The 70,147-nt window shown below is 42.2% G+C and overlaps 3 protein-coding genes and 1 long non-coding RNA gene across 5 annotated transcripts; 3 read left to right on the forward strand and 1 right to left on the reverse strand.

The window, feature by feature from the left end:
- Positions 1–5,231: 5,231 nt before the first annotated feature.
- GPR89B (G protein-coupled receptor 89B) lies at positions 5,232–23,615 on the forward strand. Its single transcript, XM_058824662.1, has 14 exons — positions 5,232–5,275; positions 7,783–7,842; positions 8,600–8,703; positions 10,212–10,318; positions 11,102–11,203; positions 13,976–14,096; positions 14,338–14,418; positions 17,526–17,635; positions 18,599–18,687; positions 19,020–19,112; positions 19,443–19,538; positions 20,092–20,181; positions 20,821–20,886; positions 21,032–23,615. The coding sequence occupies exons 1-14, from the start codon at positions 5,234–5,236 to the stop codon at positions 21,236–21,238; spliced, it is 1,368 nt and encodes a 455-aa protein (XP_058680645.1). The 5' UTR covers positions 5,232–5,233; the 3' UTR covers positions 21,239–23,615.
- PDZK1 (PDZ domain containing 1) lies at positions 21,794–31,515 on the reverse strand. Of its 2 annotated transcripts, XM_058824660.1 has the most exons (9): positions 31,468–31,515; positions 29,482–29,693; positions 28,570–28,810; positions 27,368–27,504; positions 25,983–26,178; positions 25,557–25,753; positions 24,890–25,084; positions 23,981–24,147; positions 21,794–22,898 (listed from the first exon to the last, which is right to left on the reverse strand). In XM_058824660.1, exons 2-9 carry the CDS (start codon positions 29,689–29,691, stop codon positions 22,661–22,663), a joined length of 1,581 nt encoding a protein of 526 aa, XP_058680643.1. In that variant the 5' UTR covers positions 29,692–29,693; positions 31,468–31,515; the 3' UTR covers positions 21,794–22,660. The 2 variants fall into 2 exon arrangements, with proteins under 2 accessions (XP_058680643.1, XP_058680644.1); XM_058824661.1 differs by lacking the exon at positions 31,468–31,515 and having other exon boundaries at positions 23,854–24,147; positions 29,482–29,714.
- Positions 31,516–32,255: 740 nt separating this feature from the next.
- Positions 32,256–36,739, forward strand: LOC131554937 (uncharacterized). Its single transcript, XR_009274480.1, has 3 exons — positions 32,256–32,482; positions 36,016–36,413; positions 36,518–36,739. It is a non-coding gene; the product is annotated as an uncharacterized LOC131554937 (long non-coding RNA).
- A 14,425-nt stretch (positions 36,740–51,164) lies between these two features.
- On the forward strand, positions 51,165–56,581 carry LOC131554838 (cell surface glycoprotein CD200 receptor 1-B-like). Its single transcript, XM_058800430.1, has 6 exons — positions 51,165–51,225; positions 51,930–52,229; positions 53,072–53,320; positions 54,358–54,456; positions 55,226–55,272; positions 56,447–56,581. The coding sequence occupies exons 1-6, from the start codon at positions 51,165–51,167 to the stop codon at positions 56,579–56,581; spliced, it is 891 nt and encodes a 296-aa protein (XP_058656413.1).
- Positions 56,582–70,147: the final 13,566 nt, after the last annotated feature.

Consider the following 70,147-nt stretch of genomic DNA (forward strand, 5'->3'; position numbering starts at 1 on the left):
AGTGGACCTAGGATAATAATCTTAGATTTATTTCCAGCTCTGCTTCTGACTTGCTGTGATAATCACTTGACCTCTCAGTGCCTTTTTCTCCACCTTTAAAATGGGTGTAAGAATTTCCACCTACCTCACAGGGATGTTGTGAGGCTTCCTTAACTCTGTTTGTAAAGTAAGTAGGAATGATCTGATGAAAAGCACTGCTGAAATGCATGGTATCCTTGTTATTTCTTGGCAGAACTGCTAACTTGGGTAATATATGACTCCTCAACCAGAAGGGCAGTAGTTTGGAAATGTGAACACTGCACTGCACTGACAACATTAACATGGATGTGGGTTTGCCATGGGTAAGAAAGACTTTATTGATTCCCTCACCCATGTGTCCCACCTTAGCCAAGGCCATGTGTGAAGCTGTGGTGATGTGGACCCCTCTTCTCCATCCCCAGCATCCACTCTGGGGCAGCATTTGTGCTGAAATAAGGCAGCTCCTGGAGCACTTGGTTCAGGTTGGTGGAGCTCTGACACTTTTGAGGTGCTTGCAAGGCATGTGGGAGAGGGTTGGATCATACAGAATATTGCTGGGCTTCTGTTTTAAACCACTCAGAGCAACAGAGACTGACACCCACAGCCTCTCAGTGCTGAAACACAGTGAGGTGCAGGTTCCTCCTCCTGCAGGAGAGAAGAGATTTGGGCGATCTCTGCTCTCTAGGTCTGTGTGGGCATCAAATCTACTTAATGGTGGGGGAAGCCCTATCCCTCCTGCTGCTCAGTAACTCACTGACTGTGCAGTTTTACATTTAAAGAGCAGCTGTGTCACACAGTGCTGAAAAAAAAAAGTGGCAGTTTGCTGTTTTGTATAGAAAATGGCTTTTCAGGCTGACAACCAAAAGTAATCCTAGCCTAGGCTTAGTTTTGTTTAGTAAAGACAGGAACATCCATGAGTACTACACTAAAGCCTTCCTGTAAGCCCAAGGCAGCTGTGATAAAACAGTATGTGGTGCCAGATTTCCTGAGGGCCAGGGCTGGATAAATGTATCAAATCAGGAGACTTTTCCAAGTATTGGAATTATTTTTTGCCCCAACAGAATGACATTGCCATTGCTTGGGCTCTGTGTGTGCTGTACCTTTTAACATGGCTCAGGAAAGGCTTTTTGCCAACGCCAAATGCGCTCACACAGCTGAGCAGTAACCATGGCAAGTGAATATGTGTCAGCTTTGCCAAGACATAGCCTGGCACACAATCCTTTCCTTGCCACTAGCTCGGCACCAGCCTATTTCAGTAGAAGAGGCAGGACTTATCTGTCAGCAATTCAAGCTTTCCTCTCAGCAGCCTGCTGCACAAAGAGACACAGGAGGTTTGTTCAGCCTGGGGAGGAAGGGGCTGAGGGCATTGGGAGCCCTAAGTGCATTCTTCAGGTTCCTAAGGGAGAGGAATTCCAGGGAAGATGGAGGCAGACTCTTGATAGATTTGCACAGCAAAAGATCAGAGGCAACAATGAGCAGCCAAGGAAAATTTTGCCTAAAAGAAACTCTGACAAGGAAAAAAATTGTTGAGATGGAGAGTGGTTCAGGTGTCTAGTGGTCATGGTGGGATCTTCATCCTTGGGGAATGAAGCTTGGCTGGGAAAAGCACTGAGCATTCAAGAGTGGTTCAGCACTAAAGCAGGTGTCCAGTGGGATGGACATGGTGGGATCCTCGTCCTTGGGGAATGAAGCTTGGCTGGGGAAAGCACTGAGCATCCAAATCTGACTGTACTGAGCTGGAGGTTGGGCCAGGTGATGCCTCCCAGCCTGAACTGTCTATCCCATGGGATATCCCATGCTGGAAGCCACTGCATGGTGGAGTGACACTGTAGGGGTGCTGCAGTAGAGCTGGTTTGGGCTGCCCCAAAGGCCACACCACGTCCCCAGGCACCAGCAGAGGTTGATGCACGCACAGAATCAGCTGGTGAAGTGCTCAAGGCCTGGCTGGATGGGGCTCTGAGCAGCCTGGTCTGATGGAAAGTGTCTCTGCCCATGGGAGGGGTTTGGAACTGGATGATCTTCAAGGCCCCTTCCAACCCAAACTATTCTTAGGATTCTGTGATTCTATGAAATGATGTTTGGTAGCTACAAAAGCTGCTTGAGGCCAGAATCGTGTTGTGTAACTGGTTTGGAAAAAGCATTAAAAATAAAATAAAAAAAAAAGAAAAAGAAAAAAGAGAGTATGCTTTTCAACAGATAAAATCATGGAAACATAGCGGCTTAGGTCTGTCCATATTTTAATTTCAGCATCAAGTGTGCCTTTAAATCCATCTGAAAGTGCAGAGGACTGCATTTTAGCATTCTGTCAACAAAAACCTGTGTGTTTTAAAGCTTGCTGATCTGGGATGAAGCAGCACTGAATGGAAATGGTGATTACAGAGCTACTGACAGAACATTTTGAAAAAAACAAAGAGTGTTGGCCTCTGCCTTGCTAGATCCAGCTTAGTACAGTGAAAGCAAACCAGGCATTTATTGGCTTCCAAGGTGGAAAAGCTATATACAAAAATGCTCAGGTAAGTTTTTCAATACATACATGTTAGTTCACAAAAGAGTCACAGATAACCCTGTAACCCTGTAAAGGAATCCATGAATTGCCAGTGAGCATCATCACCTGAACTCATCACAAATAAACTCAAAGGAAATGCAGAAATCAGAACGATGTGGGAATGCTTCCAGCTTCAGAGTTCTTGTTTATGAAAACCTCAGGAGAGAAGAAAAAAGAAAATGGGTGGCTGGCTGCCAGCTGAGGCTATTTGTCATAAATATGCCCTGTAGCACCTTCTGGAAACCTGTGTGATTTCTAAATATACTCTTGGCCAAACCCCATGATTTAATTCAGTATTCTGCACCTTCCTGCATTACTTAAAAGGCTTGATTTTGGTTCTCTCTACAAACTGAACACAAAATAGCCTAATTCACTATAATATGTGGAAGAATAACTACAACTGAGAAGATTCCTTTGTACCTGTGGAGGGCCATGGACCCTTCTCCTCACACATGCACATCAGTGACTGTGTGAGGAGGAGCAGCACAAAATTAATTTCCCATTTTCTTTTCACACTTTTTGTCTTCCCTGAAGGAGAAGCCCTGGGGCTGAGAGGTGGGTGTAGGGCTGGGTTTTCCCTGTAGCAATTATCTTGTTCCCTGCGTGTTTCTCCCAAGGCCCAGGGATCAGTAATTCACAGCTAAGCAGTTTCAAGCCTGTTTCCAAACACATGCAAAGAAGAAAGTTTAAGACCTATGACCAAACTCTGACTTGTTTTTTACCCCTGTGTGGAAGTTGAGTTGCCAAGGCATAAAAAAGATCAGAATTTGGCTCTCTAGAACTTATTTTTAAAGGATTTCCTGTTAAACTTGCTCTCTAAAAGGCAACCAACAGCTAACCTTGCCCCACAACCTACCAACACAGAACAAAACAACCACAAATCCCTCCAAACTCAGGAATATCATCACTTTAGGAAACAAGAGTTTTTAAGTAGCAGTTACAGAAAGAAAGAACAGGCAAGGCCTGATCTCAGCTCTGCATTAACTGTCAGTGATACCAGAAGGTGTAAAGCAAGAGGTCTCAGATCAGATACAATAACCTGCTCCCTCAGTTCATTTCTCCATGAAAACTGAATGTGTTGTTCTCTTTGCAATACTGCAGACAAGGAGACAAATTTCAAACCAAGAAGTCTGAGAGCAAGACAGAAAGCCAAACAATCAGAGACTGTGGGACTAATCTGGTGTCTCGGCACAACCAAACATAGATTTGTTTTCTTAGTGAAATGAGTTGTAGTGAATAAAGTTTCCTGATTTTCAGTCAGCAGGGGCTCTGTGCTTTGTTAAACTCATAACTTGATTCTCCTCTTCCTGTTTATTATTCTGAATACAGAGAGTTATGAGTGGCAATGGTTAGAATCACAGAATCAGAATAATTAAAGTCAGAAAAGGCCGCCAAGATCATCAAGTCCAATTGCCAATCCAGCACCAGCCTCAAACCATGTCCTCAAGCACCATATCCATGTTTTTCAAACATTTCCAGGGATGGTGACTCCACCACTTCCCTGTGCAGTCTGTTCCAATGATTTACAATCTTTTCTGTGATTTTTTCCCCCCACCAATGTCTAATCTAAATGTCCCCAACGGTGCCACTTGAGGCCATTTCCTCAAGGTGTGTATTTAAGAGGAAAAAAAGAAAAAGATTCAGACGCCATGAAGGTCAAGTGGGAACACGACTGTGACATGAAGGATTGGATTTCACACTGATAGCCATCAGGAAATTCCCTGTCTGCACTTTTGCTTCCCTTCTGGCCCCATTCCTTGATATATTGTAATTGCAAGTGCTGAAGGCATCCACAGCCCAGTTCTCAGTGCAGAGGGAGGATGGAGAGGGCTCCAGATCAATCTCCCCTTGGGGGGAAGATGGGCCAGGAGCAGTTGTGGTGTCTCTGCTGCCCTGCAGAGGAGTCACAGTGGTGGTAAAATGGCAGAATCACAGAATTGTTTGGGTCTTTAAGAGACCTTAAAGATCATCCAGTGTCAGGGACAGGGACATCACCCACTAGACCAGGTTGTTCAGAGCTTCACCCAACCTGGCCTTAAACACTTCCAGGGATGGGGCACCCATGTCTAGGGAAACCTGTTCCAGTGCCTCATCATCCTCACCGTAAAGAATATCTTTGTAATGTTTAACAGTCTGAATCCATTCCCCCTTGTCCTGTCACTCCACGCTCCTGTACAAAACCCCTTTTCATCCTTCTTGCAGGCTCCCTTCAAGGCTGCAGTTAGGTCACCCCTAAGCCATCTCTTTGCAGGCTGAACAATCCCAATTCCCTCAGCCTTCTGTCACAGGAGTGACAATTAGCTCGGTGGCTCCCTCTGGACGCGCTCCAACAGGTCCCTGTCCCCCTCAGAGCTCGGTGTTCACCCTGCCCTTATTTCTGTGCCTCGCACGCCTCCTTCTGCCCCCAGCCCAGCAGCGGGTGCCCTTCCCGCGGCTTTGAGGGCAGCTGAGTTTCGCAGGGGCAGCAGAAGGACTCAGATGCCCGCTCCCTGCCCTCACGGCGACACCGCCATCTTCCCCCCGCTCCCCGGGCCCGCCAGGGGCGGAGCCTCCCCGCCGTGGCCCCGCCCCGTTGCCCCGCCCCCGCCGCGAGGAGGGCGGGGCGCCTGCGCACGGCCGCCACCGGAGCCGGAAGCGGGGCGGGCGGAGCGGGCAGCGTTGGGCGCCGCCATGAGCTTCCTCATCGACTCCAGCATCATGTTCACCTCGCAGGTAGCCACCCCTTGCCCGCCGCTGCTACGGCGCGGCGCCTCCGGCCGGCAGAAGGGCGAGGGAGCGGGGAGGTGCCGCCGTCACCGGGCTTCCCTCTCCCTGCGCCCGGTCCGTGCCTGGAGAGGCGCGGGGGCGGCGCCTGGGGGCGCGCGTGCGCAGCGCCCCGCGCGGGGGGCGCGCGGACCCTCAGGGGCGGCCGGGCCCGACCCAGTCCAGTTAAATTTAAACTTTAGCCCTGCTAAAAGTTAAATTTAAATATTTAAACTTTAGCGGGAGACCCGAGCTCCGCTTAAGTTTAAATTTAAATTTCTCCAGTTAGGGCAGACAGGGAAGTTCACCTTGCTGGTCTGTGCCGAGTGCTCGGTTTGTTTCTGGTGCTTTTCACCAGGGCTGATCCCGGGCAGTTGGAGCAGATGAAAATGCGTTTAAGGGATCGCAGAGGGATCTGGTGGAAGCTGCTGAGCTGGTGTGAAAGTTTGGTTCTGTGGTGATGAGGGATGAGCTGAGGAAAAGGAACCTTCCCCCTCTCAGCAGCAGGTGGTTGTCTTAGACAGACTTCAGTGCACAACCCTCATTCCTGACAATTTTCAGGACAGCTTTTGGCTGTTTCTTAGAATAATAATGCCCTCTCATTTGATAATACTTTGATTTTTTGCTTACAACGTGCTTTTTCACTCTTGGTGTCTTGAAGGGTTTGGGTTAGCATTAGAGGATAGCTTTGGTATTGTTAACAGTTCATCCAGAACAAAAACATCCACTTTTTTTTTGCTTTGAGTTCTGAGCTCTAACTTATCTGACAGCTTTTCTTTCATTTCTGATGGCAGCTTTAAAATCTCTCATTACCTTCAACAGTACCAAAAGTTAGATGTTCAAGTTGCTACATGTAATTGTTAAGTGCTCCAAATTTTGCTGAGTTTGCATGTCACATTCACCTGCAGTGTCTTAGAGTGTGAACTTTTACCAAAATGTCTTTCTTTGCTTTTGTACAGTCCCTAACAAAGGAGAGTCTAATCTTGTTTAGTTCTTGGTTATTATTGTACCTACTTATCTCTTTATGTTTTACTTATTTTTAAAAGTTTGTCTCTATCTTTTTCCTTCTTCCCACTGTTAAATGTGGAATTACTTGATGCAGATATCATTTGCTTATCATACTTATTTAGCTTATGACCCCTAGATAGGAGGCTTATGGAATATCTTTCCTTTTTGCTAGCAGCTGCTCTAAAGTCTGAAGTCCTCCTCAAACAAGTTTTGCCAGCTGTTACAAATCACTCATTCGACCTCATTCCTATTTCAGCTGTTCTTTCAAGGCAGCTCTGTGTGATCTTCTTGCCCAGCATTCCAGGTATTCCTTGTCTGTAGATCATGTTGGTGTGTTACCTTTGCCACTGTGGCTACTCCTGATGTGCAGGGAGGTAATGCACAACAATTCCTTTGTTTTTGCCTTGGAATGTTTCTCATCATCATGGCAGGGTGGGCAGAAAGCTCTCGCCTTCCCCTTGTGCTCTGAGGAGATACACTGACTTTATTCCATGATATCTGACATATACTGAATTTTGTCTTTGCCTTGGACAAAGCTACTTCTGTAAAAAATACTGAGTATTTCCTGAGTTCTTTTTTTGCCTGGGTTCTTTTAAATCATTACACTCCTTTCAGTCTGATGAGGAATAGATGGGACTACCCAGGGAGGCCTGACAACACAGTCCCCTTTTACTCTCTGAAGACAGGTAATTGCAATTTTGGCCACCTTGTTCAGTTTGTATTTACTTCATTTAAGTCACCTGCAAAATAGCTGACATTAAGTTGGTCCCTTGTGGAGTGTAAAGAAACTTTAATTTTGTAATGTGCTTTAATGACCACTGAAATGCAAAGTGTAATTGGCTTTTTCTGCTTCTCCTGCCTTGTCCATGTGGCTTCCTGCAGCTCCAGGTTGTGGTTTGAGGCATTCAGCACTGCCTTTTGCCCACCTCAGAGATCCTTGTAGCATCTTTCTCCCCTGTCAGAAACTGACAGTGTGTTAGTGTCTAACCAGATGTACTGTAAAGACCTCTACAAAAATTCACATGCACTTGTGGTCTACAAGAAACAGCAGATGTTTTTATCAAATTTACTCATCCCTAGAAGATGTGTATTCAAGTGTTTGCTTTGCCTCCATTTCTGTATTTCCTGTAAAAAAACCCATAGGCTTTAATTCTGTAGGTAGCAGGAATCAAGGGTGCAAAGGATTCTGGCAGGCCAGGAACTGAGCAGTTCTGAGAATTTAGGAACACCAAAATCTGTTGTCTTGATTAGATCTTCCTTAAGGCCATACCATTTTGTATCTGCTACACTTAGATACTTAAAACATTATTTTTTCCATGGTCCCATGGCAAGTTTTAATCTTTTGTGGATCTTGGGTGCTTTGGGTGAGCTGTTTTCCTTCCATTTGTTTAATTTGCAGTCAGCAGTGCAGTGGGATTGAATTTGGCAAGTTGCAGGATGCCAATGTTGATGCTTTGTCTCTTCTGCAGGTGCTGTTCTTTGGATTTGGGTGGCTCTTCTTCATGAGAAAGCTCTTCAAGGATTATGAGGTGAGAAGGAGCCTTTTGTTACAAGTCTGTATCTTACAAAAAGAGTATCTTAAATACTCCTTTTTATAGAAATTTTTAAAAACTGCATTTAGCCTTATTCCTCTCTTTAATCCCTTTAATTTCATCTGCAGTTACTTTCTTTTTAATTTCCTCTTGTGCTTCTGTTGGAAAGACTGGATATCTGAGAAAATCAGTTCTTCTGTGGCCACTGAAACTTTCCATACTGGCTACTGTTAAATAAAAAGAAATTTGCAGGAGATGCAGGGGTAAAAGGAAACAGAGGGAACTGTTTTGCCTTTTAAAGGTGGGTAAACCCACCTTATGTAAGGTGAAATTTTTGAGACAAAATCAAATCCAGTGATTAACTTTAAACTCAGTGAGATGTGTTAATTGCAGCTGAATTGGTTGTGAGGACTGGATGGGATAAAAATGCCATTCTCTTATCCATAGTGGAGTATCAGATTGTAGTCTAGGTCAGACATGGTTTAAATGCAAGCCAAATTCAGACCCTGACAGTTTTTCTGTTGTGGATTTTATTTTAAAATCTTAAGGTTAGTATCAAAGAACTCTCTTAGTGTATGAGTTTGCCCTCTGTTTTCCAAGAGGCTTTTGGCAGATAAAGGGCTTGGGGCCTTTAAGCAAGAGACCCAGCTGTGGGCCATCATACTTTGTGATTTGTTTTGTTATCTCAGGATATCAGGATGCCATTCCAGGAGTGCAAGTGCCTCATGTCTCTGGGTTGTTCTCTGCTTTGCAGGTGCGACAGTATGTGGTCCAGGTGATCTTCTCTGTGACTTTTGCCTTCTCTTGTACCATGTTTGAGCTCATCATCTTTGAGATTTTGGGAGTGCTGAACAGCAGGTGAGTCTGGGAGCCCACTGGGGACTGGCCTGCCTTGTGCTCTGCAGCATCTTCAGTGTAACTTCTAAATTAATGGATTAGTCTTGGATTGGGGAAATCATGGAGAAAACTGTCAGCAGCTCAAAATGTGCAGCAATATTTATTTATTTGACAGAACATGTCAAATAAATAGTAGTCATAAACTTCCAGTTTTCCATGCAATTGCTATTAACAATTGGTCTGGGTCCTTAGGGCAGGGCTTTTGCCTTTGATGTTCTCCATTTGTGAAGTTAAAAGAACTGATTTCTTTTATGGAAGTATTGTAACTCTTCAGATCATGCTAGAAGCACTTTTCAAATGCTAAAGACTACAGAATGTTTAAGCACTGTTTTTTCTTTGGTGGTCAGGGGTGTGAATAAGATGTGAAGCTGATTGTGGAGTGAAAGCTAGTCTAACAATACAGGATTTGTGAATCAAAGGTGAATCCTCCCTTGGCAATAGGATGAGGAGCTTTACATAAAGGGGATGTTAACAACTGTCATCTTTGGAAGTCAGTAGGAAAGAGAAGATAGAACAATAACATGTAGACACTAAGTTGGGTTTCTTCTTATTCTGTCTCATCATACAAATATAAGAGAGCAGTCAAAGGGGTTGAAAGGCAAGAAGTACAGGACTGATGAAAGGTAATGTTACTTCTGTATATTATTAATACATGGGGCTGGTAGCCAGAGAGATCACTGAGGAAAATGCTTTTGTGAGCTTCAATAAAGGGCTAGACTTCAGTGTAGATGAAAATGTTTGCTTCTCAATTAGTTAGGAAAAAGTGACAAGGGTCCTTGTCATTTCTTCTTCCCTGAGGATAAGAATTAATGTTGGGAATGGGGACATGTATTTTTCTGTTCAAGTAAAGTGAAAGTTCAGTTCAGCCTAGATGAATCTCACCTGCATTTGAGTACTCTAATTTGGTCAGAGGAGTATTCATCATGTTGGTCTATATATATATATTTATAAAACCTTACTTTGCAAAGTCTTGCAGATGAGACAATTCACTCTGAAATGAAACATGCTGACTTATCAACATTAAATATTTTAGTCTTTTCAATATGAATTAGGTTTTTTTTTTTGACTCAGCTGTTCATTAGAAAATTAATTACTGCTTATACTTAGTTTTGATTTACTGTTGAACTAGATGAGCAGTCAGTCACATGAATCATGCTGCAACTGGTATTAGTCACCATAGAAAATACAGTATTTGATAAAAGACCCAGTGTGGTTTTCTGGATAGTTATTTAGTTTTAAATACACATCCTTGACCTCTTTTATTTAAAAATAAAACCATACAAAACCCCAAACCAAACAACTCCCTCTCTTCTATCCTAATAAAAATAAAAACCCAGATTATTCTATATTCTAAGCCAAAATTATTCATTGCTTGATGTAGTTGAAAATATTTCACTGACATGCAATTTTCTTTGAGAAATTTGTTGTATTATGACTTTGTGCTAATTGGTGTTTTGGCTTTATTTCAGCTCCCGATATTTTCATTGGAAGCTGAACCTGTGTGTCATTTTGCTCATCCTAATCTTCATGGTGCCCTTCTACATTGGTTACTTTGTTGTGAGCAATATCAGATTATGTGAGTACTTGGTTTGTGGCAGGGGAGCTGCTGATTTGAGACCAGAAATACAAATGAGAAATAGTTTTGTTTGCTGTCCTTGAACTTCCCTCCTTGCCCTGATTTTATTCTGGCTAAATACCTTCTCTTTGGACCTTCATGCTTTATCATGAACCACTCATTGAACAGCCAGGAAATGCTTCACATGACCCCAGAAAATGCTGCTTTTCTTCATGGGTTTCAACAGAAAACTGAGCACTTAGGAGTGATATTACTGGGATTTTTGTTCCTTTGCAGTTTTAAGCTTGCAGCCAAACTCTGCAACCCTTGGCAGGGCTGTGTTTTTCTGCTAGGGGGCAAAAGAAATGAGGCAGAGAAGCTCAATAAATCACTTCTGAAGCAGAAAAGCTCAGTAAATTACTTTTGCTGGTTTTTTTTCTGCTGTCTGGATGAGGCCTCTTCCATGGGCTAATGGACACTTAACCCTTGAGTTGATACGCATCACTGTTTTGTGTGAAGCTTAGGCACATAGGTTGGGAATATTAAATATGTAGTTTTGCCATGAAGATGGAATATTTAAGATTAATTTTTCAGATCACACAAGGAAGGAGCAGTGAAATGGTCCCATGTGGACAGCAGAGCCTTGTGTGAGGTGCACACTGCAAGCTGTAGCTCTGCCAGGTGACACCTGCTTTGGCCACCAGTTCTCAAAGTAGCATTTAGATCAATGTAGAAATGTTGCAAGCTATAAAAAGCCCCAAAGGAAGAGCCTATTTTAAACACTCCCATTCTCCTCTCCATTAGTGCACAGACAGAAACTGCTTTTTGCCTGTGTTGTGTGGTTGACATTCATGTATTTCTTCTGGAAGCTGGGAGATCCATTTCCTATCCTCAGCCCAAAACATGGTGAGTTTCATTTTATTGCTGATTTCTTCCCTCTTGCAAATAGGCTTTGTTATTTCACTTTTATTTTGGAGTTGTTATTATCTCAGCTCTGCAGTTGGGACTAGAAAGAAAGTTGTAGAAGGTAGTTCCTGGAACTGAGGGTCTGCTCTGCTTTGAAATCTGCAATGTGAAGGTTGTGATAGAAATGGGTGGATACATCTGGATTATTTTCATTAGTTTTCCTTCAGTACCACAGGAAAACTTGCAGGAATTAAGTCCTAACTGAACCTAGACTATGTAAGGATGTGGTGTACTGTTGCAGACACGGAAACTTTATCTCCACAAAAAATTGATCACAATTTTTATTCACCTACTTCTTTCTATTGTAAAGACTAAAGCTAGCTTATTTAAAGAGTAGATCATCAACCAATCCTTAATCTGACATTTTTTGAGTCAGGTTTTTCTTTCTTGTGGCTGAAATCAGATGAGTTTAGCATGAGTGGCTGTCCAGTTGTGTCCAGAACACAGCAGTGTGCCTAAACTCCAGACTGTGGCCAGCAAGGGGCCTGGCAGTTGTGCTGCCTTCGGTACAGGTTCCTGCTGTGCCTGGGCCCAGAGGCTGTGCAGTTGCATGGCACTGGAGTGTGGCTTGGTAAGTCCTGCTGGATCCAGAGCTGTTGTGTACAGAATTAGCTTGGGTGTCTCTGTTGTGGCCATGAGTATTTTCAGTGTGAGATGCTGTGTGCTCTTGGGCTAGTTTGGGTCCAGCAGAGCTGGCATGTGCCTGGCTGTGCTGAAGGCTTGTAACACTGTTAGAACCAGACTGCTTGTCACTGGTGTTACCTGTGTAACTACACTGCCCTTCTATTTCCCCTGCACTGGAAAATTGTTTGGATATTGTTCCCAACAGGTGAAAGTCAGTCCATTTCATGGAAATTGGTGAATGTGTCTGTCTGCATACAAAATTCTCAGCTTAGTCTTTCTGTTCTGTGGGAAGCTGCTTGACTCTGTACTCACATGAGAAGTTGGAGGATACCAACTGGTGTAGGGTCTCTTTACCCTTTGATCTGTGATCCTAAAAGTTTCCTAAGAGAAAGTGTGTCTGTGTTTTGTAATTGTCATTTGCCTCTGAAATCCAGCAGTTGATGTACAGCACAGATGCCTCTGCCCAGTGTCCAATTGCCAAGAAAAGCTTGTATCCATTGTGAGCTGCAGAAGGTGCTTGAGTTGGCAGAATGTAACAATCCAGTGGAAACTTAGCCATGGGGTTTGGGTAATCCTCTTTAGGTCACCACAAGGTTCTGGGAGGCTGTGTAACACCTGCAGATTGCCAGAATGGGTAGTGGGGTGCTTTCTGTTTTTAATTGTACTTTACAGGGTGTGATGCCTCCACTTAAGAGTTCTACAGTGCCTTATTGTACCAGGTGTGGACATGAGGTTAGAGCAAAGGATACCTCGTGTTTGTTCCCTGCTGTGTTGTTGGGGTGCTGCTGTGGGTTTCATCAGGGAGTGGTGACCCAGTTCAGGCAGGTGGGGATGGGGATGGCAGTGTCCTGCAGCCTAGAGGTGCACCATTGAGCAAGGGCTCCATTTCACTGTAACTTATCTAACAAACCTGAGTTTGGGAGCTTGTAGTAGAAGGAAGGTTATGCCTAATGACACACCAATATTCTAATAAAGCTCCTGCCTCTGTCTGAGTTGATGGAACATTCATTCACTTTATGTGTGAGCTTCATGGGGAAGCATTGCTCCAACCAGTGGGATGTCATGTCATTCTGAAGGCACCTCTGTTCTAAGTGCTGCAGTCTGACAGTGTGTGGGGCAAAAGGCCAGTGTATTGTAGCACATTCTGTAGCTCCTGTAAATCTCTGTGCAGCTGCACATGACTGGTGTCTCAGTTTCCCTTTGTGAAGTCTTTTTGCCTTGTTTTCATCATTCATTTCACTTCTCTGAAGCATGAAATGTGGTTTGGCGCTCAGCCATCTCAGCTTTGCAGTCGTGTAAGCTCTAAATGTGCTGTGTGTGGCAGCTGCTCTATAACCAGCTCCCTAAAAAGTGAGTGGTGTTTACTACACATGGCACTGTGTCCTGGGAAGGCAGGTTGAGGTCTGTGGTTAAGAATAAATGCAGTGCTTGGTGATGGTTACAGCACAGGCTTGAGGTTCATGTTGAATTACATGTTTTAGAGTCCACTTGGTGCTCAGGTAGAAGATCTTGGTGGTGGTCACCTCAACAACGTGTTTGTGTCAGCCAGATGAACACTGAACAGCCAGGAGCAGCTTAAGCTTCCCAAGCCCACTGTCCTACCAGCACAGCTTGTGTCTGATCTGGAGGGGTGCTTCTAATGGGTTTGGGGGTTCAGATGCTTTTAGGCCATTTTGCCAGGACCAGCTGGTTTGGTGATAATTGCAGAAGTGCCTTTCTGGAAGCCACTCCTTTATAAGTGCCTGGTGGAAGATTTGGGTTCCCACCTCAGCAAATGGCAAACATATTTTATTAGTTTGGAACCAAAATATTGATATTTAGTCCTCTCCACATATCCATATAGCTGTCTTAAGTTTCTTCATAGCTGGAGTTCCCCATCCCTGTTTCTAAGCTTGGTAATGTGATTTCTGAGGGAGACTTCCTACCCCTTTCTCCTAGTCCCTGTCTGTCCTTCCTGTTACCTGGGGTCATTGCAGTGGGAAGGCAGTCAGATTAATTAAGCAGCTCTATGTTATGTTAGGAAGGCACCAAGTGTGGAGCAGAGTGAAGAGAGCAAGGTTGCTGATGCCATGTTTTTCCCTCCCTCAGGAATCCTGTCTATAGAACAGCTCATCAGCCGTGTTGGTGTGATTGGGGTGACACTCATGGCTTTGCTGTCAGGATTTGGGGCTGTCAACTGTCCATACACTTACATGTCCTACTTTCTCAGGTAACTTCAGCCCTGTGAAATACTTGTCTAGCTTTTTGAGGTTATTTTTTGCTTTTCCTGTGACATTGTTTCAAGTTTTTTTGATAATTTTTTTCTGAATCTAGCTGTTGTCATGTCTGCATGCTAGAACCATTTCCACTGCTGCTGCACATTCCCCTTACACAGGCTTTTCTTTGCCTCATAGGTATGTACACATCTCTGAAATGGGGTGGCTGGCCTAACTGGGGTCTTTATTTTGCAGGAATGTGACAGATGCAGATATTCTGGCTTTGGAGCGACGACTCCTTCAGACCATGGACATGATTGTTAGCAAGAAAAAACGGTGAGAGGACAACGGTAGCATGAAATTATTTATCTCAAGGATTTGCAATCATTGTGGTATAAGATGGTTCTTGAAATCTTCATTGTGTTGAGCTGTGTGCTGTTTTGTTCTGGCCTGATAGATGACTGTTTTTAACACCAAGTAGTGCCCTTTGTGGCTGCAGTGGCACAGGTTAGGCTTCCAAGACCATTTGTAACTCTCTGCTGGCAGCATAACTGAGCGGTAGGATGGGCACCTTTCTCTCCTGCTGAGTCAGGGACCCTTAGGCCTCTGCAGCTCCTCTTACTCGTGGTTTCAGGGCAGAAAGTGGTTTGTACATGTGGTGGATCCTGGTCAAAGCTGCAGCAGGGTAGTGAGCTGGTGTGGACACAGCTATGTTCTTGCAAACAGCAAAGTTCATGCTGGTTAAGTTTTGCAGAATTTTAAAACATTGCTAATGTGGATATCCTGTAGTACATCAGAACTCTGCTGGCACTGGTTTAGCTTATTCCATGTCCCCCAAGCTAAAAAAGAACCTACTTTCAGAAACAATATAATTTCATTTACACTAGAAAGATTTTTGTCTGCATATTTCACATCAGTATTACATGTTTCATGTCTTGCTAGTAGTGCAGAATAAATCCAGTTACTGGAGTTACTTCAAAAGTTTGACTATCTGACACAACAGTCTCCCAATTTTACTTTTGGTGCCTTAATGTTTCAATGGAACCTTTTAACATGTGCAGGGCAGCTTTTAGGTAGCCTAACCTTGCCAAATTTATCACCATGTATAGATCTGCTGATGAGTATTAGCTCATGGAAGTGTAGTTAAAGCATAACCCCCTCTGTATTGGTGGTCATGTGTGAGATGGTAAGTAGTGAGAGAATTTAATTACTGAGGTTTAATTGATTTAATTGACTGGAAGCACTCTCAAAGAATGCCACAGTTAAAACATACTGTGTAGTGCTGTTTCTGACTCTGCTCTTTTGTTTTGTGCAGTGTTTTTGGATCTTTGGTCCAGGGAGAGTGGTGTTGGGGTAAAAGTCAGGATGCTAGAGGCTTGTAACTAACTAGCACATTCATGCCTCTATGGCCAGGAAATCTGAATATGGCAACTTCCCAACCATTATGAAGAGCCATGTATTAATCACTCAGGAATTATAATAAAACTCATGTATATGTTTAAAAAAAAACTCAACAAAAACCACAAAACAATGTGCAAAATTAAGTGGTCTCAGAACTGTGCAAGAAATAGCAGAAGCTTGAGTTCTGTAGATTCTTGTTCTCTTTTTTGCTTTGGCAGAGAGCTGTGGGCTTGCATGATTGGACTATTTGCTCATGTAAAAGCCAAATTTAAAAGGTTAGATACGTATCAGTCCAAATGCAACCAAGTAATTGGCAGAACAAGTGGGAATAGCAACATTTTCCAGCTCGGGGTAATGCTGCAGTTCCATAAATTGTCAGTGGTGTGCTGGCCACCTTCTCAGTACTACTGATAGTTCAGAGCTTATCAGTGAGCACCAAGAGTTGTAAGGCAATAGAACATAAAGATTTTAGTTTCTTTGCTGATGCTGACATTTCTTGTCATCCAACCCTTATTCATGCTAGCTTTCTAGTCAGGAGGAGATAGCTGTGAAAGTTGTTTGTCCTGATGGTTTTTGCACAGGAATCACTTTTCTGTCCTTCCTGAGCACCATCAAGTAAAGCCTTATGGAAACTCACCTCTAAGGCTGTCAGATTCTTTATACTTGTTCTTGCAGGTGTGACATAACTAATCCTCAGGTTTGAAATGCCAGCATTCTGATGGCATTGCTTCATTTGTGTCAGAGCCAGATCAGCTGATGTGACACACAAATACCACACACTGTCGTTACCAATCTACACACACAGAGTGTGTGGGGTTTGCCTGTGCATCCTTTCTGTGAGGTCTCCAGAACTCCTGTGTGGATACAGAGATCCCTGCCACCTCATAAAAGAAAGGATTTGTCTTTATGTTTCACCTGGGTATTGCTGCATTTTTGCTGCAATGCTGTGGATCATTTGGGACGGACCATGTGAATCTGTGTACTGTGAAGAAAGCAAGGATTAAAAATGCGTTTCTTACATTTGGCAGCTATCAGGATTCTAATATCTCTGTTATTTGTAGTCTGTGGCCATATGTGCTTTTATCTGTATGTAGGATGCCCTAAGGGTGTTTCTTTTGCTGATGTCAAAGGAATGATGGAATGATTTTTAATTTTTTTTTTATTACACTGCTTATCAACATCCTTGAAGAGGGCTCAGTGCCAAATGTAGCAATGCTGGAAGGAAGAAGGAGAAGAAAGGAACTAAACACCACAGAATCATGGATCATCCTGAGAGAATAGTTTTAGCTTAGGAATGGATAGCTTGCTCACAAATTTCAGTGGGGAGAAATGTGAGGGAAGGAGAGCAGAAGGCAGCAGTGCTGGTGGGGATTATGCTGTGGTGCACATGGAAGTGTGAGGGATGATACACAGCAGCTGCTGCTGGAGTGTTGGATTTAACTTCAGGAGTCACGCTCAGATGGCCTGCAGCATCCAGTGCTTCAGTCCAAGAATGGATTGGTGTGTTTGTGCTTCACAGCAGCTTGTCATGCAGCCCAGCAGTGAGTGACAGCATGCAGAGATGGCTCTGCACACCATCCACAGCTCATGGCTCCATGGAAAAGGTGATGTGTCCTGATAAAGGTGTCCAAGGGGAGGCAGGAGCATGGGAAGTCTTCTGATTCCTGAGCTTGAGATAACACAGTCATGTGTTTGAGGAAAGGAAAGCAGCTAATCATATGACTGAGAGATCCATTTGAATTCTGAATGTTTAACTGGGTTTAAATCCTTTAGGGTTGAAACAGGATCCTGAATGGAAGCCTTGGGAAGTGGCTCATTGAATCTCACTTGATTAGATCTGGGCTCTACTCCAGAGCTAATCAGGGTAATTTTATGTAGCAGGATTGGTGTTTAAGGGAAGAAAAAAGGGTCATCTATTTTTTGGTGAATTTAGTTTAACAGCATCTTCTAAGAAACTGGTGGATTTTTTTTTCTTTTTTTCTTGTTTTGATTTTTCATGAAAATATTATATTCCTAAGGACTTGTATTTTCTACTCTTTCAGGATAGCAGTGGCTCACAGGACAATGTTCCAGAGAGGAGAAGTGCATAACAGACCCACTGGCTTCTGGGGAATGATAAAAAGTGTTACAACATCTGTTCCTGGCAGTGAAAGTATCCTTCATCTGCATGCTGGCACCTGCCTTGGGTGGTGCATCCAGCTTTCTTTGTTTTGAGAGGTAGGATGTTAGCTGGGACAGTCACAAAGCATTTGTGTTTCAACACATTTCAAGCCTGATGTCTCCTGGGAAGTTTGTTCTTTAGCACTGTGACCTTTTGCCCAGGCCTGGGGCACAGTTTTACTGTGACACAGGCAGAAGTTTTATGTTTCTGCCCTGCTCTATAAATGTTCTGTTGCATCACCATGGGTGAGGTGTACAGCAGATTGTCTAAGTAAGATGTGCACACTTACCAGAGATTCATAGAATGGTTTGGGTTAGAAGGGACCCTAAGATCATCCAGTTCCCTGTAGAAGGAATCTCTTGGGAATGACAAGGGGCTGTACTTGTCTAACAGAGTTGCTTACCAATGGTTTCTGTCAAACCACTTGAAGTGCATTTTTGCATATTTGAGGCTGAGGACTCTTTCTTGCTCTCCTTTCACACTAGCTGCTAAAATCAGAATTTGGCTATTTGACAGACTATTCATAGTAATCACTAATCTCTTGCAGCAGTTACTCAGCAGTTTTGTTTATGAAGATGATGTGAAATGACATATTGTGGGATGCACTTCAGTGCCAAGGGACACTGGTCAAAGTGGAGCAGCAGAACCAGAGTTTTTGAGAGCTCTGGTTCTAATCTGTGATGAGTTTCCCAGGCAAAGAAAGAGAGTTTATTGCACAACTGCCTAAATACTGTGACCTGCCTACCTCCTTAAACTGCACTAGTGTGCATCAGGTTCATCCTTGAGATTTCTTTCTTGCTGTTTTAATGAGGACCATGAAGTCTGAATTACAAAGCTGATCTGGGTGTAAGAAGAGACCAAACCATTAGATGTGGCCCTTGAGCTGAAGGTGGGGATGTTTTCTCAATTAAGAATTGGTGATGTGTTCTAGCCTTGACTATGTTGGTTTGCCAGATCTGTCCCTTATCCAGCAAGAAGTGGATGCCCTGGAAGAATTGAGTCGGCAGCTTTTCCTGGAAACTGCTGACTTGCATGCAACAAAGGTACACAGCAAATAACTGTGGTGTTATTTGGTGTTATAACTGTGGCCCAAATGGTGAAATGTTGTAATGCACTGGAGTGAGGATCTTTTCCTTTAATTTTGGGGCTAGATGACAGTTCAGATCCATCCTTGAGTCTGCCCCATGGCCCTACAACTATTTACAAGCTTATGAATTAACATTTAGGAGTTCAGAAAATTTGAATTGAAATATGTAGAGAGATAGGGCTGTGTTTGCTACTGTTGGTGTTGCACTACAATTTTATGTTGTGGGTGATTGTGAAAATGACATATTTTTTAATGTTCTGCTCCTTCTCCCTTATTTTGTATTTCCAGGAGAGAATAGAGTATTCCAAAACTTTCCAGGGAAAATACTTTAACTTTTTGGGTTATTTTTTCTCCATCTATTGTGTCTGGAAAATCTTCATGGTATGTAAATGTTTTATTTCATTTTTTTCATGGCTGCATGCAAATATACCCTGCATAGTTTATGCTATGCATGCAGGTCTTTAAGTAATGCTCTAGTTTCTTTAAAATCCAGAAATTCTGAAAGAAACTGGCCCTTGATTGAAATAAAGCTCTGGATCTGGCTTTTTCTGTACAGCATTGCACCAGTAATTCTTACATGGATGTGTTTTGTGCTGCTTTTGGCAATCTGACCACCCCCTGCCTTTTCTTGGTGCTACAATGAGCCTCACCTGTGAGAGTGAGAAATGCTTTTGCCTTTTTGCTTTGAATGTAAATCCATTTATCTTGCAGGCAACCATCAATATTGTATTTGACCGTGTGGGGAAGACTGATCCAGTCACAAGAGGAATTGAGATCACTGTAAATTACCTGGGAATCCAGTTTGATGTGAGTCTTTATTAATTCTTGCAGCCTTTTCAGCAATTCATATCTTATCTAAATGAAATCATCCTGCTGCTAGGGAGAAAGTGATAGACCCTGAGAATGTGGCTTTCCTTTTGACTTATTGAGGAGGAAAGGAAAATGCATCATGGATGTTGCTTTCACACTGATTTTATGCTGAGATGGGGTTGTGGTCTTGTCAGGGAGGCAGTGGTTTTTTTTTTTGTTTTGGAGAAATAGAAGCACTTCAGACAATCTGCTTAGATTAATACATTCAGCTCCAGAGTAATTTTGATTTTTTTATGCAAATAGTTGTTCTGTCATTTACACAATCTATGAAAATGCGGTTCTTTCTGATTGGTATAAACTAAATCTCCTTCTCTTGTGTTTGGAGTAAACAGTTGCTAATACATTTGTGAAAATGTCTGTTATATAAACCTTGTCTACAATAGATATCTGTACAATTAGAGACAAAGATTCTGAAAAATTGGCAGCTATACTAGGTGGTGTAAATGAAGTTAGTGTTAAAGTTTTGACTGTGTTCTTTTCATTGATACAGGTAAAATTCTGGTCTCAGCACATTTCCTTTATTCTTGTTGGAATAATCATTGTTACCTCTATTAGAGGGTTGTTAATCACACTTACAAAGGTAAGAACCAGAACTCTTAAGTGGTTTTACACAGAGAAATTCATTATCAGATATTTACCTTTTGATGGAACAAGTACTGTATAAATACATATTTCAGTATGTATTTGTGTTTAAATATCTGAATATAAATTCTTGCAGAGGGAGGAAGGTAGGAAGAATACCTTTTGCAGGATACTTCCCCAGTCTCTGTCAGCAAGGGATCTAGATGTTAAATAAGATGTTAAATGTAAGCAAGGGCTCAAAATGCTGCTGTAGCCAAGGCTTATTAGTAAGGTTGATGAGATGGTGATTAAAAGCATTTGCATTACTTAATTGAGGCTGCTGGTAGGACTGAAAGGCTCTGAAAGGTAGACTGAAAGGACTTGACCTGGCCTTTGGTACCCATGCTTAGACTTCTCTGTATTGTTCTGTGATTTTTAACACAAGGTGCTGCTGGCTGGGGAAGATTGATGCAGACTAGGGTTTATGAAAATTTGAGGTTTATGAGAGTAGTTTACAGGTAGCCCTCTAGAATGTATGGTTTTGATGAGGTATTTTGAGATGAAAAGGTATTGAACAATGTGTACCTTTCACTCTGTCCTAAGGCACATCAGACTTACCTGACTGCTTATTTCCAATGTTTTTGGGTTTTTTCTCTAGTTCTTCTATGCCATTTCCAGCAGCAAGTCCTCCAACGTTATTGTTCTGCTGTTGGCGCAGATAATGGTGAGTATGGAGAACGGTGGGCACACCCACGTGCGCTTGTGCATGCACACCTCGTGTGTGCTTAAACACATGGCAGCATCTCTGTGTGCTGCCCTGTCAGCCCCAGAGGCCAAGGCAGTGACTGCTTGCCTGCTTTGGCTTGCAGGGAATGTACTTTGTGTCCTCAGTGCTGCTGATCCGCATGAGCATGCCGCCGGAATACCGCACCATCATCACCGAGGTCCTGGGAGAGCTCCAGTTCAACTTCTACCACCGCTGGTTCGATGTGATATTCCTAGTCAGTGCCCTCTCCAGCATCCTCTTCCTCTATTTAGCACACAAACAAGCCCCAGAAAAGCATATGGCCCTCTGAGGCACAACTGCAGCCATGCACTGCTCTCTGTCCCGTCAGCTGCGCTGCTGCAGCTCCTGTGGGTTGCACAACTTGGAGAGACAGGACTGCTCTGTGTGTTCTGGCTCCTTGAACCTCCACACATGTCATCATCAGGCTCTGTGGCTCGTTTTGTTCAGTGCCACAGCTGGAAGGGATGGGGGTGTGTGTGTTAAACTTGAAACAGGTAATTGCCAGGCAATAAAAGCAATGCTGGATACACCACTGTCCAGGGGCATCAGAGCTTGTGTGGTGGGCTGGCTGAGGGAACTCCTCCTGCTGTTGGAACATGATCTTCACAGAAGGCACCAAGAAATGTGATTTTTGTTTTGAAAATCAACTTATAATTGGGATTTGGAGGACAGCAGTTCTGGAATTGAATGTTTGAGTCTGTGGAATTAAATAAGCTTTTGTAATATGTGAGTATCACAGTTGTTTTTTGTCAGTCCCAAAGATTTGGCTGGATTTGAGCCAGAAGGTGGTTGGGATTTGCAGTTCCAGCAGGAGTGGAGTGAACTCCATTTCTGTATGCAGAAATGATACTGTGTGTATCACTATTACCTACTGTCCTTAGGAACTGGAGATTTGCTTTGTCTTACTGAGTGTCAGCTTTCTTTTCTCTCTCTGCAGAAGTGGAACTGAGGTTTTGGGTTCCTCTTTGGTAGAGTTCAGTGTTGAGTTGAAGACCACTGCCATGCCTTGTTTACATTGTATGTTAGGAGTTTTATTCTTGTGACTTAAACTTTTAGGTTCTCATTGCCACTTTCTCAGGCTTTGTTTTATAATTGTTCTGGAACATAAATTGTAGGTGATAAGAGTAAGATTTGGAGGGGGGGAAATAACCACTCTAAACAATTTATTTTTGTATTGTCTTTGGTGTACAGCAAGGAAGCAAAGTGCACAGCAGCAGCATTACAGAACCATTTGTGTCACATTCAGGACAACATGGTGGTGACTTGGGGTTAGACAAATGTGCATGACTGAATTACATCCACAACTGTATGCAGAGGAGACTAAATAGTGATTAAACATCTTGAGTTGTGAATTACAAAGTTAGCTTAATGTTTGTAGGAAGTTTCTGCAATGTTAGCAGGAAAAAGGATCATAATGCCATTTCAGAGCAGCTGTACTGCTGTAAGCAGAGATGCCACAGAGATTGAGGTGATGGCCTTGGAGAGTTCCTTTTCCTGGGAAATGGGCAGAAATCAATTGCTCTTTATTAAGAGCTTATCCATAACAGCCTAAGATGCTTACAAATCTATAAAACCTTTACAGCTCCTGCTGCAGGACATTAATGATAAAGTTGCAGTTCTTTAGGCCTTTTCAGAAGTGAGTGAGTGCCCATTCCACAAGGCAGAAATTGTGCCAGTGGAGCACAACTGCAGGGTGTTAAATGGATGCAGGTTACACTGAAGTGTTGATTGCAGCCAGGCTTTGCAGTCTTTCATGGTTCTGGTACTCCTTGGAACAGCCAAGTTCTGAGAGGTGGAATAGCAAAGAAGAACTGAAGAAAAGATTTGGCAGGTTTCTTTTTTGTTGTTCTTGGCATAGTTTTGTCTCTTCACAACTTTGTGTCATCACTGTTGTCGCTGTCAGCTCTTGTGGAGGCTGCTGATTGGGAGGAGGAGGAGGATGAGTCTGCCTGCAGAGGAGTAACAAAGATGTTGTGATTATTTTCAGTTTGTAAACATGTTTGATAGTCTGCACTGTTGCAGACTCCTGTTTTCATCTGCACTAATCACACACTTATTTAGATGACAGAATGAACCAACAAATAGCATTTTTATTGTTGAAGGGTTTTTTTGTTTAAGTGCATTTTCAGATAATTTTGTTCAATAGAGGGTTTTTATTGTTGAATTCCCATATCTGCACAATTTGAACACAAAAGTAGTGCTGACTTCTGCAAAATGCAGCTTGGGTACTAAGACATTCTTGAAAAAACTTGCAGGCAAGGCTCATGAAAAATAAATAGGAAGCACTATTGGTCTTACCTGGTCTATCTCTCTTGCATGATCAGATAATAAACATTTTAATATTTAAGGCTGACCAGAGAGGGTTTAAACTGTTTCAAGAAGTCACACCTCACTTCTCTGACTTTAGTCATGCTTTGGATTCTTTCTAGTGTAAAATAACTTCAAATCAGGACATTGCCTAGAAAATGCCATAACCTGTCACTTGCTGCTGCTTCTCCAAAGGGATCCATTTTGAAATATTTCATGTGGTTTTCACAAACGTTGTTTATGTTTTCTGTTTAAGCCCTGTTTCTGTTTTATTTAAGCACTTTCCCCTCCACTTCCACAATTGTATTTCCTGTTCCCCATCATTGGGTTTTCTGTATTTGGATTATCTTGTTCCATAAAATCTCTTGCATGTGTGCTGTTTGTGTGATTTAATTTGCATTAAAGATACTCACCTTTATTACTTGTGGGAAAAGAAGACTTGTTGTGATAATTAACAGCGTTCCTTTTAATAACTTGCAAAAATTCAGGCTCAAGTTAACAATTCTAGGTCTGGAAAACTTACTACCTGAAAAAAAAAAGTGTTTTTTCTATCCCCTGTGTGATCCCTCAGCATCTGCCTAATGCAGGATTACTCACCCTTTGCCTTGGCTCAGGTGAGTTCCTCTCTGGCTCTGCTGGATGGTTTTCTGTGTGAGCAGGAGGCTCAGGAGTGTCTGACTCTGCCATGGAGGCTGTGATGGGAATGTTTTGGCCTTGGAAGTACCTGTAAGCATCTCTGCTGCACACCAGCAGTGTCAGTCTGTCCCCAGTGCTCTGGATCCTTGCCACCACCTTGTCATAGGATTCCTTGGTCACATTCACTCCGTTCACTTCCACCAGGAAATCGTTGTTTTCCACACCTGCTCTGCCAGCTGCTCCCTGGCTTTGTACCTGCAGAGGGGAGTGCAAAGCAGGGTCTGGCAGGAAGCTTGGAAAGGTGCATGAACAGCTGAGTTACTGCTTTCCACAGAGCATGCTGAAATGGGCATGGGGATGGAGAGATTTGGGATGGGCGATGGGCCCAGACATAATAAACATGGAGCCCATCAGTTTGAGATTTATAAGATGTTTCTTGATCAACTTACATTATAGGAATGTGGCATGGTAGAACCATGAAAAACTGTTTTCTAACTATTTGGAGGTCTCTGTTCAATGACTTCAAACATTCACAAGTCCCTTAGTAATGAGTGGAACCCCTCCTCTCAAGAAAGCTTAAATTACAGGTGTAATTTGGGACAAAAGGAGTTTGATTTTTACCAGCTGTGGATTTCAGGGAAGGTGGGTAGAATTAGGGCAAAGGCATCTCTTCTGTAATGAAGCTGTTCTACAGTGAAAACCAATTCTGTCTAAAATACTAATTTTAGTGTGCCAGACTCATGAATGAAAGCAGAAATTATTCAAAAGCAGAATTCTCCTTCCCTGTAGATGTGTAACAATAAGAAGGAATGTTTCCTGGTGCTCATTTTTTATCTTAGGCCAACAATGTTAGTCTGACTTAAACAATTCTAACTCTGATCAGAGGACATTGGGAAAGAGACTTCTGTGGCTTTTCTTGCATTTGTTTGCAGGATGGAGGGGAGGAAGCTGCCCAACACACTGCTTGAGCTTCTCCTTGCTCCTTCTTCATTAGTACCTCAGTGATGAACAATCCAGGTTTGTTCTTGATCATATTTAAACTGAAGCCAAATCCATTAGGTCCTTTCACCATCTTGCAGATCCTTGGCTTGTGGTTCACTTTCTGCTCAGTGTGCAACTCCACTCTTTCCTCCATTTTAGCCAGGGTTGAAGCCTGTGCTTTGTAGTAGTATGAGAAAGGGGAAATCTGAGCCTGAAAAAAGTGACAAAATTACATTAAAATAAGAATTTCTGTTGTGAAATCTGTTTCAGACTCTCATGCTCAACATATTTTGCTTGAAATTTTGTGAATGACTCAGACTTTAGCTGCAGTGAAGAATTCTTCCCTATTCTGATTGGATAACTACAGTGTTGATCTATGTGAGAAGGGAAATCTGTTATTTATAAATAGTTACACAGTCATGTAGCTCTGAATTGGATGTCTTAACAGCAAACCTTTTCTTGTGATGTGTTTGAATGTAGAATTTTTGCAATAGCATCTATAAAAATCAGGAAGAGGCCAAAGATTTGGGTGTTAACTGACTTGCTGTACCAGTGTAAGTGGAGTTGCTGGCATACAGGTTTTTCTTAGACATTTCCTGCAAGTTGAAAAAATGTCAGAGCAGGTTTTGGCTGTTTCATTGTGATAAATTACCAATTCCTAGCAGTGGTTTGTGTTTCCTTACCAGTTTGTACATGCTGTCAGTTTCCTTATCCACCACCAGCAGGGAGGTTCTTTCCTCAGACTGCTTTATTTTTCCCACCACGCTTTCGTGATCCAGCCCGTCCACTCGCTCGCCGTTGACAGCCACTAGGATGTCATTGTCCTTCAGACCTGCCATGGCTGCTGGGCTTTCAGAACTAACATCTTTGATTACGTGGTCTGAGATAAGAAGGGGAGAAAGATTGCTGTGAAGGCAGAGCTGGGTGAGTTTTAAAGACATAAAAAAGCGTGGCAAATGTAAATGAATTGCACTTTGGGTTGAGGATGTTTTCCCTGAGGATTTCTCTTAGATGGCCAGCAAAAGCCAAAGAGAATGAGGGCTACAAACATCATATAGGAAGAAATGGTACAGCAAATGCCATGGCTTGTGTGTTATCTTGGATCTTACCACCAGTGTTTTGTTCCAGCCGTAGATAAAATCCATAACCGCTTTTTCCCTTCTGGATCTCAATAAGTCGTGGTTTGAGGGGAAGCAACCTTAGGCTGGCGCTCTCTTTGCTCAGTGCCATCCTCTGGCTTGTGAAATAGCGGTCTGTTTCTTCATTTGAAAGTAGAAACATAACATGATTTTCAGACTTCTTTACCTGTGACAGCACATGCACAGTCTCAGATGTCACCCCTTCAACAGCAAGTGGAAATTGGGGATATTTGGTAACTGGTGCACTGGTACACAGCAGAGTCTGGGTGCTGTTAGTCCAGGCTATACACTGATTTTTCTTTTCCCCCCTTACAGTCAGAAATCTGGACCATGACAAAATCAAGGGCATGTAATGAATGGGGAAATTTTCCATATTTCATGCTGTGTTCCTGACCTGTAGGGAATTATCTGTGGAGGGCCATGGGGGTGGCATACAGTGCTGTAGAATCCAGGGAGCCTGAGTAGATATTGTTTGGCTATTCTAGGTATGGAACTCTCTAATATCGACTTACTGTGCCATCTATACCACTATTTTAGATTACAGTGACACAAGTCAAGTTGCTGTCACTCTTAATCCTCTCCTGTCTCCCTGTATTACTGATATTACTGATTCTGAGGTGAGTTTTTTTCCTGTCCAACCTCTCCAAGCCTGTCTTTCTCTTAGTCCTTTCCACTCTAATGGGTGCTCTTTTTACTCCTCCTAACCAGTGTCCCTGTGCTGCTGGTTCTTTAGCTCAGAGAAGCCCAGGTGTTGCACGATTCCACAGTTAGCAGTGTGCCCTGAATGCTGCTGGAATGCTGGAGTCTCGTGGCTCTCTGAAATCTCTTCAGCTCCAGCTGCGTTTCAGCAGTGCCAGCAGCGGAAAGCTGGAAGCCTCATTAGCATTGTTCTGTGCAGCCAATTAGTGAAATTACTTGCACAGTAAATTTCATGAGTTTTGGACTTCTTCACAGGAGAAAGGGGACTACTGTGTAAAATCATGGGATCTTCCCTGTATCATCAGAGGCTTCCTTCTTCCTGCCCTGTAAACCACATTTGGTGACTTGCTCTCCTGCCATTAGCAGCATTTCCAGGACTTCTAGGGAATGGATTTATTGAATAGGGTTCCTGGCAGCGGTGTACTTGTGTTATTGAGAATCCTTTGGCCTGTCTTGATGGCAGTGCTCATTGAGAGGCAGCTCAAGAGGCTGCTGGATACCAGAGCCAGCACAGAGGGCTACGCTGACATGCTGGTGCCATATGAACAGCAGCTCCCAAGATTTACTGTCAAGTGCTTAAATCAGCCAGCCTGGCCTCCTCAGTAACCCTGATAGGTTGCTGTGAAAGTAGGCCAGAACAGAGGATAAATCAATACCTTTTCCACCACTTCCTCGTGGGTGTCATTTTCCACATTTTTCCCATTGATTTCAATCAGGCGATCGTTATTTTGGACACCAGCCTTTGCAGCTGCTCCTTGTGATGAAAGCTCTACTATGAACAGCCCCTTCTGTCCTAAAATAAATGAAAACTCATTACACAGGGTAAGTCACTGCAACAGGCCTGAGTAGCAGTTAAGGAAACTCAGCACTGATGTCCTCAGAGATTCTTGGCCCCTGCTTGCATGGAGAATACAGGAGCACCACAAACCTTCCGCACAGACTCTCCTCTGTCTCTTACTCTGGCCTGGAAAATCCCTTTGGCGGTGGAGGGAGATGTTTGTTCACTATCTGCAGCTCAAAATGGTGTTAATTTCTCTACCAGGATTGCAAAGTGGCTGATTAACATAGCTGAAAGGGATTTGATTCCTATTCCCCCCCACCCTCCTCTCCCCCCATCATTTTGAAGAGAGAAGATGCTTTTATGTTATTTTATACATTTAATAATTTCCTGTGTTTGGAAGCCTTCTATGTTTGGTCCTTCAATTATATTGTGTTCCAAAATACCCTTTAGAGGGCTCTTTAGAGGTGGTGCTTTCCAGAAGACCTCCCTCTTCCGTTGACTGGCCTTGGAAAAAAGGCATATATGGAAAAGGTTCAAATCCTTTTCTTTCTAAATGAATTAACTGAGAAATCAGGGGAAGTGTTTATTACAGCTGTCTAGAACCTCATGTTCTAATTCCTGAGGTGATTTTGAGGAATGGAACAGGACTTAACATAGCACATTGAGTGTGTATCTAGTGTTAGAGCAGGGACTGTAAATTTGGTTTTGTTAAGTGGGCTTAAGTAACAAGCAGAAAATAGCTTATTATTTTTCTCTCTTTTTTTTTCTTTTCCATCTGTTTTCCACTCCATGAGAAGCATGGTCCTCAGAAAACCTTGCACTGTATATGCTGTATAGAAATGTTCTGGAGATGGATCTGAGCTCATCCTGCTACTTCTTTCTGTTAGCAAGAGCAGTTTGTGTCTCCCCATCAGCCCCCATGTGTTAACTGTGGCTGCCTCTGTCCCTGCAGCCAAATATACACATACTTATAGTTATAGATATAAACTATATTTATGTTTATAGATATAAACTAGATTTATTTTTATAATATTTATATTTATATGGATCTCTAGTTGGTTCTCTGCAGGCTCTCACCTTCTGTGCTTTTCAGGGAGAAGCCGTAGCCTGTCTCCTCCTTCACCAGGTAGCAGAGCCGGGGCTGTGGAGCTGCAGTGGCTGTGGATGGTAGGCACTGCTGCTCCTGCTGTGGGCCTGTGGATGCCTTTTGACCCAGCCCTTCCAAGTTCACTCCCTCCTTTTGTGCCTTTTCATAGGATGCATCATCCAGGACGAGGAGCACCACGGAATTCCCGCTATTCCTGACCATCTCCACCACCTGTGATGGACAAGGGGAAATGGAAGCAGGCACTGGAGTGATGGAGCTAAAAGCTTTCCCCAGTAAAAGCTGCACTGTCACTGCCTTTGTTGTCTCACCCCCTGCTCATGCACTGGGGAGATGTCACCATGATATTTTCTGAAAAACCCTCTTTGCCCAGGATTTTCTCCTGGGAAGCTGAGAAGCTTCAGAGAGGAATGAAAACAATAATGATCTGATTGCTGCTCCTGTGTTTGCTGCTTTGGAATGTGGCTTGGATATTGTTGACCAACAGGTGAATGTTTGATTGGTTCCATGTGAATTGTTTTTCCTTCATGGCCAATCGCAGCTAGCTGTGTGGGACTCTGAGGAGTCAGGCAGGAGCTTTCATTATTATCTTGTTAAGCCTGCTGATGTATCCTTTCTCTTTCTTTAGTATAGTTTTAGTATAGCATTCTTTAATATGATATGATAATTTAATATATCAGCCTTCTGAGAACGTGGAGTCAGATTCTCACCTCTCTCCTCATGCTGGGGACCCTCACAAACACCCCAGGGAGGCATCCCAAAGACACCCCATGCCCGTGGCGGGTAATGAATGATGCAGGGGGACAACAACTGGCAGAAGAAGCTTCCCACAGCAGCTGTGGGCCTGGGGCACGGTGTGGATCCCAGAGTGAGCGGGTTTGTACCTGTGCATGCTCCTCCTTGTCCACGAAGGCGCCGTTAACCCGGAGCACCCTGTCTCCATCCTGCAGGCCAGCGCTGTCGGCCGGGCTGCCGCGCTCCACGTTGCGGATGATGTGTCCTGCCGTGTCCTGCTCAACCCGCAGGAAGAACCCGTACTTCTGCTGGGGCTGCTTGCTCACGGCGCACTCCCTGGGCTGCAGAGCAGAAGCCATCTCTGCCAGACAGGATGGAGAGAACACCTGTGAGTATGAAGACGAAGCTTACCTGGGGTATATTCCCTCTAATTTCATGTCGAGAGGGTTCGCTTCAAAATTCTTGGGGTGGATTTTTTTGGTGTGGAGGTTGTTTTTTGTTTGTTTGTGGTTTTGTTTGGTTGTGGGGTTTTTTTTTTGTTTTGTTTTGGTTTGGTTTTTTGGTCCCAGGAAAGCCAGCTGTGCAAAGCTGAATTTGGTTAACAAGGCTATCAAGAAGAAACCAAACCTGTTTCCCTGACCCTCCTTGCTTTTTTTTTTTTTGTCCCTTTATCTCAAATGAAGTTAAGCCAAATGCAGAATTTAAATAAGAAAAGTCTGCCTGTGAAAACATAGTAAGGATTGTGGAAAGGGTGTAATACCAGGATTAAGCCTTACAGAGGAAAAAAAAATTGGGAAAAGGGATTATAAGTGGAGTGAAGGAATTGTTCCCCTGCCTTTGACACTTGGGGGACCTTATGTGGTAACTGTCCCCATTTTTGATCTCCCCAAGTAATTGCCATATTTGAGCTAGTTTTCAGAGGGAATTTTGGTTCTAAACCACTTATTTAAGCATGCTGAGAGAGCTGGGTTTGTTCAGTGTTGGGAAGAGAAAGTAAAGGGAAAATCTTATTGATGTTTTCCCACTGCCCAACTGGATTGTGTGGAGAGCACAGCCAGACTCTTCTTGGAAATTAGCATTGGGAGGATGAGAGGGAACAGACACAGGCTGCAGCACAGCAAGGGAAATTCCCGCCACACATCCATAAGGACAGCTTCTCCTCTTGAGGGCAGTCAGAAAGGACTAGAAGTCCTAGAGGCTGTGAAATCTTTGTCCCTGGAGATACCTGGATTGGGCCCTGAACAGCCTGGTGTAAGTTGGCCCTGTTTTCTATGGGGCATTGCACCAGGCAACTTCTAAAAGTCCTTTCCTGCCTAAAATGCTCTGGGATGTAAGGAAACTCTGGTTTGGGAGAAGCTTGTCATGCAGGAATAGCACAGATGGATGGCAAATAACAGGTGGGACCAGGGAACAATCTCCCAAGACATTGTCCTGCCAGAGCTCCATGAAGACAGAGGAATGACACAAATGAAGACAAATTCCTCCAGTTGGAAAATCCAGGTAATTAGCAACCTTGGTTATTATTTTACTGGAAAGACTTTTCAGTCAAATCCTTCTGAGAGAGCAGCTCAGTGCAGAGCCACGCTGTGGCTGCCCATGGTGCAGGCTCTCTGCTGTGGGAGCTGATGCTGCCCTGTTGGTGTTACTTGGGCAGCACCCAGCACCCCATGGATGTGTGGGGTGACTCTGGCACAGATGCCACTGGAGCTGGGGAATACAGGAATTTCAGCTTGCAAGAATGTGCAGCCTGCAGTTCCTGATTCACTTGTGCTCCATGGTCAGGTGCCTTGAGCATTTTTGGGTCTCTGTGTATTGCACAGACATTAACTAATAAAGGGATGAACTTTCCTGTTATTTGAGCATGGTTTAGAACACATCGGACTGTATCAATTGCAAGTACAATTCAAAGCAGCTTTTCCTGACAAACACTGGGAAATCAGTGGATGCAAAACCAGTACTACACAGAGCTGGAGAAACAGTAGGCTCCTATGTGAAAAATAATTTCTTCATATTTAGAAGTGGAGAGAAGATTACAAAGCACTTCATACGACACCTTTTGATCTGTGCAAAATTATTTGTTTTGCAAAAAGGAGTTTTCAAAGGGAAAAGGGATTAGGAAAAAAGGAATTTCTTACCTGTATATCAATGTAGAGCAGCCTTCACTTGAGGTCTCTTGCTGCTCCTCCTGTGGCTGTACGTATAAGTAAGGCTGGACTTTGATTGGGCAAAGGTTGATTTAAAAGATGATTTATTTAGTCAAGTTTCACTGAATGTGTGATACTTTGATAGGCTGTCTTGTCCTTGTGGGCAAAAGTGCTAGTCACATGCATTTCTCATTAGCTTTGCATTTTGTCCTACTGAGATTATACTCAAAAACTCACTCAGGGAGGTCATCTGAGGCAAGCCTGACCTTTGCTCTGAGAAATGCCTCAAAGGGAGCAGGTTTGGGTGCTGCTGGACTGACCAGGGCCAGCAGCATTTGCTTGCAGGTTAGGAAGTTACTGGTTAAAATCTGTATACCCATTGTTGGATGAAAAAAGAAAAAAGGACTGTGTCAAGTTAACCTTGACTGAGCCACTTTCAGCCCCTTCCCCTACAGGACATGGGGAGAAAATAGGATGTAAAAGATTGAAGAATTCAGGATAAGGGTGATAACTGGGACAGAAGCATGAAAAAAATGGGTTTGTGATTGAGGGGTGAGCCCTGACTGTTGAGGCCATAACACACATGTGAAACATGCACTGCAATCAAGTGACCATGTGGGTAAAATCTCCCTGGAGCAGGTGGAGGGAGGTGTCTGTGATATCCATATGGTGAGGCATGGCAAGCTGGCCACGCTGTAGGTGCATGGGAAGGGCACTGTGGGCTGCTCTGCCTTGGGAAAAGCAAAGTGCATTTGTGGGATTGTCTTTGCTCAGAGATCCAGGTGCAGGAGAAAGTGGAAATGTGTACCTCAGGGAGATTTATCCCTGGCAGAAAAGCATCCATTATTTGACTTGTATGGGACAGGAAGGAGTAGAGCAGGAATCATCTGAACCAACAAGGAATGAGCCTCACCAGGAGCCATGTGAGTGCAATGCTGACCCATCCCAAGTGGTCTTGTTGCTCAACAATCCAACGTGGTGCTGTCCTGAGTGATCCCCTTGACAGGTAGGACCAAAGTAATTGACTGTTCTTATGGAAATTTGGGGGAGGGAGGGCATGGAATGGGGGAATAATATCTGTGTATATGCCAAGGGACAAGGTATAGTGATCATAGAGGATGTGTAAATCTGACTGCTGGATGTAAAGATGGTTTAGGTACACAATATAAGTTGTAAGTGTTGGTAAGAAGCAGTTTCAGGAAAAAGAAATAAATAAACAAAAAAAGGAGAAGATATCTTACTTTTTAACACTGTGAAAAGTGGTAAAATATGAAAAAAACTCTCTTAATTTACAATATTCCTATATTGCAGGAGTTGGCAGCATTGACTTAGGTGGTGTGGTTCTGCTAGCACAGGGACGAGATTTAGGGGTCTGCTTTCTCCAAATTATGTCTCTTTCCAACTGTATCCTGGTTTGGTAATACATGAACCTTTGTTTCTAGTGTCATGGTATTATCCTGTGGGATAACATTTACAAAATATTTTCTGTAATTTCTTTTTGCCAGATCTTTCCTGATGTTTGGTTAGAAAAATTTCTGTGAAACTCACCTGTGTTAGTAAAAATGGTCAGAAATAAGTGTTTTCTGGTAGTTGTAAGTGTCCACATTGTTTCCTCAGTGTGTTGGGGGAATGGAGGGAAGCACCTTTGTTCTCAATTTTGGTACTTGCTGGGATCTCTGACATTAGTAAATTCACAGGTGAAGTATTTCTTTAATGTCTTTAATATGAGTGTAAATTTATGAAGTTCAGTTGACTAAAAGGTGCCTTTTGTTATTAACACCATTTTACAAGGTGTCTAGCCCTAAACTTGAATGACTGTACTTCATATGTTTGGTCCTGAAAATAAAATTGTGCTGAAATGATCTGTAACACTGCCAGCATTGTTCTGTTGACAAAAGGTTTATGTGGCTATTTTGGTGTAAAAATGTTCCTTTTTTGTTATGGTCACTCACTTTCTTGCCTGGGAGCATGTGTACCTCCCTTAAAAATTGATGTGATGAGGCTTTCTGGATAGTGCTTGTTCACCTTTTGCTTACTCTAGACATGCTGACCACAGGCTCATTTCTCTCCTTGCAGAGCCAATTCATTTTCTTGCATTCAGAACAAAGCAGTTAATGAAAATTCAGGGTCAAATGTTTGGAAGCATTCTTTATTTTCTGCTGTATTTAAGCCTTTTAAAGCCTTTCACTGCAGCCCTTTCCCTTTGCCCCTTCTTTTGCCTGTGATGGTTTTTCCACTTTAGTTGGGCAATTGTTGTATAAAGCACCATGTGATTTGGTAATAGAAATATTTGGTTCACTGAAGTCCTCTGTGATCATGAAGCAAAGTCCATTTGAGCTACCAAATGAACACTCATCACTCATCCTGTACAAAGCCAAGTGTAATTAATTCTCTCTCCTCTGGTGACCACATGCTTCTGACATGGTAAAGAGAGGGGAAAAAAGGAGGGGAAGCAAATGTTGCAATCCTACTGGTTTGCAGGATCCTAGAGGAAGGACAGAATACCACTCCTTTGAGCATTTTGGGCTTAACATATTCCTAAAAAGTAGAAGAGGAAAAAAATTAATTTGCTGTCCCTGTGTTTGCAGCAAAGAGAGGTTTTCTGTCCTCTGGACCTGTCAGCAAGGAACTTGGACATTGGCAGTCCTCTCGCCCCAGGCTTTGCTCTTTGTGCTTTAAACATTGAACTGTCTTCCCTGGTGCCCTTTTTGCTGGAGAATACAAACTCTGAACAATGCTTTCTTTTTAGAATGTTCTGTATTGATCATGAATTTCGGCTTTTAGGTGCAGAATTTACTACTGAGTAAACTATGAGTTCCTCCTTTTCCTCCTCTCAGACTGAAATCAGTGTTAAAAACGCAGAAATTTCTGTTGCAGCAAAAATTCAAAGGTCTTAAAAAGGAGGAGTTATGCAAGCTAAGTGGACTTTTTTGGTGGATTTGTTGTAGTAAATGGCAGTACACACATGGATATATTCACAGGCAGCAATCAGGCTGTGTGCAGCGCTGCTTGGCTAACTGGAGCTGATGTTGGTGAGATTAATGCTGCCTGAATGGAAATGCCTTTGGAATTCTCCTCTTCCTTCAGGCCCTGGTACCTTGAGAAGACTTTTCATTCCAGCTCATCCCATTGGACATTTTCTGGATGTGTGTTTCTTCAGTTTTGCCTTTCATTTGCTGTATCATTTGGTGCTCTTTGGACATGCAGGATGCTGAGACATAAAGAATAATGTCACAGATTTACAAGTCTGGCTCTCCCCATCCAGCTCATGGATTTTTCTTTTTACTACAGTATGTACCCTTATGAAATGTTTTTTTTTTTTTTTTTCTCTTGACCTATGAAAGAAAAGTGTAAGTTACTTACCTTCTCTGTTGCATGTGCATTTCTTGCCCTTTGGAGGGCAGATTTCCGAATTTGACAGCAGACTGTGCTCCTTTTCTTTTAAGCTTTTGAAATGTAGAGATAATAACCATGTCTAATTCCCTATTTTCCTCAAGGAGCACAATGAAAAGGTGCTTATACAATTACCAGAGAAAGCATCTACCCTTGCTCCAGAAATACAGCTCAGTGAGACAGGGAGCATCCAGGCCTAAGGCATCGATTTCTCTTTCTCTTCCCTTCTTCCATTTCTCTTCCTGCTCCCTGTGTCTTGTCCCATTCCACCCCCAAGTCTGTAATCCTTCAAGGAAATGCTCCTGATTTCTGCATTAACCTGTCTGTAGCAGTCAGTGTTTAGTTTCCCTTTGCCAGTAAAGGCTCTGTTCTGGAATTTCATTACCCTAAGATGAGGCTGAGCTGATATTTGGAGTGCTTGGGTGCTTCAGCCTCAGCTAATTAGGACCCAACTTCTGCATCAAATTTCTCATTGGGTGCACTCACTCTTGCAGCAAAGAGGATTTAAATTGGACTAGCATTCATTTACCTTTCTATCTGAGATCAGTGACCATAATGGGGAAAAAAATCTGAATGTAGCCTTGAAGGCAATGAGAAATACAAACTTCCTGCAGGTTTCCATCTTCTTGGTTGCTGTATATTGGCTTTTGTGTTGGGAGAACTATTGTGTTCTGCTCTGATGAGGCTTTTGTGATGCTTATAGAACTTTTAATAGAACGTGAGGGTGGATAATGCCTGGTCTTTATTAGTTCTTGTCATTTTATGGCTTTGAAAGGCTTGTTATCTGTTATCACAAAAAGGAAATGGCTACTGCTATGTTTGGCACTGCAGAAATGCAGAATGCAGCCCTTTTTCCTGTGTAACTATTGAAAACCATTATTATAAGCTTTGGGAGGGATATAAATCTAGACCCTAGTTGAACCCAAGATTAATAAATTTAAAAAGTAGTATAAGATTAAATTATTTTAATATAGTCTAAAAGGCAGTAGAATTTCTATGAGCTTATATTTATTCTTTTAAAATTCCCTCCAAATAAGCAAGAGATCCTACCAGGAAGCCATGCCTAAATATAAGGATGGATAATCTCAGCAAAATGCATACCTGGAAATAAGGTTGGTTTGATTGTAAAACTGGTTTTGGTTACAGCAGGATTTGTGCCCTTGATTTAACTGGAAGATGACACCAACTTTCTAGAAAATACCCACCTACATCTCAGCCTTCTGCCAGTCTTGAAAATCACCCTGATCATCCTGACATGACGATATCTGGGCCTAAAAAATGATCCTGAAATGCTGAACTGGATTGAGAGCTGCAGTGAGTGGCACATGCTCTTTCAAGAAGTAAAGACCAAAGAAGAAAAAACAAAAGATCCTGTTATCCACAGACACAACTGAAGTTGGTTCCTTGGCATGTCATGCTGCAGAGGAAGAATTTACACATATCTGGGTCACTGGGGAAGCCAGCGTAAGCCTGAATGAAACTCCTGTGTGTGGCAGTAAATTCAGGATTTGAGTCCCTACAGCAAGTGACAAGATCCCAAGAAGGTAAGCAGTAAATAATTTATCCTTCTGTCTTTTTTTTTTTTTTTTTGAATTTTAAAAAAAAAATTAAAATATTTTTTAATTTAATTTTTTCTTTTGCTTTGCAGGGGGCAGTTACACTGTTATCCCTTGGTTTTCATTTGCCTGTGCACATGAGAGATTCCCAGCAGAGTTCTTTAATGATTTCCTAAACTTAAACCTCAACTTCTCACTGAGTCAGATTTTCTCATAACAATGGTTGCATTTTAAGCTGTTGCACAACTTAACAATTAGGCATTTTTTTTAAAGCTCACTGTGTCCTTTTGAAAAAAAGAATGATAGAGTATGAACCCTCCTGCAAAAAAAGGAAAAAGTACCTAGTGCACACTCAAAGTGCATTTATATTAAGTAAGGTAATTGAAAATAAAGGATGTTGTCATTGTTTTAAACTCTCCTAGGGTTTCTTTAGTGAGTGGCAATAATCTGTTATTTTAGTTTGAGGGCTTGATCACTTGACTGTGTTACCCTGTTGTTCCACTATAACACTGTGAAATTCTATATTTAATTAGTTTAGTTAACACTGCAGTCTTAATTTCTCAAGGTTTGCATACTTTTTATTTGATTGACATAATTAATTTTATTATATTGGTTAAAAAAGTGGTGTATCTTTTCACTAGATGGTATCCTGTTTTAATTCAATAGAGAACTCTTGGGTATTGATGTTAATTTTTTAATTTTTAAATTTTATTTTTCTATCTTTATATCAGAAAGTAAAACTGACAGCCCATTTGTCATTTCTAGAAGCCAATGTATAAGATATGTAATAATGAAGTGGTACTCTAGAAAAGCAAACCTAGAGAATTATGTCTGAAACTGAGGTAAAGCAGGAGGGTAAGAAAGTGCATTTTTTCATCATTGAGTTGTTTGGATATGTATTTTTCTCATGATGATTCACTTTTTTTTAAACAAAATAGGATAAAAATATTAGGATTTCAATAGCTAAATTTTATCACTCTTTAATCTTTTGATTTAATATAAACACAGAGAAGAACTCAAACAACCTCTTGAAAGAGGAGGTGGGTTTCTAAAGCAGGACACATGTAGGATACAGGAGGACAGTGGAGAACACACTGTCTGATCCTGTAATCTGTGTTTTTCCTAGTCCTGACTGCCTTGCAATTCTTTAATAAAATTTGTTGACTGTTGTATTGAATCTGATGGATTTACCAAAGCTGAGCTGCCTGAGGAGGTCTCATTTGCCTGAAAGCAAATGGGCACATATTTAGGTTTACCCAAGAGAAACTTTGCTATTTTGATATTTACTTTTTTTTCTGTGGTTGAAATAGTAGATTTTTCCCTCTTTCAAGCCCTCAGCACATTGTCTAGCTGTGCTACTCAGCTCCAGTGGTGTTGAGAATGTGTGTGCAGCTCACAGCGCTGGCTTCGAGCCTCCCAAGGCTTTTCTCAGATGAAAAGGTTGTTCACTACTCAGTTTTTGAGGGAAAAACCTCAGAGACGTGCCCAGGGCTGTTTGCTGGTAAATGTGAATCCAGAGGCTTCTCTGAGGAGCTGAGTATCTCGGATTACACTGCACTGAAAGACCCAGTGCTGAATGGATTGCAGAGTACCCTGCTGGCTCTGCAGGAGAAGGGATTGCTTGGCATTGCCATGAGATGTCAGAAAGTGCAAGGAGAAGGGAAAAAACCACCTTGCTTTGCTCTCAGAGCTGTGCATGCTCTGTGAGTGGCTGCTGCTTGTGTCTGAGGTCTCAACCTTCTGTATCTTCCTAAGGAAGTTTGGAAGCAGCTCTGGAAGTGAATGTTTTCCTGCACAGATATTTACATTTTCAGTGAGCAGGTCTGGGACACTGAACTGCTTTTCTCCTGTAGGAAGGGTTTGATTGCTTCAATGGCTGGCAGCTCCCATTATTCCCCTTCCATGAGCCACTGGGCTCTGGGCACATCTGGAGCTGTTCAAAGAGCAGCTGAGCTCGTGCTTGTTTCCTGCAGTCTGAAATTGAAACATCTTCCGAGTCTTTTAAGAGTCTGAAAACCACTGGGCTGTCAGGGAAGTCTAAGCCAAGCTGGCCTTAATTAATAAAAGCCAACAGAATCTCCTGGTCCTGGGTAGCTGACCCACAAGTGAAAGTTTCACACCAGAGAGTGCAATGTGGACCCTTTCAGAGCACCAACAGAGAGCTGAAAGGTAAGTGAAAAATGCACAGAATAGTTAAAGTAACAAGAAACCAACCAGACGTTTAAATTTTTGCAAGTACAGCCTACACAGGAATTTCTAGTTGGTATAGTTATATATTTATCTGCACTTTTCTATACTGCTATAGGATATAGCAGTATAGAAAAGTGCTGATAAATGCTTGTTTGTAATTTTTAATCCCACTTGCTGTCCTCCCCTGCCAACAAGATCAGGGCATATCCAAAATAACTGTTTGAATTCACACCAGCACACAGGGCACAAGCACACAGCTCAAAAGGACCAGGCAATGTGGAACAACCAGAAATCTTTCCATGGCTAAGGTGAGAGGGGGAAAAAAATCAATCCCAAAGCAAACAAACACTTTCTTTTGATTTTAAGTTTTCTATTGAATCACAGAACCTCTCAAGCCATCTACCCATCTGGAAAATGGAGGCCAAGCAAACCACTCATGTTTTCTCCTTTCCAGCAGTGTAACCAAGTTCCACTTGCTGGTCTGGCACTTAAAGATGTTTCTAAAAGACAGCTTTGTTTTTCCAGGAAAAAGAAAAATCTATATTTTGAAATAAAGCAAGAAGCTCTCCTGCCTCTTAACACTGGTCTGAAACAGGAGGCTATTGTGGTAAGCATTGCTCTTTTTTTCTTTCTGGATTTCTCTGTTTTTTTTTTTTTTTTTTTCCTGATGCTCACATAAGAATTCTCCTACTTCAAGTACAGTAATTAAGAATTTTTTAAATTACAGTAATAAGAACTTTTTTTCATCATTGAAAAAAAGATTACAGTAGCATATTCTATATATTTATATTGGTGGGAGTCTGACTCTTACCTCTGCTAGCCAGATAATTTGATACAGGTGCTCTCTTGAGGAGGCGAAATAATTAAAAAGTAGTTTTGCTGGCTTTTGGCTTTTTTTCCAGTCCAGTTTGGGAGTTACTTGGTGTGGCCAGGAGGTGATGCCTGGGTTCTGAGAAAGAAAGAACATCTATTGCAATAAGCTTCTGTTGAGGCATGATGTATTTCAGCCTTTTTTTTTTCTCTGTGCTCAATTTTGCCCAGAGAGCTGGGAGGTGTAGCCTGATCCCAAAAAAACCCTATTTTGAGCCAATCAGTATTTTTAGATTATCTTTCAATGGAACAACTCAACATTTGATAAAAGGAAAAGACCTTCAAACTGAAGAAATATGAACAAAGAGCCCTCCCAAATATCCCTCTCCCCTGATGCTTTCACTTGCTTATTTTTTCAAGAGAGGATGCTTTCCTCATTTTCCATTTTTATGAAAACAGCAAAGCATATAGAGAATATTCTTTTGGCGGCAAGATTTTGTTAGGAAATAGATTTTCTGTCCTTTTATGTGAAGGGAAAAGTAGAGTTTCATTGTGTTGCCTGTTATCCTGGGTGCTGTGTGCACATCTGAAGCACAAGACAGCCCCTCCTTTTACCATCCTGGAAATCATTTATGCATCTGCCACGAAATACCTGGAAGAAGGAAAGGACCTGGATTGGAGCTGCACCAGCAGAGTCACAAATTGAGGCTCGTGGGTAAAAAAGAGCCAATAAGGACAGAGAGACTGGGTTTGGAAAGGAGATAGAAAGCTTGCACCTCTCACAAAACTCAGAACCTATGGCAAAAGTTATGTCCTCGTTGAAAACTTCTCCAAATATGGGCAGTCAAGCAGTAAGACAGTGTCTGCTATCAGTGCAGAGCCAAAGTAAAGAGTATTTTCCTAAGTGCTGTGGGCCACTTTGGTATGGTGAGTGTAGCAGGTAAGGGGCTTGCTTGTCCAGGGAGCTGGGAGGTGACAAGCAGAAATTCCTGCCTGATAAAAGCCGTGTTTATGAAGATGTATCCTCTCCTCCTAGGGTGTGAAACTGGAATTGATTGCTGCCACACTGTGACATGTGCAGTAAGCTTCAGATTCCTCTGTCTCTTCATCTGTGCATGCTAAATGCAAGGCTGGCACGTGAAAAATGTCAGGGATTTGTTTTAGCTCGGCTGTGCATTTCTCTGAGCTGATGGAAACAGCTTCCCGTGGGATTTCTACTCTGAGCACTGTTACCAGAGCTGAAAGAATTTGGGTGAAAAAAGCAGGGTGGGAAAAATGTGTGTTAGTCTTGGGTTAGATGCAGCTCTACCCCAGCTCACCTAGCATCTGTTCTGGGTTCATAGCCACAGCTGCATTCACTGGCAGCAAAGTGATGTTACCTAAAATTGAGATCTATGAGTTTTCTTAAATTGAGAGCTTTGTGTGTGCCTTATCACCCCTGGAATTCATTTTTGTGTGAGCAGAACTCAGGGAGGATTGGTGCATAGGGGGAGTGGGACCTGAGGTATGGCAGCCACTGCTGGGAGTTACTTGTTCTTTTTGAGGTGCCTTTTTAATTCTCCTGCTTCATTGGTTAGAAGAGAAAAAAAATAATGTGCAGAAAGGCTGGGGAGGCTGAAACACACAGTGGCAGTGCCCCTGTGCAATCATTTCTTTAAGTGTCTTACCTGGTCATCACACCTTACATGGTGTGCTGTCCTCTACTTGTGCCCAGTGACTTCAGCTCCACATCCCCAGCAGAAGGAAATATCCATTTGGCCTAAGCAGCCAAGGTGGTGAGCTCCCAGAGCTTTTTGCGTTGATTCTGATGTGTGTTGGGCTGAGAAACCAGCTCACATTCCTTCCAAGCTGTTCCCCAGCTTTGTGAAAATGTCGGGATTTATATTCACCTTTCTTTCTCCTTCTTAAAGTTTTCTCCAAAATGTTTTGACTAAAAATAAAACGAGAATTATGCCTTCAGTCATCTTTTTGACACCAATTTTTAGGTAAGGAAACATGCAATTCTGCAGGCTTTTATTTGCATGTTTGTCATTGTAATATCAGGTGTGACAGTGCCAAGTCCACAGAGAGTACAGAGGTTTACCTGGAATGGACCAAAGTTGTGAGAGTGGATTGTGGGCTGTGGTCATGATATACTGGATAACTGTCTGTGTCAAAGGTAAGAAGATAGATACATATATTTTAATATTTTTTTCTTTAAATAAGGCATATGATTGATTTTATAAAATCACAAGTTTCTTGGGTGGATTTCTGGAATCGTCTATATATTTATTGACACCCCTTCCCCATTTTTTTTTCTCCAGCTGTACTTTCTGGGACCTGCTTCCCATGCAGGGAGGTTTTCTCCTTTCTTTTACTGCTCTCTGCACAAAGAAGGATTTCCTGTGTTTTTCTCTGCTCTGAAATATCTTCTGGCTCATTTCTAGCCCATCCTCTGTGCTCTTCAGCTTCTCTGAGAAAGCTGAGAACACTCTCAGTGGGATGAGCTCAAGGTGGGGAATGCACAGGAAGCAGAAGTGAAGTTAGTGTCAAACTCCCTCTTGTACAAACAGAAACCAAAATAAGTTGTGATGTTTTACCCCACTCTGTGATACTTTGAAAGCTTATTTTGTGTACAGCCTTTTAACACTGCTGTGTCCCTCTCCCCTTTGCCAAGTATTTGCATTTTGTGAAAGGATTTCTCTCTCAGGCCTTAAAATTTGGTACCAAATGACAAGGAAAAGATGGTTACAGGTTACACAGGTTACACCTGTGTCTGTTCCTGTGGTGACTAAGGCTTGTCTGGTGAGCACTGCTGATGTCTGCCGTGTTTTTCATACTTGGACATGGGTGTAATGTTTTTGCGTGTCAAAGCAGACACACAAACCAAGTGAAAATTTATCTCCTTGTCACTTTGCAAGAGGTCTGATTGTTTATCAGTTCTGAAGGGCTGCAATGGCTGCTGCTGTGAGAGCCTTTCCATCACAGGCAGCCTGATTTTGGATTCATATTGAAGTAAATGTGTAAGCCACATCTGACTTTAGGAGCACGCATAGCACGCAGTAGAGATGTTTTGTTAGGATGGAAAGGGGATGTGGAGGGGCTCAGGGAGCACTGCATGATGCTGTGTTTTGGGCTCCAGGGAGCCAGTTTGGACTGCAGATATTTTTAGCACCATTCTTCAGCAGGCAGCGCGCTGCACAACTGCACATCAGCTTCTCCCTAGGTTGGTGAAGCTATGTTTCCACCTCCTGGCAGCTACGAGGAATAGCTGTGGAGAGAATAAGGAGGGTTTTTCTCGTTTTTGCAAGGCACTGGAAGATGAAGTAGGAATTTTAAAGAGGCAGTTCTCTCGAGCTCAGGGGGATTTTTAACTCCTTGGCATTCAGTATTCCGTGCTGTGTATAGGCATAGAAGCTGCTTCCAAATTTCCTGCTTTGCAACAACTGTGAATATGAGTCCTTGAGCTGAGAGGTCATAAAAACAAGGTGCTTGCGGCAGGTCTGTGAGTAATAACACACCAGAGAGAGGCACTTTACACTGAGGGAGGGAGCATCAGTGTATATCCATGGTAACTGGAGACACAAACACACCCAGTGAAATCCCAGCTCCAAATACCTGTGCATGCTGTCTATTAGGAACATCAGCTGTTATACAGGCACATTCTGTCATGGAAGACTCATAATCAAGACTAGGAATTCTGTGATGTGAGTAACAAGGAAATGCTAATTTTTTGGTCAAAAATGGGTGTTTTAGGTGGCTCAAAGAATCAAAGGAATTGGCAAAAGCAGGTTTAATATTCAAGTGAAAGTATGAGAAAATGCGTTGGCTCACTCTACTGCTTACTAGATGGGCAAAGCACAGACAAAAATGCTCAAATGTAAAATCAATCAATCTCAAACTAAAATCAACCACAAATGATCTACACTGAGGCTGGGGAGGCAAAAGGATAAAGATGGAGAAAGATAAGGATAGAAAGGAATAAGGAAAGCCCTCCCAATGTTCAGAGAGGTCTGCCTGGCCAAACTTAGGCCTGGACTTGGCCAATGGCTTAGGCCTAAACTCAGATTGTTATCTGGGCAAGAAAAATGAGTTTTCAAAGCTGTTTGTTAAAAACCAAAAGAACTGGTTCCTGGGAACAGACAGTGTTTCTGATAAGCTCAGCCTAGATGCAGCTCATCGAGGCCAAGGCTTAATGAACATAATTAAATCATAATTCAGCCCGAGGAGAGTGGGGAAGGTGTTCTGTCAATGTCCTTCAGTAGTAAGAAAACATTAATTTTCCCAAATAGAAATCTCTTGCACAAGTCAGTATGACCGCTCCTTGTCCTTGACAAGGGTGGAGCCAGAGATGGGTTTTCTTTCAGGAAAATCAGAATTCTTTTCTCAGAAATCTCTAGTGCCTGTTTCTTGTCCCATGCCAGGGCAATGCCATCTCCCTGTTTCACAGGAAAGAATGACAGTTCTTTACCCATCTCAGAAACGCCCTGTGTAAACAAGGAAAAGACAACTTTGAGTAGATTGTGCAGTACATGTTTCTAGAGCCTGTAAAGAAATACAGGTTGTTAGTCCAAAGCTTCCAGATCAAAATTTCTTTTTGGTGAAAATGCACTTTCAAGACAGCTGTCCAGGCATGCATTCAGCCAGGATCCCTCACCCCATATGTTCCTTATGCCCTTGTTAACTACATTAAAACTACTTTGGAGGAGTTTTGCAGCACAGGTACATAACCCTGATGGAGCAGAGGTGCTGGACTCACTGAATCTGGACTTTGAGTGAGGTTGTTCCCTTCATTGTTCAGCTGCAGGTATCCCCCATGTAAAATGCCACCAGTTGTCCACAGGTCCTCTTCTTTACATGAGGAATTACTTTATTTGGGGAAGATCATCCTCTACAAAGAGGTTTGTTGGAAGCCTGTGTAGTTCCAAGTTGCCTCTAGTTTGTCCCTTTGGATGCATTTTTAAAATCACATTTTTCCAGAGACACTTTCATTACAAAAGCCATAAACTAGCTCTGACAACAAACCACGTGGAAGCAATGCGCAAAACTCAGGTTTCTAGTGGAGGAGACTTTGCAAAAAAGCCAATTAACTTTTCCTGCTGTGTCAGAGGGCTGTGAGTGCAGCAGCTCCAAGTGTGTGCATAAAGTACCTCTATATAAGGATTTTTAAAAATATTAATGTGTGTAGAAATGCATATAGACATAGCCACAGCACAGACACTTTTAGCAGATTAAGACATGTTTTTTCATGTATTTTAAGTGAGCCCTTAGCTGTGCACAGACACAGCCATATGGCTGTAGCCTATCTATGTACATAGCCTGTACAGACCTGAGGGCAGGGGTGGCCAAAAGGTTGTGGTCTCTGGCATGAATTACGTTCAGCAGAGTCCTTGTGGTGGGGAGCTAGAGGCTTTCTGAGTCTCTGTCTGACACTTCTGCATTCTGTTTGCTAGTTGATTTTTTTGTTTGGTTGTGTTTTCGTATCTTACGTCCCTTTCTCTCATTTGTGCCGTAGTGCTGCGCCTCAACCTTTCATACAGAGCCTTTGGCCACTGGATCAGGAGACAATGATGTGCATGTTCTCCCAGCCTGGAGGAGCTCTGCCACCCTGTCATCAGGAGCTTCCCCTCTGGGCTGTACTTTAAACCACTCTGGGAAGATGGGAAAATGAAGATCTTTTATCAGCACCACCCACAGTCCCATGACAGCATTAAAATCTGTGGGACATGACCCGAAATTATTCTGTGTTTTTCACCTGCAGTCCACTGGACTACAAAATATGGGGGGAAGTTTGCTTAGCAGAAACCTGGATAAGGACATGTTGTAGGACTCCTCCCAGCTACTCCACTCTCCTGCATCATCCTGCCTCAAACTGAGCTTAAAATCTGCCAGCAGTGCTGGAAACCAGAAGAGAAATGAGGTGAGAAGTTTCACTGGAAACCACCAGGGAGAATTTTTCTGTACCAGTGACACAGAGCTACCTGGCTTCTGAGAAAGGGAGTCTGTGACAGCAAAGAAACCTATATGGTGGGGAAGGAAAAAGGACAAGCATCCCCTGTGGGGATATTTTGCCACACCAAAAGAGTGTAGGCAGTGATAAATGGCATCCTGATCCTGGTGTCATGACTTTACTTGGTATTTGAGAGGTGGGATGTGTATTTATTTCAAATATAGATGTGGGTTTCTATTTTAGGTATGTTTTGTTACACAACCAGTTTATTTCACTTAAAAAAAAAAAAACCCACAGAAAGGAAAATGAAAGAAAACTATTCCTCCTTTGCCATATAAGAGCAGTATGTATTTCATATTTGTAAGTGTTGATCTAGCTGCTCTATAAACACAGGGGACAATTTTTTTCCCTTCCTTAAATATATAAATAAGTAAAATACATATCTTCTTCTGAGCAATGACTCCAGTGAGGGAGGAGAATGCAGCTCCTTGAGGCTGGAGCGGCTGTCTCCCAGCTGATGGGGGTTCCTGGGGATTCTTGCAGGATCTTCCCAGCTGTCCATGGAATGGGGAAGCTGTAGATTTCAGAGAAAATGATGTTCCCTGAAGTGTGAAGGGGAAGGAGCAGTGAAGAGCTGAAGGAGAGAGGCTGGGTAAGTCCCTGCTAAGCACTGCCTAAACCATGGTTAGTGATGACACAGATAGGACAGACTGACAGGTGAGGAAGGACTACCTGGAATTTAATTTCTGCTGGACACCAGGTCTTCTGCTATTTCTGGATTTTTTAAAGCAGGAATTACTTGGGGTTTGTATCTTCTTTATGTGCAGTTCGGATGTGTGGTGAAATTCCATCATGCAAATTCCATCATTCCAAACTCCATGTTTGGAATTACGGAATTTGTGAGAGGCCAGTACCTCTGACTGAAAGATGGGGAGGAACCTTCCTATATGGAGTCTGAGATACATCCTGATGCTTGCTAAAGGAGGTAAACATCAACCTATAAACCATCTCCTCTCTGTTCATCTCTGAATACTTGTATAGAAGTTTTCCTCTGGATATCCACAGCCGTGAAAGCAGTAATTACACTTGTGGGTTGCTAATTCCCAGGTTTTTTTTCCTGGGAAATCAGCAGCAAAAAGCAGCAGGCCCACAAGGGGCAGGAGTTAAAGCAGTTGAGATGATGAACATATGTGTGGCAGGCAGATTTGTCTGCTGCAGTGCTGGGATTGAGAGAGAAGCTCCTGAGGTTGAAGACCTACAAGTGATAAGGGGATTCTCTAGGGCCAGGAGTAGAAGTTGCTGAGCATGGCCCTGCTGGCCCAGTGCAGTCAGGTACAGTTAAAAAAGAAATACATTTCCCTGATCTCTGCAAATTGTGATATAATTGCCTCTGGATATTTTAACAAGGAAGTGTCAGGTTTTACAGGCTGCATTACCAGCAGGGCTTTTCCCCATCTGTTTGCTGACATTGGTGAGAGCCACAGATGGTTTGTACCTGGGAAAGTCAAGGTGTTAGGTACAAGAACTGTTTTTTTATTTTCCTGCATAAAATGGAAAATGTAAAGCAAATGTCTTCTCTCTTTCTGGAAGGAAGAGGATAAGCTACCAGAATGTTGTTCACATTCATCCTTTGTTCCTATTGCCCCTTCCCAACCCTGGATTACTCCCTGAGGGACTGCCTGCAAGGCAGCTGCAGGTGTGAGGAATATGCCTTGGCTTGTGCTATAACTTCATGGGACTAAACTATTTTCCAGATGAACTAGTGATAAAAAGGTAAATATATCCTAGAAGAAGGGAGATGCCCAACTGCTTTCTGGAATTACAGCTACTATGTATGACAATTTTTTTTCCCCTGGGGAAAAATCCTCAATTTGTAATGCTGGTATTACTCTAAATACTGCTATCTTGATGAATTCAATGGATGGCACAAATCTCTGTCTTGCTGTGGAGGAAATTTCAAAACTATTTACCTTTAGATATATTTACCTCAACACTGTAATTTTACAGTTGTTTGGAAACTTGCTTGTGATTATTTTGAGAGCTGATTCTATTAGCCTAATTTTCTCTTTCAGAAAGCCATCCACCCTCTATTTCCCATTTTGCAGAGAAAACTTTGTAGTTTGGAACTGAATGAAACTAGCTCACAAACTGGAGGGACTAAATTTCAAATAATCTCTGGTTTCAACTGATGCCAGCAGCTGTGAGACAGAGAGTGTGAGAAGAAAATGCACCATGGAGGTTCTGATCCATGGAGGTTCTGACAGAGCTAAGAGTGTTCTGCTCTGCTAGTACAGGAATACAGAGGGCAGTTTTCAGGGTCAGGATATCTAAGATAATAAAAATACCAGGCAGCTCTGAGGTCAAGGCAGAGGTCCATTACCCAGCAGCACTGTCAGGGGCCAGCCACAGATGGCTGAGAACAGAGAAAGAGCAGAGCCTCTCCTCTCCCCCCAGAGCTTTCCATTTCAGCTTTGGGAGTGTCTACCTGCTGCCCCTTTTGATATGTTTTGTCTTCCACCCAGGGCATTCAAAGTCTTGCTATATTTTGTTGTTTCATTTTCAGTGGAGGGACGTGAGGAATTCCCAGCAGAGGAACCGTTGGTAGGGAGAAACGGGAGCAGAAGAGGCTGATCTGGGGATGTTGAAAATACAGCATTACCAGCTTCTCTCACTTCAGAAAAGCTGCAGGCTTTTGAGTTGGGTGCTGTGTGGTCTTGGTGATGAGGTAGAAACATCAAATACTGCAGAGAAGATGCTGATGCTGCTCTCACTGCCAAAATTGTGGATTTGGATTTTAAATAACACAGCCTTTATTTGCAGAGCAGTTACTTTACCCTTATAAGAGAATTGATGCAGATGTGTGCCACTGTTTTCTCTTCTTGCCATCCCTTCCAGCCCTTCCTTTCCCAAAGACACACGTCTTACACAGAACAGAGTGCCTTCTAAGACAGAGTCTTTTATACCCTTTAAAATGTGCTTTCACTTCAAAACAAAACCATACTTTGCTGAGGTAAAAACGAGAATGGCTCTGTGACAGAATGGTTATCCTTTAAAAACTTGTGGTGACAACTGATGCACTGATGGATACCTGACCTTTTCCCTTTTCAGGCTGTGTTAGCAAATATTTAAATCATGTTGGACATCGCATGTACTTGCCTGATTTTAGGTTGATGCTTTCATAGCTCAAGGCTCGTGGCTGGTGTGTGATGTGTAACAACAGACAGCTAAGGTTGTGACTTGTTTGCCGTGTCACAAAGCAGTTTGTTTCTCTCAATTTAACTCCGCCACATCCTCTTCAGGGCAGAGGGTTTTTTTGACTCATCTCTTTCAAGGGGGAAGGGGGCTGGAAGCTTCATCTGTCTGTAAGAAAAATCAGCTGCATGTGAAGGTCTCAGAAGCAACAACAAAAAGAAACTAATGAACCGTACAGCTGAACGCAGGGATAGACTCTCCTAAACTGAGATAGTTCCCACTTTGCACTTATATTTGGGCTCTTGGAAGGGACAGAGAGGGAGGGGAGCTCCAGGTACATCCCTGCAGTTCCCTGTGTGCAGGAGCTGCCTTGGAGTCAGCCCTCAGGACTGGGGTCCCCGTGGGAGCCGCTGCCAGGGCCGAAGTCTCCCTTCAGGAGGAGAATTGGAAGACCAGGGCACGCTGGAGCTGCTGCTGCTCCCCTCCCAGGCCCTGGGGTGAGGAGGGCTCCTCTGGAGCCCCTGCAGGGAGCGGATCTCCCCCAGCCTCAGCTCTCCTTGGGATGAATCCGAGCAGGAAGAGTGGCACACGTATCGCACGGTCTTGTGCCAGCCGCCGCCACCGAGGCTGAGTAAAAAATTTAATTTATTTTTCAGGTAAAAAATTTAATTTATTTTAATGCAGCTGTTGAGGCATTTTAATTCCATCAAAGGCAATAACACAAGGCGAGCCACCAAGTGTTCGTTTGCTACTTTTAAATGGGTTTGATTCATCTCTGCTTGGTTGTGCCTTTATGGATTTTGAGAGTTCCTTCTCGCTCAGAGGCACAACTGTTCAAGGGCTGTGAATTTTAAAAATTGGAGATTAAATTCTGTGTTTCACCCATGAATATTTAAAGAGAGTCATATACTCTCTCCTTTCTGTAAGGTCCCATTTTTAATCATTAATGCCTGTTCTTTTGAGCAAATAAACCGCATATATGAGATTTCAATGCATTTAAAAAAAAAGATACTTCTCTGGGACAAGTTCCAATATGAAAATATTCTGTTATGAATATTTATGGACTCATCAAAATTGGTGAAGACTGAATTTGCTGATAGAAATTGTGGAAGGTTTGTTATTTTTTCTTTTACTTTCCTTTTGAAAGAGACCGAGAAATTCTTTGCAAATTGGGTCAAGTTCAGTACATAAGTCTGGTCAAAATGTATATTTTAATATTTTTTGGTTAAAAAAAATCAGTTTTTAAAGATTGAAACAGTTTTGATTGAAAGAAACTTCTGCATGCATAATGCATCCAAATTGCAAAGAAAAAAAATCCCTAAACTTGTGACAGTGCTGAATAAAATGAAACAAAACAAAATATTTCCTTTATGGCAAAGATTTTATGTGAATGAAAGTGAAATTTGAGATGTTTTTAATGTAAGAATTACATTGCTTGTTACACATTAGAAACAGAATATAGATCAATGTGGTTGTGTTGGTGTTTTTTACCACTTGGTAGCGAAAGATTTTCATCCAGATGCGTGACAATTCTTTGGTAGAGTTGTGAGCAAAACAATTCTGTGAGGAAAACAATTCTGTTGAGGGTGGTCAGGCGCTGGAACAGGTTGCCCAGAGAAGCTGTGGATGCCCCATCCCTGGAAGTGTTCAGGGCCAGGTTGGATGGGGCTCTGAGCAACCTGGTCTGGTGGAAGTGCCCATGGCAGGAACTGGAAGATCCTTCAGGTGCCTCCCAGCCCAAACCATTCTGTGATTCGGTGACTTGAACATGCACTTGCATCACCCTGTGTGAAGGAAAACACCACCTCTTGCATCTGGCTCGTGCCTGTGGCAGCTTTTGTTCTTTCTATGCCACACATGTGGCAGCCTTGTGGCTTCTCTCCTCTGCACCAGGCATCCTCTCGTGGTTTGTTTCACATTTGAAGTGAAATCTTTGACTTGGGAATGAAAACATCATCGTGTCAATATTTCCCATGGGGTGGGAGCACAATTTTCCAATCGTCTCTAGCTGTGGGTACCTGATTCAGAAAGTAAATTATTAAAGAGATAGAAATGGCAGCATTTATAAGGCATGGTTTGTTAAAAGCTTTAGATAGTTGTAGAGCAGCAGGAGTTACTAGATGCCTCTTCAGTTTTCACCCTGCCTATGAAAGCAAGAAACAAACTCCTATGGTTTTGATCCCTTACAGTAGGAGGGTTGCTCTTTTTGTTCTGCTCCAAAAGAGGAGTTACTCTTCAAGAAATTAATAGCATCCAAAGACTAGGAATAATTTCTTTGCCAAACAGTTGATGAAGTCTAGATCCTGAGTGGTACCAGAGATCCAGGATTTTAAAAATCTGCTTGAGATTTTTTTTTTGTTATTTTTTTGTTGTTTTGGTTGTTTTAATTTTTTTTGCCTTTGTTTTAATTTTATTTTTTTTAAATTTTCAACCTTGTTTTTCCTTACTTTCTTCAGTACAAGAATGACAATTGACATGGGGTCTTGTTTAGAACTCCTGCTTTCAAAGGAAATGGGTTTTACTACATGCTCTCTTTGAAGGGATGAGCACAACTATTTGTGACTACATGCCATTTTCTTTGCCTTCGTTTTCTGCAGTGCTGATTCCTTCTGCTAAAGATGGCTCAGAAATGGGCAGTTCTGGCTGTGCTCCTTTTCTTGCCAATCAATCTGGTTGAAGGTAAGTGAGAAAGATCCAAAACTGCATGTAGCACTGTTTGGTACTCTGTATTTCCAGGACATTGAAAGTTCATAGTACAGCAGAGCAAATTTTGCCTATTGTTTTGTGGGAATGGAAAGAGTAATGTCACCTTGGCTGGCAAAATAATTGAGTGCCTTGCAGAGTGGCACAGAATGATAAATGTGATAGGAATCCAAAACTGGTCATCTAAAGACACACCTGTTCAGCTAGGACAATGGCAGGAGAGCTATGATTTCTGGAATAAAAGGGATCCACATGTTTCCTACTAAACTTCTGGTCCAAGTGATGTTGGTGCCACAGGTGTGTGTTCCACAGCTATACTGAGTTTTACTGGCACTTGAGCACAATACATTTTTGAAAGTAGTTTCCTTTCCCTTAAGAATGAATTTTGCCCTCCCCATCAATTTTTCAAACCCTATATTAAAGTGATAGAAATGTATTGCCTAAAATAAAGGTGGAGGACTTGCAGCTTGTCAGCATCAGTGTCCACAGCAAAAAGGCACCATCTCTGCTGCACTTCCAGACTTCAGGAAGGTGGATCTGCAAGTTGAATACTAATAAGTGCCCCAAAGCTGCCAGTACAGTCAGGAAGTATATTTTTAAGGGTGATGAAGGCAAGGGTTTCCTGTGCTTTTACAATGGCTGAAGCACCTTTTTAATGTCTTTTTTTTCATCTTACACAGCTCAAAACTGGGTGAGTGTGGAGATTGGCCGTGAAGCTGTGCTGAGTTGCCCCAACATCTCCGAGGCGCCTTTGCTGGTGATTTGGAAGAGGAATTGCACAAGGTGCTTGTCCTATAGAAGGGATCACAATAAGACAAGCAGCCTGAACTGCAGTGAGAGGATCACATGGAAATATTCACCTGGCAGTGACCCTGCACTTCGTATTTACCCTGTGGACCTCGAGGATGAGGGAATTTACACCTGTGAGTTTGCCAACGCTGAAGGGAATTTTCATTTTGTCTCTTCTCTGACTGTGATAGGTAAGACTGCATCACTAAAATAAAAATTAAATTAGTCTATTTGCAACATAGGCAGGAACAAAAGAATATTAGGAAGCATAATGAATACATCAAATGATCTTTTTTTTATATAGTCAGGTAAATTATATCTAGGTTTCCATAAAACAAAAAGGGAAGATTTTTTTTTTTGTTCTGGCTATATTACTTAAGCCATCTCAATATAACTAAAAATCATAAAAAATTAATTTTTCAACTCTGTAATTGCTATTTTTTGGTCATTGATTTGTTTTGGATTTGGGTTTTGGAGTACTTTTGGTTCTTCCCTGCAGAATCCTACCTTTCTGATAAATGTTTAGGTGTTGTGTGAGCCTTTCTCTGTTTTGCCAAATGCAGAATATGAGTTGTTGGACTTCAAGCAGAACAGTTTTGCCCAATTCCTCTTTTATTTCCCTGCTATCAGATTTTTGATTCTACATATTGAAACTCCTAAATATTCTACCTGAAGCTTCAGCAATTTGCCTTTTCATCAGTGAGGTTGTAAATCTTTGTTGAATCCACCCCTCTCTGTCATCCCATCTCCTGTTAATCTGTCATCACCTTTTGGCAAACAGGAAGAAGCAGCACTTTGGATGCTGCCAGCTAGTTTTTGAGGTGTCCACCTTGGACTTTTTGATGTATTGTTTTTCCTTTAAGATGTGCTAATATTTCAAATTATTTTAAAATCTTACAAATTGGTCATACAATGTAAAAAATACCACCTGTTTTTCAGTTTCTTAGCTGGTGACTTTATACTAAAAAATGGAATAGAAATAAAACATATGAATAGAAATAATGGTTGTGGCTCTTAAAAATTTCTTTTGCAGTGCCTCCTACAGTGACTCTGACCCATGACAAGAGCAGGGTGGCTGTGTGCCAGGCATCTGCAGGAAAGCCAGCTGCTGACATCTCCTGGATCCCTGCAAGCAACCACAGCTCTGAGGAGGAATTCCATCACCCCAATGGAACAGTGACCAGAGTGAGCTACTTTGGCTGGGCCAACAGCTCATTTCCCTCTGCCACCTGCCTGGTCACCCACGCAGCCATGAACCAGACTCTGGTCATGGACCTGAGATGTAAATAATGCTGTTTTGTGATTGCTTTTCATCATGACTTGGGCTCCTCTCTGCTGTTTTGTGCAGCTGTTCTCACTAAATGCCAGGGCTCTGGAGCTAGGGTAGCATGGTTAAAGGTGAAGTCCTAGTGCATGCTGAGAGACAAATTAATGATTTTGACACCAAATGCTTTGTGGCACTCTATGGAGAAGCTCTCAGTGTGTTTTTCTTTCAATTCCTGTTCTGTTTTACAAGAATTCCTTATTCTGCTTTCAGTGGGTTCACCTTGGCTGGCTGCCAGGTGCTCTCCAAGCTGCTCTATTGCTCCCTCCTCTTCAACATGACAGGGAGAAAAATACAATGGCCAGCTCGTGGGTCAAGGTGAAGACAGGGAGAGATCATTCACCAATTACTGTTACAGGCAAAAGAGACTTGAGAGAAAGTAATTTCTTGCCACTTAAATCAGAGGAGGATAGCAAGAAACAAGAAAGAATTTAAAAGCAACTTCCTCGCAACATTTTGTCCACCTTTTCCACTGTAGTGATAGCGTGGAGAAAATTTCCTTGGAGCGTGTCTGTCTGTGACTTGCAAGTGTTCCAAAGGTAGTAAAGGCCAAAATTCAGCTTCTCTGGCTGTGCTGAACCTGTTGGAAGGCTACTGCAGTAAGGATTTATAAGAGCAGCTAAAGATGTGCTCATATCAGCAAAGTATCTCTGCTAGTAGAGGCATGAAGAACAGAAATCAGCATAAACCATTCATTAATAAGAGCATTTTGCAGGGATGGCTGCTCAGTTGTTCAGGGCTAGGAGTACTTGAAGAAAATGAGAATGTAGAGGCAGATGAGTTGAAAATGAAAATGTGTTTGTGCACACAAATGACTGGGAGTGTGAGGCAGCTTCTTATTGCTGGTTGGCATCCAGACATCTCATCTGTTTCTCTCTGCTTTGTGTGGAAGCAGAGGATTAGCTTTTCCTTCCAGATAAGGTAGGCAGTTATGTCACAAACTCATGGGTACTGACACCTAGCTCTGTAACCTGCTCTCTTTTCTCATTGCTCAGACACCTCCCATATGCTTCTCTACACCCTGATGGCAGGAGCAGCTGCAGGTGCCATTGCTGTCACTGGTCTGACTTTATGCTTGATTTTCAAGTGCAGAGGTGAGTCTTTTGAATCTGAAATATATTGCAATCCCATTGCTGACCATGTGCAGGTACAAGGACATGCACTATATTGCTGAGACTGAGGTGGGAGGCAAGGGTTGAGGAAAATGTTCATATATGCACTGTCCTTTTGGAGGAGTCATAATAAAATAAGGGGTAGCAATTTAAAATAAGTCTGGAGTTTTGAAACAGCCATAGGTATTGTAGTATTAATGCATTACAGACCAGTCAGAGATTCATTCAGGATGAAAAGGGTTCTCTCTGATAATAGGGCAGGCTTTGAGTTTTTAGAATAATTTTGTTTGTTCTGCATTTACTGGCACAGAATTCTGTATTTAATAATGACAGTTCATAAACTAATGACTAAACACAAACTATGTTTGTTTCCATGAGCAGTGATAATTTTTCCCTTGAGCAAGTGTAAGAATAGGCCAAATAGTTTGATATCTTTCAGATAATTTTGTATTGGGCATATTAGATAGCTGATTTGTTTAATTTCTCATACTAAATGCAAAACACAGCTACTAAGAAGAAAATCAACTCTACCCCAGTAGAAACCAGGGCACCCAGCATGACCAAAAGTTTCAATGAAGGGGAAAATAAAATAAGAGTGCTTTAAAGAGCAGGGTGTAAAAAAAAAATTAACATATGAAAGTAACTGTATTTTGAAGAAAGTCTTTCAAGAGCTGGGGGCAGCTAGAGAAGAACCCCAGCTATAATAGCTGCACCATCAAACCACTCTAACTTCCTGACATCCTCCTTTCAGCTTACTGCTTACGAAAATGGGCACAGGGCCCAGCAGAACACTCTACAGTAAGTGGGCTTTTTGTGTGTGTGTGCTTTGCAGGTTTTGGTGTTTTCTTCACTAAAACTTGGAATTTCTTTGCAATGTGTCTGCTCTGACAAACCCCCCATACCCCTCTGTGAGCACTTGGAGGGGGGGGACGGGGAACACGTCATCTGTGAGAATGTCTGTTGTTTGGATGGCCCTATCTTCATTTACAATCAGAGTATCTGAGCAATTGTTGAGCACTGGATTGAGAGGGGTGTGGTGCATTTCCTGTCTATAAGTTACATTTACAATGCTGAGTTTTATTTCTCCCAAAATGTAATATTTTCATATTTCTGCTTCACAGAGTAGTCTTTACTCAGATGTTTAAGAATGTGTATTCTTAATGGAAGAAGCTTGCCTGATTAAAGATTGGATAGAACTAGACATGCCTTTATGAAACTTTTATTTTTGTGTGGCAGTTCATATACTTGTAAGCCAGGAAACACCAGGGATAAATCTGCCACCACAACTTTTACTCACTCTCTAATTCCAGTGTGTTGTGATATATATATATAACAAAAATGAAAATGTGCTGCTTTTCCACAGGGCTTCTGCCTCACTTAATGCACGTGGAAAGACCAATTATTTCCTATTTTGTTTTCTGCTCATGATTTAATTAATGGTCGTATGCCCTGTTGGTTGCAAACCAGAGTGCTCTGAAGTTAAAATGATTCATTTCCTGATATGCTCTTGTGTGGCATTCAGGACAATTTAATTGATGAGAGGGGGAGTTGCAGAGATCAAAGGCTTCCAGTGATTTTAGGTGCCTAAATTGGATTGTTTGTGGTCTGTCTGTTTTGTCTGTGGAGAAGCTATCATTGTTCATTTTCATCTATTTTGCTGTAGGTACCAACTTTCAAAATTTGTTTTTGAAAAGACAATATTAAGAAAAAAACAATATTAAGAAAAAAATTTCAGAGGCTGTCCTGTTGAGGCTTTGTGAAGGCTGCTCTTGCATCTGTCTGCCAGTTCATGTTTCACCCTCTGTGCTCTACCCTTTTGCTCAGAGAAATCACTTCACATTTCTTTTGCAACAGTAATGTTACCTACCAGGTCTCTTCTGCTCTTTGCTTTTAGTTTGGGATCTATAGGAATGACAGTCCCACAAAATTCTACAATGTAATACAATGGCACATGTTTTTCTTCCTGTTGCAGGCTAGAGCCTCGAAGTTCCCACCTCCACATGCAAGAAGAGCAGCAGTCAATCCTCCTGACTTTCCAGAGAGCATCTATGTGAATTACAACCCAAGATCTATTTATGTAAGATTAGGAGAGTGTAGGCACAAGTAGCCAGCTCAGCTACTAATGATACCCAGGTACTCAAACTTGTACTTCAACCCTTAAGCCTCAGACCTTACCCCCAAAAAACTTTGTCATTAGTGACCTGATGATGGTGGACAACTTACTTACTTTAGTAAGTTCTTTTCTCTTTCTCTAAATATCAGTACAGCTCTAGAGAAAGTTGGAAATTTTAAAGATTGAATTAGGGAAATACCTTAATTTTGTTAGAAAATGGACTCTGATGCATGTGCTGACTTTCCTCAAAACAATGATGGACATATTTCTATGCCAGAGTAAAAGACTGCTGGTGAAAATGTAGCACTTTGCTTTCAATTTTTACAACTGGATTCACTGTAAAGTTCTGTGTTGGAAACTTGAAAGTGGCATGGGAGACCTCAAAGCACAGAAGGTCAAAGCAATACATCTAACAGAAATGCCCAAATTGAGAGAGTTTTAGGGGTTTTGCTTGTTTTGTTTTCTGGTTGCAGTGACAGATGATGACGTCATATTTGACATCTTCGTATTTTTAACATATTTCTTTTTCAATTAATCTTTCTGTTTGCATTACTAATTGATGGAAAATAAAACCAATTTTACATTATACTGGATATGGAAATAAGAAACAGCAATGGACAATTTTTGGACACTCTTTAATGTAAACATACAAATATTTACCAGAAGGATTTTTGTGGTTATTTGGGAAAATGTTTTTTGACCAGTTTCTGAGAAGCTGAGATCACATCATGGTTTTACTGAGAACAGAAATGTTAAGTTGTATAAGGTGCAGGTGGTATGCTTGTTTAAAACAAAGGAAAAAAAGACAACCCTAATCACACCATTTGTTTCTTTTCATCTTCTGTCCCTAAGCTAAAAAAACCTCCACAGAGTGGCTGTTAATTTCAGTTTTCATTGGTCAGGTCTGTCAGAGCTTCCAAACACTAATGCAGAAGTAACTGAACTGAAATGTGTGTTTTGAGGAGCCTTTTCCTGCTTCTTTCTGCAGGGTTATCTCTGCTCCATAAGCATTCTTAGGCATGAGCATCTCCCAGTGCCTTTTAATTGCACTTTATCACTTCTAAATAGACGTGGATGTCTGCTGACATCACTCCAGCCTTTCATTTTAGTCAGAAAGGCATGAAGAATGGCTCTCTGCCTTAAGGAAAAGGACCTACAGAGGCCATGCTGGTTTCCAGGCTTGGTGGACAAGCGAAGCCTTTCCTGTGGTGTTGGATGTCAGTGATGGGTTGGTCTCAGAGCTGTGTGCAGCATCATCATGCCTTCTGTAGGAAGGGAGAGGCCCTTTTCATGTGTAAAACCTCTGGGAGAAGTAAGTGACAGCTTGGAAATAGTGCAAATAGGTTTGAAATGATGCTAGGGAGGAAAAGTGTTTTGTAGCTCTAGTGAAATCCGCAGCAGTGCCTCAGTCCAAGGTGATGTCGAGGGATCATTTGTGACCTGAAGCTTCTGAAATAGAGGGAAGGTCTCTTGTTGCTTAAAGAACTGCCCAGTCCTTAAAACCTGGTGTTTTCTCAGTGTGGTAAATGAGCATGGATTGGCTTTGTGGACAGCTACAGCAATCTGTGCCTTTTTCAGAAGCTGGATCATTGCAGCCATATCCAAGGATGACAAGGCTGTTAAAATTAAGAGAGTTAGGCTGTGGAGCAGCCTGGTTCTGGGAATCACAGTGCATGTGTGCTGTGATCATTAGGATGTAATGTAATTTTTCCTCAATTCCTTTGCCCCAAGTGAGATGTTGAAGGGTGAGATCTAATAGAGACAGAAAAGATAGAGCTAGACAGGGAGATGATGGTGTGTGGGGAGAAAGCTCTCTGAAGCTGTGATAATTTGTCCTGGCTGAAAACTATGGTTTTCACACTCATATCTTTATTTTCACCTTTAATTTGTATTTGGTGGAATTGGCCCACTCACCTGCAATGTGTCAGCCCTTTTGTCAATGTAGAAATTCTGAGCAGACTTAGATCTGAAATGAGGTGCTCTGGCAATGACATGGGCTATCCTGGAATAAAACTGCCCTTATGCTTTTTAGGCTTGTTGTGTATGATTAATAGAAGTTATCAGGCCAGAGAGAATAATGTGGCTATGGGGCTGGTTGTAAGAAAGGCTGGGACATCAATAAAGCTTTTACAGGTACTTTCACTGTTGGTTATGACTGGTAAATGGCAGGGTTTTGTCATATGTGAAGCTCCTGGTGTGGGCTTTGGTGGCTTCCTCTCTGCCTGCCATGACCAGAGCCATGTGTGCCATGCTTCTTGGGCTCATGAGTTGGTCTGTTGAGTATTTGAAAATCAGAAATAAATCACTTAAATATTTTCTGTCATGCTGCTTTTGTATGGGATAGGCAGCTTGCTGTAACCCAAGGAACAACTCAAAATGTGTGTTTGGTGTCTTGTAACAATTTGGTCTTAAAAAGAAGCAACTTGAAATGTTTTTATATTTATCATGATTTCTCTCACCTCCCTGTTAATTATGAGTACATTTTTGGTGACCATACTCTTTTTATTTGCACTGAAAGAAAATTTAATCAAGGCAGGTATTTTAGACTGCCAAAACGTGTAGGAAAATGCTGACTGTTTGTTGAATAATCATTCTGAGAGGGCTACTAAAAAGTGATGGGAATTGGAGTCAACTATTTGCACATTGTCACAAGAAAAACATTTTTAAAAAAGCCTGGGAGCGTGACACTGCTGTTTCAGATTGACTATTTAGTCAAATGCACAGTTGACCGAATGTCACTTGAGCTTTTTAGCACCAGATGTGATTATAGATGAAAATGCTCCTGTTTATTGTGTGGATTTTCACTCACATTGTTCATAGGACACTCTTTGTAATCATGATGATGTCTGCTTTCTGATTAATCTATGAACAATTTGTCTTCTGGAAATAGCAGGTGTTGTGATGCCTCTTTCTCTTCACTGAATATGGAAAAAATGGTGACAAAGCATTATGTTTAGAGCTTCATAAATTTGAATATGACTTTAGATTATGAACAATATTTGTTTAAAATCACAAATTTCAACACCAGGGTTGAAATGAAGGTGAACAATTTTCCTACAGACTCTGGAAATGGAGCAGATGTCCAAAGGGCATTTGCCAGTTCAGTGAAGAGCTAGATTTTACTAAGTTTGAAGTTGCAGCTATAAGTTTTGCCTAACCTTCCTGGCATCAATTTGCCACAATTTTTCCTCTCTGATGAGAAAATAACGCTTTCCTTGGTTCTCCTCTCGTACCTGTGACACCTGTGATGCCTTTGTGAACTGCTCTTTCTGACTTTGTGAAGTCTTTGCTGTTAATGATAACTTGTCAGCTCCTTGATTTTGTGTCCACAGTCTGTATACACCTGTCATGTGCTGGAGGCAGTGAAGAGCTCAGGAATTAACCAAGTGGGATTTTTTCTACATTTCCTATCACTTCTCAGTCCTGCTGTAGTTTGTACTTGTGCTCTTAATGATGCTTCTTTAAGCAAGTACCTTCTTTCCTCTTTTTCCTCCCCAATCTTTTCATGCACTAGTTTTCTCAGTTTATTGATTTTTATGTTCTCCAAGTATTTTATTACCTAGTTTTATTTCTTTCTCTTTCTGGCATCAAGTACAATTTTATTCTTCATTATTTTGTTGCCTTTTGTATGTGTGCAACTAGAGGTTTCAAACAGTGACTTGTTTTGGAATTTTTTACTGCTTTTCACTGAACTTCTCCATAGGGACATAGTTACTCCAGATCTCCTTCATTTTTTTTTTCTCCAATGCATAATATGAAATTAGTCGCTTTTGATGAGAAACATCTTCTGTTCTTAGAGTTCTGTGAATCTAAGCTCACTTACCAAATGCAAATGCATTATATGCAGCATTTTTATTTGTTCTTGGCTGACATCTGTCTTACAGGATCACAGAATTGTTAAGGTTGGAAATATCCTCTGAGATCATCAAGTCCAACCATTAGCCCAGCACTATCATGGTCACAACTAAACTGTGCTCCTCTGTGACAGATTTACATGTTTTTGAACACATCCAGGGATGGTGATTTCATCACTTCTCTGGGCAGTCTGTTACAATGCCTGACCAGCTTTTCAGTGAAGAAATTTTACTAAATATTTAATGCACTCTGCAGCACCCATGAGGAAGAGGAGTGAGAAAACTGTGAGAGTGAGAAACTGCAAACACCAAGGTTAGCGGAGAAGGAGGGCAGGAGGTGCTCCAGGAACCAAAGCTGGGATTCCCTTGCAGCCTCTGGTGAGACCCTGGTGAGGCAGCTGTGCCCCAGCATCCCATGGGGGTCCATGGAGGAGCATATTTCCACCTCCAGCTCGTGGGGATCCCATCCTGGAGTACACTTCTGGCAGGAGCTGTGACCCTGGAGAGGGATCCGTGCCGGAATGGGTTTTCTGGCAGAAATCACACTGGAGCAGTCTGTTCCTGAGGGACTGCATCCCATGGAAAGGACCCACAGCAGCCTGGGAAGGACTCTATCCATGGTAAGGAACTTGCTGGAACAGAGGACCTGTGTGAAGAAGGAGTGGTGGAGGTGAAGAACCCCAAACCCCATTCCCCACCCCACTGCACGGCTGAGGAATATGAGGTAAATCTGTGAAGGGAGTGAGAGCAAAGGTGGTTTCAATTTTGTTTATTTGTCATTATCCTACTCTGTTGTTAATTGCTAATAAAAGAAACTAATTTCCCCAAGTCAAGTCTGCTTTGCCCATGACACTAACCAGTGACCTCCCTGTTCTTATCTCGACCCATGAACTTTTCCATCATATTTTCTCCCCCTGTTGTGCTGAGGAGGGGGAGTGAGAGAGTGTCTGGCTGGGCTCTGTCAGGTGGCAGCCAGCCAAGGTCAGTGCACCAGGCAAGGCTTAGTCACCAACAGAGCTATAATAGGAAAGAGGATGCTGTAAACATCGCATTCTACATTATTAAGGCATTTTTATGCCCATGGTCCCTCTCTAGGTCTTCTGACTTTAATCTCATCACTGTGTACTGAGCTCTGAAAATTTCATTTCCACTCATTCTATTCTCTCAGCTGTCAATAAGTACTGCTGAGCAAACAGGGCTAAGTGCTTTTGGGATTGATTTTTGTCTCACTTCTGCCACTGTCCAACAGTGTTTATATTGTCATATCATAATGCTCGTATCTAGCTGTGCTTATATTTTAGATTTCCATGTGTGCATCTGAAAAAGAAGACATGGACAGCCCCCCTGAAATAATTTCTGTGCTAGATTTATGATCTCTGAAGAGTGCAACCCCCTCTTCTGTGCAAAACATGTGGCCACATGCTGCAGAACAACGTGCTTAGTACATGAATGTCTTGTAATTCACTCCATCTTGCGTGAGAGGAGTGTTGTGTGGAATAAACAGACCAGCCAGCCAGCTACTGAAAAGCTCTGGTCTGGCTGCTTGTCTTTTTATGCAACTTGCTTGAAATATTCAAATCAGGAAGATTGGAATCCAACACCACCAGTTAGGGCTGCCTCCTTAATCAGGCAACTTAGTGCCTGCAAAGCTTTGATACCTTCAGGAGCACTGCCTGCCTCCGGGTCTGAATATCTACCAGCTACACTTAGTATCACACCCTTCATCATTGTCATTCTTGTGTAATCAACAGTGGCTGCCAATTTCATGCTGCTATAGATAGCAGAAATAAAAATGTACACCTATATGTGAACATCTTGATTCATAGTTACAGTGCTCTGTGTGTGTGTGAAGCTGTGAATATACACAGGAAAAGTTACGGGTTTTTTTTCCCTGAGAAATTAATTTCTTAATAATTTCCCATCAACAGAACATCTCATTATATATAAATATTGTGAAAGACCTTATAAGACAGATAGACACATGAGGGATAAAATGAAAAGTTGCTGTGGAAACCATAACCTGAAATAAATCTTTCTTCTGTGCACTCAAAATCCCAGTCTTTGTCTTCTATTAGAATATTGTTTGCATATCATTTCCCTCTTTTAGAAAGAATCTGAATTTCTGATACACAAATGGAAATGCCATCTTGACAGTGACTGTAAAGTGCATCTCAGACTAATGGAATTTTTTTTTTCCTCTCCTGTGAGTATTTTAAGCCTTTCTCTTGTCTTGTATCAGTCTGGTGTAAGGCAGAAAAAAATGTTGGTCAGTAGAGCCCACATCTGACCAGCTGCAGCAGTTTTGAACTGAATATATTAATTCCACCTAATTTTGGTGTAGGAGACAGCTTGGGGTAGGCTATAAAGGAGAGAAGAAGAAACACATAGAAGATGCTAAGGCACAGAGGAAATGTTTGGCTAAACACAAAATATTCTTTAGCTCTCAGCTTGCAGCTGTCATCATCCCTCTATAGCACATCCTTAGAAAAACACATTTCAAATGGGGCCTGTCAAATGAGCAAAAAGAGATTTGAGCTCTGGCATGGAGAGGCTGGATCACGTTCTGTCCTTGGGACTCTCCTGTAGCTGTTGTTCTCTGCAGTCATCTGCTGGCAGATGCACTCACACGGTGTTAGCCTGGCTCAGGAATGTGCTTTTGAAAAGAAGCTCCCGTGCTCACGGTGCGGGTTTGGCATTGTCCAGCAGCCTTGCAGCACACAGCAAACGCTGCATCTTTCCTGCAGCACCCCTGAGCTTCACCTAAAGCTCCCCAGCTGCTCACGGGTGTTCAGCTCACAGGATCAGACCAGAGCCAGCCCAAAATGAAATCCCCCAGCTCGTGTTGTGCTCTGTCAAATCACTCCTGCTGAGCTACGCAGCTGATGAGATAAACTTAGCTTTTGTTAAACAAGCCCTTCCCGCAGTGCGATTTTTCTTTTTAATCTGTTTTGTATGCGAGAAATAACCTCAGCATCAGCTCCAAGAAGGCACTGAAAAATACCAATTTGCAGTGCTCATGTATTGAAGATCTTTTTTGATCACACAAAGGATGTGTGTGGAAAAGATGAGGCCAACTATTGAGTATGCTCCTCTGATTCTCAGTCTAGCAAAAAGCACTGGGGACTGATTCTTCACCTGCTAAAACGGGATTGCTTGGCAAGAAAACATAGCAGACATGGTTTCATGCAGGCATTATTGCTGGCTAAGCCTCATGTTTTCTTCACAAATGCTGAAATGCCACAAAGAATGATTTAAGATCAATCTGCACAGTGATTTGCAAATGCATTAGTCCCATTTCCCTTGTTCAGTAGTTACATATATAGAAAAATATATATATATGTAAGCTGGCATAGAATTTCTACTGTTTTTGCACAACAGCTTGCATTTGAAAGGTCATTGTGCTTAACTGCCAATGGAGAATTAGCATATCTGTAAAAAAAAAAAAGGAGGGTATGTATGTGACAAAAATGTAAAAAGCCAAATTCTTGGCATACACCTACCAGATGTAATGTCAAAGGCAGTCCCATATCTGGAGTTCACCCTCAGCAAACATTTTAGATACAGACGCCACCTGATGGGCAGGTAATTCTTCTGCCCTTCCAGTTTTAGTGCCATCACTGGAGAGCTCAGCCTGGCAGAGTTTGATGGAATTGGGGCTGAATTGGTACCTGAATGCCTCTGTAGTGTCTTATGCCCTGCCCATGGCAGGGGGGGCTGGAACCAGAGGAACCTTGGGGTCCCCTTCCAACCCAAACCATTCCATGATTCTATGACTTGAATGAGGAGCTGGCTGTGAAACAACCCCAGACATTGTGAAACACATCTCTTTGTCAGCAGCTCAGAGGAACATTCTGAGGATGGCTTGAGACTGTTTTAACTTTGTGAAATATTTTATAGCATGGTCCAGAATGGCCAGAAGAGAAAAGACCATAGGAAACCATGGCTATCTGACCCTTTGAAAACCTTGCTCAGCTTCTTGCAGTCAAGGGTTTAGGACTTTGTGAGATGGAGGTTGTGTTTGAATCATCTCTTTACAGCCACTGGTAAACCTGCCCACCATAATTATTTCAATGTCTTTTAACCTTTTTTATGTTTTTAATTTATAATATAAGATCCAACAATGAGTTCCACGAATTTAATTATGTTCTGGGAAAGAATATTTCTGCTGCTGATTCAAACCCACTTCTTGGTAGTTAAATGCTGAGAGGAGGAGGCATTACTGCGGTGAAGCTGAAGAAAACAATCAATAAGTAGCAAAAGAAACAGTAGTGGCAAAGAAGAGGAGCAAAGCACCTCACTCCAAAAGAGAGGCAAGAGTCAGGAAGAAGGATAGTAGGGAGAAGACCTCAAAGATTTCCACCTGTCCCCAAAGAGCACATCCAGGAGTGTAAACAACCCTGGCTAAGGAAAAATTGGTCAGGTTTTCACTGGTGAATGGGAGACTCCTGAACTTCATCCCTAAGGAAGGACTAGGACAGGGTGTTGAGGCTGAAAAAGATTCTGAAGGTCATAGGAAGAATCAACAGTGGATTTTTCCCTTTTAAAAGAACTATCAATGCCCAAAGGAAAAACCCCCAAAACTGTGTGAAAGTGATATTCAACAAAGACTTGGTTTAGGTGAAATTTGGTAAAATACTTTGAAAGGAAGGACAGAAAAGTTCCTTCAGATCACTGCAGTCAGTGCAAGGAGTGTGGTTAGAAGGAAAAGCCATGCAAAGGGGCATCCCCCATGGGAGGGTGGATAATGCTGAAGACACAGCTTCCTGGGATCACACTTAACAAGGCTTGTGAAAAGAAATCTACATAAAGAAATGAATAAAATTGTTTGGAAAAGTAGTGAAGTCCTTAGAGCTATTTTTATAATACAAGGAGAAGGGGAAAAGGGAGTAAAACTGCTGCCAACTGTAGTTAAGTGGTCAATATCAAAGTATTTACTTTTATATGCCTAGAAAGTATGGTCAGGAGATAACAGAAGTGATGTTCACACCAAACCATTGTTTATTGCAGGTGTTGTTAGAGCAGGAAACTGAATATCCTCATCAACTACAACAATTACATTGAGGTGGAAGAGCAGCAGTGATTATTACATGACAGGAGCTATCATGTTGGAAATGGGCTGTAGAGAAATGATAGAATAATGATTTTAAAGGTATTGGAGGAGTAGAAACATACTTTAAAGATGTTAAGAAAAAAAAAGCTAATGTGGATAACACAGATTAGTTTCCATCAGAATTATTCCAGGAAAAGATGTCAAAGGAAGCCCTCCTGGGATAGACTGGGGAGTTGAATTTGGATGCAAATAAAGAATTACTGAATGCTTTTAGAGAGTGAAATACTCCAGAGATTTGTGTCACAGGAAATTTTCTTAGTCATCCAGACTGAAAACCATTAGCAATCATACACCATGGGAGTGACAAAAGAAGATCTGTTTAACTCCACAGTCAATGAACCAGGGACTGATACGACTTAAAATTTTGTTTCTGAGACTAAATATTAATAACTTAGAGGAGATGTAGAAAAACCTTTAGTGAGCAAGTGAGGTTGATTTAGCTGATGTGACCTGTAACATGGTATGCGATCCTAGTTTAAAAAGGGAAAATCACGCATAACTAGGGGGAACTAAATGGTGAAGAACAGACCAAAAAGCTCAAGATTTCATTTTAAATGAAACTGGGAATTTCTTTATGTTAAAGATATAGTGATGCTGGAGACTTCTCTTCTAAACCAAAGGAAATATCAGCCCAGCCAGCTCTGGAAATAAGGGAAAATTCAATTAAATTGGACATTAGGAACATGGGAAAACAATGAAAGGACGGGGAAAGATGATTGCCCTGCAAAAGGGCCTGTCCTAAGGATCAAGAATCTCAGGGAATTGGTAACACCTGTGCAATTGCACAGCTGGTCTTGCAAAATACCTTTAATTGCTAAGGGGGGATCTTGCTAGGTTTTGGGCAATAAAAGCTGTGGTGAGAGCAGCTCTGAGCCCTAAAGCTCTCTCTGCACCTTTGTACTTTGGGAGAGCCAGAGGATCTTGTGGAGTTGGTGTTTGGAGTCATGGACAGCCAGTGTTCTGTAAGTAGGAAAAGGGTGTTTGGGGTAAGGGCTGCTGCAGAGAAATATTTGGAGTTTTTTCTGTAATGAGCAGAGCATTTTGGTCCAAGTTTGCTTTTGGTACCTGGCAAGATGGGCTAGGCCAGGGCTCTGTGTTAGCCCAGACACTCCTGTGGTATGAGGCACCTGTTTGAGGCAGAAGGGGGTCAGTCTGAGCAGTGAAACGCCTTGAGAAGGGGTACAAATGAAGTCTTTCACTGAAAAATGTTAGAAAATTTTGATTATCAGTCTCATCACTAATTTGATGTGTCATGGATTCACATCAGAGGATACAGCAGCTGTTTGGGCAGAGATGGAAATGAATCTGTGTTGATGCAAGGTACACATTCAGCATGATTCCCATATGTTTTTTGTGTCCATTCTTTGGGGATAAATAGACACACCAAAAATCACCACCTGCCTAAGGAGGATATGCCCCTCCTCAAATCCTATAGTGGCTGTATCTGGATCAGCAAATTGCTGGATATGGTAAGAGCTTGATATCTGCTTGATGTTTGTAAGATCACAGCCTTCCTCAGGGTGCCATGTGGAAGCCTGAGGAGCCATCTTAGTGTGGTGTTGAATAGACAGAGTGAAAATTTGATTGTGGCCTTGCACAGAAACTTGCTTAACATTTTTCCTACTGGTTTTATATAAAATTTCCTCATGTGAAATAACTTTTCACTTTCCACTATCTCTGAAAACACAAGCTGACTATGGCCTTGTTTTCACTGATTACTCACAGTGTCTCTGATGGTTTTTGCTTTGTTTTACTTTAAAATCCCACTTGCTTGAGTTCCAGTTTCAGTGTTTGGCTACTCTGCGTTTCTGGATTTTAAAATGATTGAAAACCCAGAGGATCTGATACCACAGCTGTTAATGGCAAATTAAACAAATCTCAGTTGTACTATTTTCTGAAGCCCCAGCTATGACTTTAAACAATAAAGGTTAACAGTAAGGAGACTAGCCAAAAATAATAAATTTCTATATTGTTTAATTAAATCTCTACTCTAGACCCTGCACTGTTATGTCAAAGAAGGTTCCTTGCTTGTTTCCTTTAACATTTTACAGACTTAAAAATGACTTAATGAAGTCTAAGGAGAGAATCAAATCATGTCATAGTAGGTGAGGAGAATTTGGTTTAGTTCTTGTAGCTGTTTTCTTCTGTGATCTTGGGCAATAGTTTCTCCTTCTCTGTCTGTCTCTCTGGTACGATTTTTTATCTCTAACTGAGGACACAGAACAAAGAAAACTTTCTTGTTTCTGCTGGAGATGCATTCTTTTAATTACTATAAAAGACAATGAAGAGCTCAGACAGTAAAGCAAGGGGATTGTGCTAAACACAAGAGAGGGAAAAAAACCAAAGCCACTCAGAGGCTTCTGACTTAAGGTTGGATTGTTTAATATCTCTATCAATTTGTTGTGCCCTCTGTGAAGACGGGAAGTGAGGACACCAATAACATCTACACAGTATTGGGTTAGAGATCCAGCCTCTGTTGCCAACTCAAACCTTGGTCTCACTTTTTCAATTATCTTTGCAACTGTTAATCTCTGATGTTGAACAAGACTGTAGAAAACACATTCGTCTGTGAAATGGAAGTGTAGAATCAAATGGCTTTTTATTTTTCAGGTTTTTGGTGGTTTTTTTTTTTTTTTTTTTTTTGTTGATGTTGTTATTAAAATAGAAAATAAGGTACTTAATGCATTCCTCTCGTCCTACTTGAGTTTTGTGCCTAGATGGCTACAGCTTGGGTTTATTAACAACTTTGAAAGGGAGATGAGTAGATCAGCAAGGAAATGAGACATCACATTGATCTCCCATAACTATCAAGACTGTCCACAAATGGTGCTGGCTGATACCTTTGGATTTGATGAACTTCAGGCAGAAGCAGCCTGGAAGGAAGGAATTTCCCTGCAATATTAGACAAAACAGCCACCTGACAGGACAAACTGCTGGCTGATAGTGCTGTCATTCAGATGAATGTCTGGTTTATTGCCACTTTTTTTAATCTCCATTTGCTTGGGGAGCACTCTTTAGCCTTTTTGGGACAAGGTAATTTCTGTATTTCTGCACTTGAAAAAAAGCCCAGGTGCTTGACTTTGCTCTTTTGACACAATTGGAAATGTACAAATGGAAAAACCCATGAATTTGTGGGCAGTAACTCTGCACGTAGAGGCTATGTATCAGACTCTGGCTGCCCTGTGTTCTGTGAAGCCTCTCTGAGCAGTGGGCTACCTGTGAAGAAGTGGGTTGTACTGAAGCAGTTGGAGGTCATGGTGATGGGGTCAGAGCAAGGAAATGACCGCAGTGTGGGGGATGTGTGAAAGAGGGAACTAGAAATACACCTCTAAAGACCAGGGAGGAAATGGTAACATGTGTGAGTCTTCTGCTGCAGTAAAAGAGAATTATTTTGTACTTATATTTTGGGTTACTAAGGTGCCCTTTGTATGTATAGATAGTCAGATCAGAAAATGCATTGCTGAGTGTAGTGAGAGTCCTATGTATTGGATAAGTGGGTCCCAGCTATTCTAAATGAGCCACAGCTGCCAAGTCCTTAGCTGGGCAGCAGCTGTGGCTCGTAAAGGTAACTGGGATAAAAGAGGTGGGCTGAGGGCCCTGGAGGGGCCCCTGTGAAGCCATGAGGAACTGTGCTGCAGAGAAGAACTGCATGGTAGAAAACCATCTAGAAGGTATGGACTTTAAGAATATAATAACAATAGTATGAGACTCTAGAAATATGAAGTACAACAAGATAACAACAGCTGAGGGCAGTGATACTCCCCATTCCATTCTGGCAGCAAAGGCCAGAGTTATCTGGAGCATATTCATGGTCAGCATTGCTTCCACAGCTGATGCAAAGCAAGGGGCAAGCTGGACTAATTAGTCAGCAGGGACTTCCTTGTATGAAAAAGGCCCTCAAAAGGATCAGGAGTGACCATACCTTAATGACAGCAGACTGTCTAGCTAGCAGTGGTTGTATTTCAGTGGAAGGACTAAAGGGACACAGGCCTGTCATCTTCCTTGGCTGTGTGTTTGGGCTGGCCTTTCCTTGACTGCAGTGACCCCAGCCCTGGGGACCTGTGAGCCAGCATGTCCCACACTGTCCTTGTGCAGCTGCTGCTGGGACACCAGCTCAGCAGAACACCAAGAGACCTCTGGGGAGGGTGCTCTCCCTGGGGGCTGGATTATGGATTTCACTCATTCTGGTCGTGCTCCAAGCCATACTCAGCACCCTGGCTCACCATCAATCTTCCTTTTTCTTACCAGGGCCTGGGGAAGCTCTTACTCTTATTCTTTATCCTTATTTGTTTCAGATCAGCTTGCTTCATTTTACCTTGGGGCCTTTGACAGGTGCCTTGTGTGATGCAGAGATGATCACTCACTCATCTGTGATCTCCTGAGGTGTTGGTGACAATGTTTGAACTTCCCTGCTACAGTAATGAAACTCCAGGAGATGCATTTGAGCAAGGAGATCTCCCATGCCAGAACATTTGTCTGGATGTTGTGTAATGACAGAAAGAAATAAATTGAGGCAGGGGAATAAGGGAAGGAGTTTACTCCACACTTACTTATTAAATGGTGAGCTACTGCAGGTAGAAAAGAGTCTCTGTGATA

Source organism: Ammospiza caudacuta, chromosome 2 (assembly GCF_027887145.1).
Source record: "Ammospiza caudacuta isolate bAmmCau1 chromosome 2, bAmmCau1.pri, whole genome shotgun sequence".
Taxonomy (NCBI): Eukaryota; Metazoa; Chordata; class Aves; order Passeriformes; family Passerellidae; genus Ammospiza; species Ammospiza caudacuta.

Excerpts from the sequence above, each read along its gene's own strand:
- GPR89B (XM_058824662.1), top strand. The coding sequence starts at position 5,234 with ATGAGCTTCCTCATCGACTCCAGCATCATGTTCACCTCGCAG. Across the intron at positions 11,204-13,975 it reads TATCCTCAGCCCAAAACATG|GAATCCTGTCTATAGAACAG; the intron begins GTGAGTTTCATT and ends TCCCTCCCTCAG. Across the intron at positions 20,887-21,031 it reads TGCTGTTGGCGCAGATAATG|GGAATGTACTTTGTGTCCTC; the intron begins GTGAGTATGGAG and ends TTTGGCTTGCAG.
- PDZK1 (XM_058824660.1), bottom strand. The coding sequence starts at position 29,691 with ATGGCTTCTGCTCTGCAGCCCAGGGAGTGCGCCGTGAGCAAGCAGCCC. Across the intron at positions 28,811-29,481 it reads ACAAGGAGGAGCATGCACAG|GTGGTGGAGATGGTCAGGAA; the intron begins GTACAAACCCGC and ends TGTCCATCACAG. Across the intron at positions 24,148-24,889 it reads CTGGATTGTTCATCACTGAG|GTACAAAGCCAGGGAGCAGC; the intron begins GTACTAATGAAG and ends TCCCCTCTGCAG.
- LOC131554838 (XM_058800430.1), top strand. The coding sequence starts at position 51,165 with ATGGCTCAGAAATGGGCAGTTCTGGCTGTGCTCCTTTTCTTGCCAATC. Across the intron at positions 51,226-51,929 it reads GCCAATCAATCTGGTTGAAG|CTCAAAACTGGGTGAGTGTG; the intron begins GTAAGTGAGAAA and ends CATCTTACACAG. Across the intron at positions 53,321-54,357 it reads TCTGGTCATGGACCTGAGAT|ACACCTCCCATATGCTTCTC; the intron begins GTAAATAATGCT and ends CTCATTGCTCAG.